The sequence below is a fragment of the Idiotropiscis lumnitzeri genome, chromosome 14 (assembly GCF_059441095.1).
Source record: "Idiotropiscis lumnitzeri isolate Australia: NSW breed Sydney's pygmy pipehorse chromosome 14, RoL_Ilum_1.0, whole genome shotgun sequence".
Taxonomy (NCBI): Eukaryota; Metazoa; Chordata; class Actinopteri; order Syngnathiformes; family Syngnathidae; genus Idiotropiscis; species Idiotropiscis lumnitzeri.
The window spans coordinates 13,938,981-13,999,928 of NC_142404.1; the positions used below are offsets into that span (position 1 = coordinate 13,938,981).

A 60,948-nucleotide genomic window follows, 5' to 3' on the forward strand; every position below is an offset into this window, starting at 1 on the left:
AGCTGAGTTGGGGCTTTAACAAATTACACACAAGAAATATCAACAATGACATGGCAAAAAAAAAAAAAAAAAATCGAAAATTATATATTATTTTGTTTAGGATTGTCGTGTAATGTACTTTTGTAAAACCCTGCGTTAAATAAATAACAAATATCAGGTAGCCCAAACGTCTATTGTAATATTTCTGGGTAAAATTGAATCCTGTCAGGATAATAAAATAATAATGTACGAGACGATGAAGGTACTTAAAACTGCGACGTAAAAATTCTTTGATTGGGTAAAGCAGCGCTAAAAATGAAATGGCATTATTTTGGGACTTTCACCAAAATTTCGCCTTTTAAATCCAAAATGAGAACTCCAGCTCAGGATGCTTGCTCATTAAACGATATGAGGACCCTTTATCATGTGGCACACCACAAGAAGTGGGCCTCTACCCATCTTGGTTTTCTGAGCCACCGTTTAGGAAGCCAGGATTTTACGGGAAGTGTGAATGTGGTGTGCGATGAAAGGATGGGATGAGGTGTGTGTGTGCGTGTGCGTGTGCGCAGAGGTCTGTTTGTGTGTGTGAGTGTCTACAGTGCACTCTATTATTTGCTTGCTGCGGTCGTAATGATGTCGGACATTCACAAAAGAGTAAACAACAGCAGCACGCTAGCGGCTGACATGAAAACATGTTTAGTGAATGTGCTTTGTAGATTAAAGGTAAAAAATAAAAAATAAAATGTTGAAGATATTCTTAACATACGCAGCGTGACACGCCATAAGCCTGCCATGGCGACTTCAGACATCCGCAAGCTGGAGGAGATCCCAGCGTTGACTCAGTGTCAATCCTTGTAATGATGGTCAGTCGGAAGCACAACATCTTGGTGGTTGACACTAAATTATATTCTTTCGAGATTTACATCCTCGCATGCAGAAATGAAATGACCACCAATGTGTTTCATGGGTGTAAACAACTGATCAGAATTAACGACTGGCGCAAATTCGGCATGCTATCGCTTTTAATACGCATGCACAAGAAAGCGTTTGAAGTCATGTTCTTTAAAATTACGACTAGCCAGGTTAGTCCAAAATGTAACGCTCGAGTCAAAGAGACACACATAGGCATCATGTTGTGCATGCAAATGCTGACAGATGGACGTTATGACATTAATTGCTAATGAAGATAACGAAAGCAAAATACATAGTTAGCGTTTTTCTGTATTTTGACTGATTATTTTCTTCGAGGCCAACAGAATATTGTGTTCTAATGCTATAAAAACACGGGGCTATAACATTTAAAAAAAAAAGGCAAAGACGTATAAATCCGTCTTTGGGAGGGGGACTAAGTTTTTGGAAACTTATACGTATGTCTTATGGATTGAATGAGTTAATAATGACAATAATGAAAATGTAGCAATAAAAATCTCATAAAGTGAGTGACTTGTCTCGGGTGAATTGGAAAGAAAATTATTAATAAGCACATTTTAGGGAAAGGCAACGAGACCACCGACAGGCAGCTTGATTGCAGTTTCACATTGTATTCAGAAATTTAAGGATGTAGCCGCAGGAGGGAAATTGATCACAAATTGACAAATAAAATAAATGGGAATAAAAGAGCTCCAAACAACCTCTAAAGAAATTAAATCAGAACTCCAAGGTCAAGTCTCACTAGTCTGATTCTCATTATTATTGTTATTATTATTATTTCTTTCAAAAAAATATATTTTATTATTTTTATTCAGTGACAGGGGGGGTACCAACAATTTTGTCACGTGAATACAGTCCATACATTATTTTCTTTTTCAACCTTAGACCTTTCATGTTAAATTTTGACTTGATTATATTTGAATTGCTTTAATGCCACCAAAGTGTTTTGTTTTTATTCCTACTTACTACCACACTTAGAACAACTTTTGTGAGAGATGTCTTTAAAAACTGAGAATGATATGAATGACTTTCAGCTTGTCCCATCAGTACCTCCAGTGGAAGAAGCCGACAAAAATCCTGACAAAAATTCAAGCAAAGTCGTCTCCAGACTAATATTTATCTTTCGTATCACCTGAGGACGACCAAACCCCGTTCCTTTCTTACCGCTGTCCAATCAGTTCATTCAGTATGCCAAATCCCGGAAGGCCGGTTTCGCCTTTGAGTTTGAATAACTATCAATCATATGCAGTAATTCCTGCCAGCCGGCTACTTAGTTCCTGCATTTCCGTCCACCTGCCTTCACTCAACGTCACAAAATCTCTCTTTTGCCCAAATCTATAATTACAGTCTGCCTGTATGTAGCTAAATACGCCCCGGCGCACGTCTGGTCTCCCTGGTCATGTTTTTTCCTCCCACCGGTCGTGTTTGAAGCATTTATAATTGGCAGAGGCATCGTGTCAGGATTAGAGGCTGCTGGTTTGAACACTCCAACACCCCTGCCTGCCGATCCCACCCCTCATTCAGACAACCGCAGTTTTAAACCCCTCTTAATGTTCCTCATATAATGTATGGCAAAAAGGATGGTGCAATGTTACAATGTAATAAACACAAAATTAAATTCCTAAAGCGTTTGTGAATTATAAATTTTTTTTGTTTTTGTTTTTTTAAAGCCGTATCTCGATTAATCGATTATGGCTAACCATGCCACGGGTGGAACCAAAATGAGCAATTGTGCTTTTTGGTCGTTGTTCTTGGAGGGCGATCACTGATCTAATTATCCCTAAATTATAGTCCAAGTTTTAATAAAGTTTTAATTACGTGTCAATTATGTTTTCAGGTTACTTCAAGACGCCAGTGCTAGCGCTCGTGTCTCAACTGTGCCACTATTGAATTAGACAATGATGTTTCGAAGAAATAATTCATCAAAGTTTATAAATAATATGCACATTAAAGGATTTAGGTTTTTTTTTTGTGTTGTGATAATTTGAAACAAAACATGTTTTTGATGGAACCTACCCACCTAATTGTTTTGGTTTTGTGACATTTCCGCCTCTGGTCTGTGTGGCTTTGTACAAATAAAGGTTGTTTGGTGTATCAAAGCATTTCAAACTCAAAACGGTGGCGCTGATGGTCAGTGATGTCATCGAACATGTTGACTTTGTCTGAGTCACGTCGTTTCTGGTCAGCAGAGCCCCTCATTCTTGGTGTTTCGCCGCGTCTCGGTGGAACCTTCTCGCTCTTCACTCACACTCGAGATGACTGAGGTCGGTTGACTTCTGCTTCCAGATTTACAACTCAGCGCATTTCAAATGATAAAATAGGTTTTCTGTGTGGACGTCGGGGCCTTCAAGGACTTTTCTGCTGGCCTATCACAAGCACGGAACTTGCATGAATTAAAACATAATTTCTTTGGTCTTCATTTGATCGCGGCTATCAAGACTGTGAAGCTTTCTGTCATTCCTGGCATATTTCACTTTCAATGCATCGCCATGTAAATTAAATTTGCCCAAGTCCTCCCCGAATCCCAGAATCCACCCATACCTTTGAAATGGCAGCATCTTATTTTCAGATTTTCACCAGCAAAGGTTTAGAGTGGCAGTGGTTCGTCTAAACCAGCGGTGTTTAATCCTGTTCCTCCAGGTCCGCTAATCCTGCTCCAGCTGCAACACACCTGATTCAAATGATCAGTATCGTCATTCAGCTTCCGCAGACCTTGCTGATTTTCCGATCATTTGAATCAGGTGTGTTGCAGCAGGGAGCGATGGAAAAAAAGGTAGCACAGCAAAACTCGAGGAACAGGATTGAACACACATTAAGAAAAATTTGATTTTTTTTTTTTTTTAGGGTCAAACCAACCAAGTGACTTATTTCGACACAGAAATAGTTTTTTGGGGCGGGACGTTCAGATGAGCTTGTATGAACACTCCAGCTATCTTAGACAGGTAAGCCCAAAGGAAGAAAATCTTCTGCTTCTGCATCATGATGATATAATGCTCATGGTTCATTGGGTACGACTATCTTAATAGTTTAGAAACTCGTCGCTGTCAGGTTTTCGTGGAGATAACTCGTCGCTGTCAGGTTTTCGTGTAGATCGAGGAATTGGAGGACCCAAATGCTGAGAAGTGAGGCGGGAATAATTTGAAGAGTATTTAATGTAAAGAAAAACAAGGCACTGGGAAACATTATATAAAGTACAAAACAAACACTCGCAAAATATTTATGAAAACTGAAACACGCTGAGGACCGGAAAACAAACGCTGACAAGAATAATGAACCGACAGCAAACGGGGAACTAAATACCAACAAATTAACGAAACAACGAGCAGCACCTGGACAAGACACAAAGGCTTGGAGGGTGCAGTGATTAACTCTGGGGCTTGGGTAACGAACACAGGTGGACACAATGAGCATGACGAGGCACACCAAATATAAGGGGGGAAAAAAACCCCGAAACTAAATACTGAATACTGAACCAAAAACAACTAACAGACCATGACAATCTCCCGCCAATGATTTTGACCAGGCCAGAACGACTGCAAAAATAGCTTAAATCGCAAACATGGGGACGGGCTAATTATTTGACTTTTGTGCTACTCGGATTAACGGCGCAAAGGTGCTGTTTTGAAGTCAAAATGGGGCATGTGCGCAAGAGTTAAATAGCAGGCTAGCCATTAAGTTTTGCTAAATTACGCAAAGATTTAAAGGGGGAAGTCTACCCAAAGGTTTTCTTTACAAGAATATGTTCTGTGCCGGCTCACTAGCCAAAACATGGCACTCGAAATAATATTACATTTCCGGAAAATGAGTTGAGGCAGAAAAATCCAGCCATCTCGGGAGGCGGCCATTTTGTCACTTCTGTCGACTGAAAATAACCTCACAGCTGCTCAGGGTTCAGGTTAATGACCGATCACGGCTCAACTTGAATGAGAACAATGGTGAAATATCCCACATGTCCTCTGAATAGCAATTGTTCATCTTTCGAAAAGAGCTGAACAATAACGGACCTTCATGTGGTTGTATTGCAAAATAAAAACACATTTCGGTTCTTGTACAATGAACGGATGCGCCGGACTGATCAGGTTTTCCGAATAAATCCATCCACGTGACTTTATTTGTTTCAAGTGTTTCTCTTGGAGGTCACGTCAGTTTCTTTTTGCGGCAATATTGTTGTGAGTTACAGTAATTCTATGGTAATTATTTTTGTAGTTCTTCATTGAAATGACTCACAGCACTTAGCGCAGCACGTAGCCTTTCAATTACTTAAAGCAATAATATGTAGCAATTTACTCTTAAAATAAAAGCTTCAAAGTCATTTTGATGGTACAGTGGCTTATAATAAGGAGAATAGTGTCTCTGTCATTGTCATGGCAACCTACTTTGTGGTCGATGCGATCGCCTCGACAGCTCGCACGTAGCGTTAGCGCAAATGTCGACGCCAAAGTTTCTCTTGAGAATTGTACGTAGTGCTTGGTCAAACAATGCCACACACTAACATGATCAAACAATGTTTATTTCGAGGCATGCCGTTATAACACGGACAAATGTTGGTGCTGCTTTAGCTTGGGTCGGTCAACAAATGCACATTTCAGAGCGTCTCATGTTTCTTGAAAGTATATTCCATGTCACCTGTAGAGGGAGCCGGTGAGCAAAAATAAATCCATTCACATTTAGTTCATATGGTTGATTTATTTATTTTTTTTTTACAACCAAACTTTTCACTTGTTTTCTGTTTTTTCGCATACGCATGACCCCGCGTCAGACTGATGTCTCACCGCAGCACCGATCCAGCATGCCACGATAGTACGCATGGGCACACACAAACACATTCGCTATAAATAGCATTCCTGTGAAAAAATATTTTCAAATAAACGTGTAATGAATTTATTGATATGTTGCTCATGCCAGCCGGCATTTCTTGGAGTCACAGCGTGGTGAACCAGTGCGGTGGAATTGAAGTGGCGTTGAGGGATTGTGGCGATGCATGTTCCGAGTTATGCAGTTGACCAATCGCCGGGCTGGAAACTGGCAGCCGCATCACAGAGAGAGCCACTGATCAGTACCAGTCTTTGAGCAGACCATCTCTCTTATTTGCCGTGTCTCGCCTTCGCTGCGCTTTCTTGTGGTCTTTATCGCTGTTTTCTTTTCCGCTCGGTCTTTCTTCCTAGCACGTATTTGTGTCGGTAGCAAATGTGAGTCTTCCTCATTTCCAGCCTTCCTCCTTTTTGAATTCACCATTGCAAATTGACGAAAAAATGTCTTTATACTTTCTGGTTCCTTTGTCAAAAGATATAGAGATTTTATTTTTTTTTAATGCCCTGGTGAGAGGCCTTGTCTAAGCGTCCATATTCAAACTGGACTGGAGGAGAGAAAATTTATTCAAACTACCCAGATACAAACCGGTTTCTACTCGACTTTGCTCGGATGGATTATTTATTTTCTTGTAAAGCCTTTACTTAAGCATGTAGATCCCTCTAATTTGAAGATGAATCTTAACCCCAAAAGTAACCACATCAACTATGTTTTTGAGTCTTATGTCTCTTACGAATAACATGACAACGGAACGACGACTGCTCAGATGTCCGTCGTGTCCCTCATAGTTATTCGTAGTGCTATAGCAAATGCTATCAAACTAGCAGGGATGTGGTATCCGTGAATACTTCACATTCTCATGTAGGGTCGTGAACTTGTAATGTCGCAGTCCTCCGGCTCTGCTCCCAGACACATAAGTCGTTTTTTTTTTTTTTTTTATCGGAATCTTTGCTTACGATTAAATCTCCCAGTATACTACTGAAACTGACCAACAAGCTTTATCGTCATATTACGATATGGATCGTGCTCACACAAAAATATTATATCCCAGTGTTGTATTTTTAGGTGAGAGTTTTTATCCAATGAGAATTCAGCTAGCTCGTGTTGGCGAGTACTATTCGTCCAAGGCCTTCCGAGTCAAACAGTGCTGGCGTCTTTGCTGTGTGAGTGAACGGGCTCTTAGAGTTGATAGACTGTTGCGATAGCCAATCAGATCACGAGTTGGTACCAGTAAGGAGGGGTTGCCCATGGTCTCTTTTGGGGTTACCTTATTTGGGAAGTCTGTATTGGTGCCAGGGTGTACGCACCCTCTTGCCCAAATTTCCCAGAAATATATACCCTCCCCTCTATGAAATTCTCATAGGCTTCAAAAATTTTAGTCGAGCATATCACTCTTATTAATGTATTGCGCTAAAATTATTTTTGTGTGCAATGTCCCCCATGTTGCAAAGGGACGTTTGCACTCAATAGAAAATTGCCACACCTTAAAATGATCCGGGAATATTTATTTGAAGGTATGACGACGTTATAACATCCTCTGATCATGTCAGCATCTGTATCCAACACAATTTTCCTGACAACCCGTTTGTTGGCTTTTTTGTCAACTCTACTGTCTGTCCATCCGCTATTTCTATTTTATTTTCTGTTTGCACCCCCCGCCCCCCCAAAACTCATCTCCCTCTCCTTGTCAATTTTCCAACCCCCACTTCTCTCCCTTTTTTTTCTGCCCAAGCGTCCTTAGCCCAGCTGGCATGGCTTTCCTCGCGGTGTAGTAAAATATAAATATAATAAGGACGTTTTTGAGCTGGTGAATCCATTCTGAGCGGAGAAACATCACCACAGAGCCCACAGATGTGGCACACACTCAGGAGAGCAAAAGAGCGAGTGAGGGAGAGCAGGAGGGGGGGCGAATGAAACCTCACTTGACATGAAAAGAACATTGACTACATTATTGTTGGCCTTTCCCAACTGTTGTACTTGTTATTAGACAACCTCATCCACATTTGAGCAAATCTTTGTCAAGTACGTGTGCAAGAATCAAAAGATTCTTCTCGGACCCAACCCAGACGTTTTCTATTTCGGGACTTTTCGCATGTAATTATTAATATGGGATTCAAGTGCATTAAGGAGGAGTCATTTGCGTGCAGCTGGGCTGGTGTTTGTTCTTCCAGCGATCGCTACAACAGCTCCTTGTGTCGCTCTGTCACCGGCCGAATATGCATGTGCGTGTTTACGGCGCGGTCTCTACGACATGCATGAATGCTTAACCTCGGACGCGTGCCTACCTGCGTCTGTTTCACGCGCTCGGTATCACGGCCGAGTGAACTTCAGTCCCTTGGCCCAGGTTTTTTTTTTTTTTTTTTTGTTTGCTTTAGCCGTGCGGTGGCTAGCCTTATGCGCTAACTGTGAGCCACATTTAGTCTGCGCTCTGCTTTTATCGTCCTGCTTTTACTTTCCTTTCACCGAATGCATTGAAAACATACGAAGCAAACGTTAAAACCTGTGCTTTCATCCAGTCCAACTTTATCCACATGTCTCGGAAGATTAAGACTTACGAGATCTCGAGCTGAACCACTCCAAATACGGAGAGGCCCTGGGTATAAAGATGTCGTTTTAGGTGTTTATTGTGGTCAGGGGTTGGGCCCTGGAGTGTGTGGAGGGACAGAAAGGGAAGGAGGAGGAGGAGGAGGAAGAGGGCTGGTGGTTTTAGCCACCAGCTGCCGTTACCTTGAGCATAACGTCCTTTAACCCCCATGACAACAATCTGCCGCAAGCCACAGACACGCTAGCGACGACTGGCTGCAAAAACAACCCAAACTCACTTGTTTACCGATAATGTGCCATGGAGTCACTCTCACCCCGAAAAGCTCCACACTTACGCCCCAATTTTCCGGCGTGTAATTTGGTCGCCGCCGCGCTCGTTTTCTTTAGCCCCCCCCATCTTGTTTGCTTTACTTCTTCCTCAACATTTCCTTTCATTTCTTTTCCTCCGTCGAAATTTGCGTGGGTTACAGCCCCGTGGGTATGCGTGGGGAACCCTCGTGCCCGTGTGAAGGCGCTTTTCGCTGTCTCATTTGGGCTCCAGTGTCAGTGGATAAAAGTCAGAAGAGATTACGGGCCTGGCACCCATCTTCTTCTGTCCTGCCACTGTGGCCTCTTATTTTCCGGAGAAAATTAATAACTTTAACAAACATCAATGAGAAAGCAGACTGATGCTGGTTGGGTTTTTCTTGTGCGTGTGAGTGTGGCCATGTGAATGTGCGCTGTGAACACATGCCTTGGATATGCGTGGCTCATACCTTCAAGGATGTGATCCATAGCAACAGTGTTGAAGGAGTCCGGTTCATAAAAAAAAAAAAAAAAAAGACGCCAAAAAAGAAACCAAGCTAGGAAACGGGGGGGGGGGGGCAGTTTGGTTTTGTCTGAAGGGATTGTTTCCTCCTTGAAAGAGCATCGTGTCCTTTCTTGAGGCGAAGACGAACTGGGAGACAGACGGATGAAAGGAAGGAAGGATGGATGAGAAAATGTGACCACTTCTGAAGCATTGTCGACAGCCGCGCTGAATAGGCAGCGTGCCTGGCTGGAGCCACGCCTGTATTTATGATCTTCAAAGGAAGGATGGCACACACACACACACACACACACACACAAGCCACTAAATGTGATAGTCACAGGAAAACATGTGGTCGAGCAAATGTGGATACTCACAAATTTGCATACGGTTGCTGCTGTTGCATGCATGCGGTCGAATGCATGAGCACACAAGCGCGGGAATGTTCGGGTATCGGTGGCTCTGCAGTTCTGCAAGTTATTTGAAACGGGACATTTGTTTATTGCGCAAGTACAGTATGTGTACAGTATGGCAAGAAACAAAGGTCAACCCAGGGCAAGGAATCAAATTTGAATTCATGAGATTTGCCAATGCCTGACCTGCGAATCAAAAATCGATGACCTACGCACAAGCAGTCTGGGTTTTACGCGTGCAAAGTACTCACTTGACTATCTTAAAAAATGCGCATTCCATTCACAATGTTACCTAAACCTTATCACACAATAAGGTCAGACGGCAAACTATCTCGTCCCTGCGTGTCTCGCAAAATGGCTCAAAGTATCACTTCCATGAAGTCTGTTGGTTACAAAGACTAACCGCCCCCCCGCCACATTTATTTACAAGTAAGTCCAATACAAAACGGAAACAAATCTGAGACATCCAAGGTCTAATTTAGATTCGTAAAATTCCACAATCCAAAACAATGTGTTATTCATGTGTTATTACACGATAATAACACTGAGCAACAAACTCAGCAATCATGTCATTGTTATTCAAATTGTAAATTTCATGCCGCATAAATCTTCACATTTTACTTTAATATTTGAGCCTGAAAATGGATCTCAATTCATTCAACGTGTACCACTATTTCAACATGACAACCAAGCTTTCGGTGCAGCTTCAAGCCCTCCGATGTGATTTACGAGCTGTAATCTTAACAAGAGCAGGAATGCAATTTGTCCTCATGGCTCACTGATTGAGTGGAGTTGAATGAGTTTATGATTGTGCTTCTTGCGTTGGAGCAGCAAAAAAAAAAAAAAAAGTGTATGTTTGTCTGCACTGACTTCTGTAGCTAGACCCTGGGTCTCCAAAGCAATAATTACTTCTAAGATTATATACGAGAGCCTTTTCCCTCACAAAGCTGGAAGCGAGTCAAAGGAAACACTAACACCTTCATGACAAAGTTTGATTTCCTCGGTCGGCGTGTGTGTGTGCGTCTTTGCTGGAAAGTTCTATACGAGTGTCGGTTGATGTTCTATTTCAGCTCAAAAGCAAACACGGTTATGTTTGGCCGTTTGCCGTCGATGTGAATCTCTCTTTGTTGTCTGCCCTCCGTCGAGCAACATGAAACGTAGCAGCGCTGCTAAAATACTTTACGGTGTTTACGCTCGCAAATAATAAAACATAAAGTGTGTGGACCGTTCAGTCTGGCGCACAGTTCGACTCATTCAAGGGAGGTGGCCGGAGAAACTGGGGGGAGACCGCTGAATTTCAGCAGGTAAATATTTGAGGAGCTAATTTGGAGGGACTCTGTTTGCTGCTGTTAAAAAGAAGTGTGTTAAAATGTGTTATTTGTGTTTGTAGCCGCGTGTGTGTGTTTGTGTGTGTGTGTGTGTGTATCCAATTAATCTGGATTATTCCTTAAAATGATTGTTGGAGCTACTTTGAACTCATTTGTTCAGGAAAAGAGACGCCTAGACACCTAAAATTCAAATGATCAATTAAACATCCAGGCCGGCTGCTTTTACAGTCAACTGACCTTTGACCTTTTGGCATTTTCTAATAAAGTCTTCAGGTATTTTTCAGCAGTCAAGTGATCCTCTACACTTTGTGACACCCAAGGCAAGGCGTTAATGAGTTAATGCTTGTCGACCCCCCCCCTCAAGACCCCCGCAAAATAAAAATGTTGGCTAATCTTTTTCTTCCAACTGTGTGACAACAATCTGTTGAAGGCCATTTCTCTCCCGGCATGACTTTGCCCCAGTCTGCACAGCAAAAGTCTCGAAACGCGTGACTGCATGAGTTAGGTGTGGACCTTAACCCCATCAAAACCTGCCGGTTGAACTCAACCGAGATTGTGAGCCAAGCCCTCTCTCAAGTTCAACATCAATCAACTCTGACGGACGGTTTTGAGACACACGCCAACATGTTGATGAGTGTTCCCAGAAGAGACTAAACTGTTGCAGCTACTAGAGAGAAGAGGCGTCAGGATTTATTCATGACCAGGGGGACACAATTATGACTTTAATTGTTGTTGCTGTTGTTGCAACTTTCAGCTTGTCCCATCAGGGGTTGCCCCAGAGGGTCACTTTCATGATTTATTATTATTTATTCTTTTTGTTATTATTATTTTAATACAACAAAGGCCCTTCCTGATGCAACCCACCTGTTTTTTATTTATTTATTTATTTTTAAATCCAGCAACAATGGCTGAGTCGTGGCGTACCCGACAAGGGGGATTAAACCCATTGCGCTCTGCTCAAAAGGCAGCAGCACCAACACCAATAATACAATTTGGGCCAATTTGTACACGGGAGAGAAATCAGTCCATTCCTTTTCTGTAGCGCAAGTCCTCATCAGAGTTACATGCGAGCCGGAGCCAAGAGCTGACTAAGGTTAAGACTCAGGTTGACATAGAACCAGTGCCCCTATGGACAATTTAGAAACCTTCAATGAACCAAACATGGAGATTCAAACTCGGACCATCAGAACTGTGAAGCAGACATGCTTCCCCACTACCACACCATGTTGTTCCTCCACAAAGTCACTTGGTGACAAACCATAACAAGGGCACACAAAAAAAAATCACAAAGACAAAGCTGACAGTGATAAGTGGCGGCATTGAAGGACAAAGCTGATGTTTGTTGCATGCCTGCCAGTGCAGCGTGCGGTGCGTGCGTGCGTGCGTGCGTGCGTGTGGACAGGATTCTCCCGTGCGCACTGTGCCCACGCCGAGGGGCGGGGTGGGTGGCAAAGCGGTGACAGATGAGGGAGAGAGGGAGAGGAGGGCAGGACTGGCAGGGTGCGGTCTGAAATGGCAACAGCACGTCGTGGATCACTCAAGTGGAGTGGATTCAAGTGGAAAGCTGCAGCCTGTTGCGCGCAGTCCTCTCTCTGGGAGCCTAAAAAAAAAAAAAAAACAACTCTCAATCCACGGAGGGATGTTGTGACACTTTTCAACGGAGCCAAAGAAGAGACAGAGAGACCACCACATTAAAAAGCGTGGACGTGCTGTTCTCTCTCTCCCGCTCTCTCTTAACCTCTCTCGTTCTCTCTCACCCACCTCATCGACTTTGAACCTGTTTGTTTAAATCCACGGACTTTACAGCCTGCGCTGTTTCTCCAAGGCAGAGCCGGCGAACTTTTTCCCCATTCAAGAGGGGATTTATCGGTGCCCAGATGCTGAGGTGCTCGCGGGAGTAGATTGATTTCTGGGACAAACTGAACGCGGCTGTCCCGGACCATGGACTGGACAGGTGAACCCGAGACGTTCTGAAGACACAAATCTCCCTCGGGAGAGTCCTCCCTCCTCCCGGGGCGATGCGGATCCCCTTCCTCCTTGTCACCACCTCTCTGTGCGCCATGGTTCTCCTCCTCCTCGCACCTGCCTCGGAGGGCTGTGGACCGGGGAGGGGGTACGGCAAGAGGCGGCTTCCGAAGAAGCTCATCCCGCTGGCCTACAAGCAGTTCAGCCCCAATGTGGCCGAGAAGACCCTGGGGGCGAGCGGACGGCCGGAGGGGAAAATTACGCGCAACTCGGAGCGCTTTAAGGAGCTGACACCCAACTACAACACGGATATCATCTTCAAGGATGAAGAGGACACGGGTGCGGACAGGCTCATGACCCAGGTGAGAATGAAGAAGTTGTGGAGGAGGAGGAAGAGGAGGAGGAGGAGGAGAGCTGGGAACTCTTTGCAGTGCTCATGTGCGGACGGAGACACGCATTTGTCCCATGCAAGTGATTTAGGTCCTGTCTGGTTAACCGTGTCTATGAATCACTTCAAAACGAGCAAACCTCACAGTCGCATCAAACTGTGTGCTCCATGTTTGCTGTCAGTTAAATATTTAAACCCCAATGATTGATTTCATTGATTCATAGCTTCACCTCCGGAGCTTTGGTTCGAGACTAAGGCGGCTGGGATTTGAAGTCAATGATGAACAGCTTTTCTGACACGCACTATAGTTTAATTGTTTCCGCCACATGTTGTGCACAAAAACATTTCCTTGTCATGCAATTTTGTCGGAGCGTTAAAACATGGACAGTGGTTGTTCTTGCTTCTGTGCTTGAATTTGATCCGTTGTTCACAAAAATGTACTTTTAAAACAATGTTACGATTTTTTTTTATGTGCCCTGTAATTACTAATGTTTTATCTTTCTTTTGCCTGTTGTACTTTGCAATTTGTTTCAGCTCTCTATGTCCATCATAATGAACTAATTTTTGCATGCAAAAAATAACAATAATTGACTGGATCTGTACCATCAAACTGCATTTTTATTTGATTTTTTTACATTTTTGTCCCAAATCGATTGTGCCGGCAGATATTGATTACAACTGCAGTGTTTCACTTTGCCTTGCCGCACAACCTTGCACTGTTTTAATGACTTTCCTAATCTCCTGTGTCCTACGACTCACAGCGCTGTAAAGACAAGTTGAACTCCCTGGCCATATCTGTGATGAACATGTGGCCCGGTGTGAAGCTGAGAGTGACGGAGGGCTGGGATGAGGACGGCCATCACTCGGAGGACTCGCTGCATTATGAGGGACGTGCTGTGGACATCACCACCTCAGACAGGTGGGCACCGAAGCAGACAATAACGATGTGTATTGACAGCGATGTCTGATTTCTTATATTAAGTCTTGGGATTGTGTTTGGGAATTAAATGTTGGAAAATTCCTCTTATTGGAAGTTTAGTGATTCACATAGATGGGCACTTCATTTTTTTGGTCCGTCCTCGTTCCTCTGTTACATTGTGGCGCTCAGAAGGCAGTGAGGAGGAATTGCACTTTAATTCTTGTCAGCAGAAGAACAAGCTTACAGTCATTTACTTTCACTCAATGACAGACGTAGGGAAGTCATTAGTCAGCCTGTCATGAGCAATCACGGTTTTGCATCAGAATTATTACATAACAGCAAACTGAATTAAATACTAGCAAAAATGAAACAACTAAAACAAGGACTAATGAAATATAATTGATGCAAAATATCAATTTTAAAATGCTATTTACATCCTTAGTGGTGCAAAACATGCATATTTTGGCTCTCAATTGCTTCTTCACACAGCCACACTTTCTTGTTTATGCTCTCTCTCTCTCTCTCTCTTTATCTTTCTCTGTCTCTCTCTCTCTTCCTATCAAATGAACTCCCAGTTAAAGAGCCAGTACACGCAACAGCGTTACAATATTTCATTCTGTCCCGAGTGCAAATATTTGAATCTATACACACGGTACTTGACCCATTTAAGGACGATTAAAGAGTGCGACAAAAATATTTCCGATGAAAGGTGTTTCATGAATTGATGCTTGATGAAGCGAGCCACAGCAATAACATCATGTTCACATTCACAGAGACAGAAACAAGTATGCCATGTTGGCGCGGCTTGCTGTCGAAGCTGGATTTGACTGGGTCTACTATGAGTCCAAAGCCCACATTCATTGTAGCGTCAAGTCAGGTAAGCAAGAAAACTATTGTGTATGATTGAAATGTTTTGTTGACATCTACCCAAAGCCGTCATAAATTTGGAATTTAAAAAAAAAATGTTTTGGTATACTTTTTTTGCGGATTATTTCGAAGCGGAACACTTAGACACCAATCCGATAATCGTTAAAGTACTGATTGTATTTTTGAAAAAAAATCACAAATCATCTTTGGACTTGAGAGCTCACAATAGTTGAAGACATTCCATTGCATATTCTGAGTGCTGAGAACTTTTCGAGGCCCAATGTCTGGTACCACCAGTTATGTGATGCCAAGCTACATTCTAGCGGTCCATTCAAGTAAGTAGGCTGTGAGATGATTAACTCTCTCTTTGTTTTGCCGTTGCGTTTCCCTCCGTAGGTTTTTTTCTCAGATCTCTTATCTGAGCCTTATCACCTTCCTTGCTTGCCGACCTCCTTTTTCCTGCGAGCCACATACACACCTTTGGCAAATATGTGTCCGCCTTAAGACATACTTAAGACACCCACATACGTAAATCAAGTGTGGATTGGATTCAAATCAGTCAAGCGAAGGGATTTGATTCGATTGCGGAAAATGGGTGACAAAAGTTAATTTCTATCGGGTTTATCATTTTTTCAAGCTCGGCTGTGCTCACCTTTCACATGCTTATTTTTTTTTTTTCCAAACGTACGTTCCTGTCTGTTTGACCCCAGGCCATGCTTAGATACAATCAGCTGGTTATCCATTACCTCTCGCCGACTACCTCCTCTTGCCACCTCGTCTCACTGTGTCTTAAAGAGCCGCCGTTTGCAGAAGTACTCGGCGACAAGGAAGTAAACCCCCCATTTCACGAGTCACTCCAGAACAAAAAAAAAAAAAGAAGAATCATCAATGATTTTTTTTTTTTAATCTGTTTTCTTGAATCTCACCAATTAAACAATGTAATATCTTCCGTTTGCTTGTGAGACTTAACATTTCCGTTTACTATTTCCGATGTGAACGACTGAGATCATCTTGGACTTTAGTCCGTGTCAAAGTCGAGCTTGATTTATGGCGCACTGCGAGTCTGTTTTACCATATGTGGAAGTTCAAGTGTGATTTTATTTTTGTCATTTCCACACCAACAAAGTAAACGCATTCATATGATCAAACTTGCATCTTGATTTTTTTTTTCCTCCCATCTCCATTTTACAGAACATTCTGTCGCGGCCAAAACTGGTGGTTGTTTCCCAGGCGATGCTCAAGTCACCCTTGAGGGCGGAGTCACCAAACAGATGCGTGACCTTCACCTTGGCGACCGTGTTTTGGCTTCCTCGTCGGCTGACGGCCACGCTTCGCTCCTCTACAGCCCGGTGTTATCCTTTTTGGATCTCCAGACGAACGCCACAAAGATCTTCACCCTCATCCGAACCAACACTGGACTTAATATAACGCTCACGCCGGCGCATCTCATCTTTGTCGCAGACTGTGCGGGCGGACTCAGCAACGATGGAGTGAGGACGACTTTTGCCAGTGAGGTGAAGCCGGGTCAGTGTGTTCTGACCTCGCAAGGAACAGAGGCAACTCGAGCTGTCGTGACTTTTGTCGAGGAGAGGCCGAGCGCTGGGTTGTATGCCCCGCTGACCCAGCACGGGTCTATCGTAGTGAACAGCGTTCTGGCTTCCTGTTACGCTGCTGTGGACAATCATCATTTGGCCCACTGGGTTCTAGCCCCGCTACGTTTCGTCCGCACCCTCATGGGTCCTGCGGAACGACAAACTGATGGAGTGCACTGGTACCCCCGGCTCCTACTGAGGGTTGGGGAAGTGCTGCTGGGCCCCAAGCACTTCCATCCGCTGGGAACGGAGCGAGGACTCTGACAGATGATCCAATATAATGACGTCAGCTTGTATTTAAGAACATCACTTGACTGGGCAGAACTTTCCATAAAAATAGAAAAAGAAAATGGTCGATCTCATAGATGTGTTGTTTTACTCGCTCCTTTTGTCACACACAAATAGAGAGAATGAATTGGGATTTCATTTTTTTTTTTGGGGGTCATTTTAGATATTAATTCAGGTGTCCAAGCTACACCGGGGCTAAGGGGGGGGGTCTATAGCCCCCAACAGAAATCTGCATAGCCCCTTCTGGCATTTACTCATTCACGACTAGTCCAGCATGAAAATAATAACGCACTTTCTGACTTCTATATCCGTCAATGATCGTGAATGAGTTAATTTGATATTCTAAAATATATTTTCTCAGCCGTCAAATGTATTGGTGAAGCCCCCCCCCCCCCCCCCCCGTCCCCCTCCTCCCATTAACCCCCGGGAGGGGAAACAAAAATCCTGGAATTGTCCCTGACAATAAATCACAAATTAGTTGGTTACTTGGTTATCACCCGCAAAACTGCCACATAGCATGTGGATCAAAGAGTTGTGACACATCTTGAGCAAGTAAATAATAATTGTGGATAGCAGTACAATTGTGGTCTAGCGTGTCTGAGGGTCTGTGAAGATCTGAAGGCATGATTGAATGAGTTTGATGTGGAGGGACTTTATAGTTCTTAACCCCATCAGAGACACAAACCGGCAGCCGGGGCCTTCTCTCAGCATCTCAAATTGTTGTTGTTGGATGAGTGGACAAAAAAAAAAAAAAATAATTCAACAGACGCACTCCAAAATCCTATGCTATGAATGCCAACCTTACTGCGTATGGAGTAAGAACCCCCCACCCCCTTTTTGGGGTTTTGCCTGTTATTCAGTTTTACTTTCGAGCACCTTAGCAATCTGATGTGTATTTGTCGCATTTTAAGAACAGAACAGTCAATAATTTGTTTCCTCCTTTATTTCTACCGTTTTCGTCTTCAAAATGAAATGTAGTGATACGAACAGTACATGTTAAAATATGAGTATACATTTTGAGAGTCCGTAGTTAATGCCAAAATGAATTTGAGGGGAAAAGAAAGAGACAAGCAGCGTGGGGGAAGAACATCCGTAAATGTTTATCTGAGCAGAATTGAAAGTAATTGCACATCAAGTTTACTCAATTTACTGACTCATTACTTCCCTTCGTTTTTTTTTTTCTTAAAGAACAATTAACAACAACTGTTCACACACCGAATCAATCAAAATTGAATTCTATTTTCGTAATAGTGTCACAGTTGATTGCTCATTGATTGTATCATTTGCGTTGTCGGGTCCAGATTGTCATATCCAATGGAAACCACAAGGGGGTCGAGCACATGACCTTGTGGTGCTCCAATGTTGAGATTCCGATGACGAATCAAAGCTTTACTTTGTCTTGGTTTACAGGCCACTGATAGTTTCTTAACACATTCACTGCCATTGACGGCTAAAGACGTCAAAGATCCATTTCATTTACTCGGCAGGTAGCGAATGATTGAATGACTTGAAAGATAATTTTGGTGGTGGTCCTGTCCTGAAGCAGAAGTCATTTTGTCTGCTGTCCTGAGGACATTCAGTTTTATTTCCAGTTTTATCGTATATTGCAGTGCAGGTTTTGCTCCTGGAAGTCGTTGATGAATTTAAATTGGTGCTGTCCATAAACGTCAGGGATATTGATAAAATTCAGTTCTTATTTGTTCTCTCCATCTGGGTTTGATCCTTTCAGCCATTTTGGCTATTTTCTCTTGTAACTTTATTAAAAAATATATGTGTCATGTTAGTTGGCCCTACAAAGTATTGTTAGATTTAGCTAAGGGGAATTCGGCCTGTCCAACATGAGAGAATAATCTGGAATTGCTAAAAAAGTTACAAAGAGGTGTTGATCATCTGCATCATCCTTATATCAGGTTGTAATATATATATATTTTTTATTGTTATGAGTCTCAGTTTTCGGGTCAGTAGTGTCCGCCTAAATACACTTGACTCAGGCTGTATGAAACTACTGTTTATACATTCTGCTCCATAGCCGTTATGTTCTAGTTTCCTGTATTTGATGACGTTTCTTTGCATGCCCATGTTCAATCCATCCATAGAGTTCAAAGCACATTGTATAAATTGCAAACTATTTTCGAACTAGCCTTTAATGCCAATGCTTGCTGGAGATTGCGATTATGAAGAAACTCGGAGGCACTACGGTTTCCCGTGTACTCAACAGATTTTGTCAAATATGTATATGAAGCTATTTTCTGAGAAATTATTTAAAGATCTATTTTTAAGAATATTAATGTTAATGTATTTTACGGGGCAACGTTGTGCATTTTTTTTTTTATATGGAACATAAAGTTGTTTTTATGACAAACAAGAACTTGTTTTCTTTCCAGGCAAAATGAAATTAAGCGATAAAACATGAAAGAAATCACTATGGATAATTTTATGTGATAGCACAGCACAGGTAATATGCTTGTTAATATTTGTCTTGACACTTTAAAAGCACAACGGGTTAAGAAATGAGCATGTGATGTTATCATGAGGTGACGTCAGGGTGGGCTCATGGTTGGTTCCAGTACCACGGACAGCAATTCGGATTGTGTTTTCTTCTTCTCATACATTGTGTACTTTTAGAAAGAGCGCACCCTGCTGATGGAAGCGATCATTGCATATATTACAGTATATTAATATGTATTGAAGCAACCAGCAGGGGGTGCTGCAATCTAAACCCTTAAAAAAAAAATCAAAGCTTGCTCCAAATAAAAGACAGAAAGTCAAAAATGATGGAGATTTGGAAGTCCTTCTTTTTAATATTGTTCGGGTTGGTAAGGAAGATATATATTTTTTTCATTTTTATGATGTTTTTATCCCATATGTAAGACTTGCTTTAAGACAAACAGAGAACCAAAATGATGCGGAATAAATTAAAAAAAAAAAAAAAAAGCCATTGTTCTCAAAAGTGGAGAGTTACACATGCAAAGTGAGGCAAACCTCACATGGTCGAATCGCTGATCATTAAAAAAAAATAAAAAATAGTCAATCTCTATTCGTCTTGCCTCCATATAATCACAATTGAATCTCTTTGGAACATAAAACACTGGCAACATTTTGAGGCAAGATTGATGGAAAAAAAAAACTCAAGAATGTGGAAAGATCCAATAAAAATCTGCTAAAAAAAACAAAAAAAAAAAGCCTCTTTATAAAAATAAATAATTAAATAAAAATAAATACAACTTTTGGTGGGGAAAACCTCAAAGGTAATCCCGGTCGCATCGTCTTAAACGGAAGGTCTTCACACAACAACACATGGGAAGTCAGCATGCTCACATCAAAAAACTCACCTACACATATGAATGTCTTTATAGAATATGTAGCTGTCATCACTTGGCAGAAAATACACAACAAATGCACAATTACATCTGGAACCTGTAATACCAGCCAGCGCAAATATGTTCATCCCGTCTGAAATCCTTCCCGGGGGTTTCGCCCCACGACATTAGCCAATAAATAAAGAATTGGTGTTCCAGAACACACACGCGCATACACGCACCTCACTCTCACTTTAACATGTAAATACGAATCCATGTGGTGTCTGTGGATGTGTTTGGACTATGTTAAGAGCGGAGAACCTGACGTAAGTACAAAAACACTCTGTCGCATCCTCAGTTGGCAAATATGGTGAGCGCTATATCGGCGAGATCATCATTGCTTGGCAGCATACAAAAATAAAACAAGTCGCTCTGGTGCATATTTGGAAAACGTTTGCATGTGTCGGCAAAGTCGTTTTGATGAACGTTACGAGGAGCTGATGTCATCACGCCTTTTAAAAGTGAATGAAGCTGGCTCAGTTAGAATATGTTCGATTTCGGATGTCCGCCTAACGGTTATCGTACCGGTCGCTAGCTTCTCGTCGGTGCCGTTTGCCGGGAAACTTTTAGGAAGTCGGACTTTGTTCAGTGTTGATAGTTGAATGCGTAATAACTTGGCTAACAACCAAACAATCAGTAGGAATAAAGATTGAAGATGTAACGACTGTTACAGCTGCCCAAGACTTAATTTACCGATTTCTGATCTGTAGACAACAAATGATCACCCGACCTGAATATTTCGAAATCACTTGCTACATGTGACCAAATCTGACATTTCGTTCCTGTGTTCTCTGTTCAGCAATCGTGAGTTGGAGAGTTTGGTGATGATTTAGAGTGTATGGACATGTAATGGTTGATTTAAGTTAAGCAATCACAGAGCGAGCCACATCTGTAGTTATCCTGCGTGAGGTTCGGATTCTCATAGCGGTCCAGTCGACGATCACGCTGGAAGTCGGGTATGTGGCCCCTCGGAATTTCGCGTTTGCAGGAATTTCCAACTTCTCAGTATGTGGAACTGCAATTTCAGTTCTGGGTCAAAAGTCCATGTAATTAGAATCGGACAAGAAGTGAGGACGATAGCGGGGAAAAAGGGTGGAGGAAAAATAGTCGAGGTGACAATGAAACGTTTACAGCCTCTGGGTGAAATTTTCAGGGAATACTCCTTGAGTGCCGTTTTCTTTTTTCTGCTTCCAGTCATCTTCTTTCATCCCCATCAGCCAGCCGTCATCCTAAACGCACACAAAGCCGGACGTGACTTGTCATATTGTCTTTTGTGATGCAAGCATGTGAGAATGTGCGTGCGTGTACCTGTTCGTCTGGATTGTCAAAAGTTATAACCAGCACCACGTCGCCTGCCTTCATTTCAAGTTCATCTGTGTCGTTTGCGGCGTAATCGTGCATCACTTGGACCTTTATTGGTTATAAATGGTAGAAAAGGTTAGATCAGATATGGGCAACTTAAATGCTGGTGGCGGCCACAGCAAACCAACATTAACTGCATTTTGTGCATTTTTGTTTTTTTTTTTCACAAAAATCAACTTACCACGCTGAGCCATGTTGGCCATCTAGTGGTGAATGGTGACATTACAGCTTAAAACTGCAGTCACTGCATATTCGCAAATTTATTTATTTATTTATGTATTTATTTATTGATTTATTTGTTTGTTTATTTATTTTTCTTTTTTCCGGGATTTATTTCCCCACATCCCTCATTTTCTTGCAGAAAACAAATATATTGAATGTTTCGCATAGTTTTTTGGGGAAAAATTTTGTGAGGTTTCTGGGAAAAAAAAAAAAATCAAAATGAAACACTCTCATTCAAGGTCAAGTGTTACCTTAAACAGGAAACCAGGGGGCATGTCAGGTGACTCTGCCTTTACTTCTGTAGGTTCTTCATTTACTGCAGGTGTCTAGATGGGAAAAAAAATGTAATCGGAGAAATGAAGTCCCATGAAACTCATCGTCATATTTTTACTCACATCATTTGTTGATGTTTCTTCTGCTGCTTCGACTGTTTCTGCTTCAGGAGCTGCTTCGGGAGTTGTTTCAGATTCACCCTGAGACCACAAATACACCAGCAGAAAATTTGAGGCAGACACTACGCATGATTTAAAACTATGAATAATTGAGAGGGTGTGAAATTGACACGCTACAGGACAGACAACAACGAAAGCGGCGCTATGACAACACGGCCAGTCAGGTTGCATATTCACCTTCGGTACGTCTAGACTGCTGTAACTAAGTATTAATTACGTGAACCGAAATCACCTCTAGGCTCCACAACTTGACCTGAGAGGGGGAAAAAAATGGATGCATCCATTCTGTCGGTCCCGATGCATCACCGGCATCATACGAAGTCTCCTTCGTTGAGACTTAATTCACAATCTATTTTCTTTATCATGTCAGCATCTCAAGTTCAAATCTCCTTAAAAGTTGATGCATCCACCCTTCTCATCCAGATGCATCTTCTCGGTTACCTGATCCTCTTCATGAGCAGCAATAGGAGGACCTTCTTCTTCACATGCGTCAACTGAAGCCTCAGCAGGACTTGCGGCGTCCTCGGCGTCCTCGGCGTCCACTACGTCCGGCGTGTTGTCGGCCTCCACCGGATTCTCCTGAGCTTCGGGCGCGCATTCGTCATAAACCTGCTGGGTTTCATCATCTCCCCAATCCTCGTTGGCGTCATAGTGAACTTCTTGGGTATCGTCGTCCCCCCAGCCCTCTGTGACAGCCGCTATGGGGTCATAGCGGGCGGGCGGCGTATCGTCATCCCCCCAGGCCTCCGCAGCAGCCGCCACAGGGTCATAGTGCTTCTTGGGAGGCTCTTCTTGCGCACCGCCGTCCTCTGGCTGAGGGGCAGGGGTTAGGTTTCAAGGGGTCAGAGTTCATAAGACATGTTTTACCTCATGACTGGGTTGGTAAATCATTGGGGAAAATGCGGAGGGACGATTAAGTACATTTTGAGGGAAGACACAGCTAAAGATTCAGAATTTCAAAGAGCGATATTTCCAGGGCGTGGGGTTTTTACTGAGGATTTTAATTGGGATCGGATGGCGAACTCCCACTTTTGGCTCATGCAATGACACAATTTAACTCATCAAGAAAGTTGGTATTTTATCTTTTTAAATACCAGCATGATAACGTAAACAGTGGATTTATTATTTTTATTTTAATTTAGGTTTTATTATCTTAATTAAATAAAATTTAATAAATTAATAAAATTTAATAAAAATATTTTATTAGTGTAACATTGAAGTTTAATAAAAAAATAAAACATGTACTTCAATAATGATTTATTCAATCCATTAAAAGTTGTTATTTTAATTTTAATTTAGGTTTTATTTTGTTAATTAAATAAAATTGAATACATTAATTAATAACATTTAATACAAATGTTTTATTAGTGTAACATTGTGCAAAGTCTAATCACAAAAAATAAAATAAAACTTCAATAATGATTCAATTTAATCCATTAAAATTAATTTACGTAATTTACTTAAATGTTCAATACAAGTGAAAAAAAAGTTTGGGGTTTTCACAGAATAAACAGACCGAATAACACACTGCGAGAATCACTGATCAAAAATAATTGTAGGATTTTTGCATTAAATTCACTGTGGCTGAAATAGTGCATTTCCCCAAAAGTGAAGTGCCTAATAATCACAGAATCTATTCAATAACAAAGGTAAAGGTTGCAAAATCATAGTTTGATCATTTTCAGGCGTCAAATTAAGGTGAGCGCTTTAAAAAAATTAAAAAAAAGTCGTACTTGGATGCAGCATATTTTCAAAATTTAAAAGCAAACTGCAACTTATTGACGGTCACAATGGACAGACATGCAACAGCCCCGCACCTGATTCATCATCAACATCATCATTGTATTAAACAATTGAAGGCAATTTGGGGAAAATAATAATAAACCTTCACCGGGAAGGGGGAAAAAAATTGTTTAAAAAAAAAAATAACGACATTCAAGAGGGATGACGGTCAAAGGTATTAAGGAAGCCATTTCCATCAGAAGACTGACGTGAGCTCTTCTGTGTTTAGTTGGCGAGTATGGCTTCTAATCACAGAGCGATGGTCACAAGGCAGAGAGGGGAGGGTTGGGTGCTTATCCTTGTAAGAGCAAAAGTGTCATTCCATTCTCAAGTAGCGCTCTTTGCCTCACGCTGTAATTGCAGCAATCAACCGGCTTGTCTTGGAGACACAGCTCTCTTACAGTGATGAACGAAAAGGTTAGTTCACGGATGCCACTGTGCAAGCGAGGCTAAGTGAAGTTGCCCACTTTTGTTTTTTTTATAGCCTTGCAGAAGCCTTCACTGAAGGTAAAGATGAGCAACTTCAATCATTTATTCCCTGTGTGTTACATGGCATGTTGAGGAGACGTGTTCTGTCAGTGTAACATACAGGGATAGATGAATAAAAAATAAATAAATAAAAAAAAAGGTCAATTCAGTTTCAAATATTTACACTAATTACATAAATTCATTTAAAGTTAAACGGGTGACAAAAAGTGTCGTAGATTCAATTTAAAAATAGCATAGCATTTTTGAAAAAGAATTGACTGAATCTTATTCCCACGTTCGGTTTGTGCTATGTAAACATTTGTTAGCGGCAAGACATCAAAACATTGCAGACATGAGAACAATGCACAAAGAGATTAGGGACACGTGGAATATTTTTGGAGGAAAGAAGCCATGAAAGAAGTCTCGCTAATGGCGACATGAAACAATGTTGAATGTTTACACAATGGTATGTAAATAATGACGATGATCAGAATTTTTTTTTTTTTTTTTTTTTTGCGTTAATTATGGGGGTTGCTTAGCTTACCCAGGAGTCCCAGTTTGCTGGCTGTGAAGGGCAAAAATAATAGCATGAGGAAAAAGCACTTTACAAATCTGTGTTTTAAAGCCTGCTGGTTTAATATTTCGCTTTAAAGCAAAATGACCATGAATGAAATTGCGCGAGTCCAGAAGGTATCAAGTGTTAGATATTACCGTTGTATGACATTTACTGTATGTAAATGTCACACTGTCGCCTTGCATAAATGTCAACTTGCCCAGTAAATTATTTTAACCGGTAGAATGGAGTACCCCAAGCGGTCAATACGCTGAATGCAATTGCGGCTCCCCCTGTTGATTACAGAACCATGTCGATCAATCAATAGCTCACTTCAAACAACAATTCAAACAGAGCATAATTGTCTGTGTAAAGACTCGGATAGTCCCGATGGCGGGGCCAGTAAAATAATAAAAATTAAAAAAAAAAAAAAAAAAAGCCACATTGTGAGAGATGTCTCTGTTCTAACACGGGCAGCTTTAAAAAAAAAAAAAAAAAAAAAAAAGTTAGCGCCAGCAACACCTCAAACAATGACGTCTTTTTTTGTCATTTTTATCCACACCCACAATTTTGTACAAGCACGTGATCATCATTTTTCTTATCTGAATCCTGATTTTGAGAATTGCATAGAAACCTTGCACCTCAACGATTTCATAAGAGTGAGTTAAGAGCTCCAGAACATATCCATGCCATAAAGTCTTCACATCTGTGAGCCCGTGAAGGCTTTTGTTGTTCCCGTTGAAGGCGTCCAGGCCCAAGTTCAATAAGCTGCTGGCTACGGTACTATCAAACTGCTGACGACAACAGAAACACTGGCTTCCTGGCCACATTTGTGCAATTGAAAAATATCATGAAAGGGGAGAGGGGGGGGGGGGAGAAGCCCGGGAAAAAACAGGCTAGAGAGAGAGAGAAAAGTTGAAAGAGTATTCCGCTACACACACAAACCTCTGTCGGGGAGGTGACGCTTATATCAGGATTTGCTGCCGAATCAAACAGGTTGATGATATTTTCCGTTTTCATCTCTTTGGATGGGGTCACCTTGGGTGGAGGAGGCACTGCTGGTCTGAGCTAGAACAAAAGACACCAACTATTAAAACATTGGATTTAAAAAAAAAAAAAGTGCGAGGCAAGAGATAAGCAGCTACCTTTGATGGGGATTTTGGAATCGGCGGTGGTCCTCCTGGCTTGAGAGTGTGGTTTGGCTCGTCCGTGCCACTGGGTCAGTGAAAAATCGATGGCGGGGAAAGAATACAGATGACCCGGAGTGAGTGCACATAACGAATGAGGATAGCGAAGAAGGACGTTACATAAAAGTTGCAATTCATGCAGAGGTGTCATGCAAGAAAAGTGAGCCTCCATCCTTTCCTTCTGAATCCCTCTCGCGTCCCATGCAAGCAGGCTGCGTCTGTGCCTCGGTTAATCCTCACAAGAGAGCGGTAGCAGTGGCATTATTAGATAGAGAGAACATACTGTGAAAGCTGACAGAAGCCTCGGAACTGAAGATATTTAAAGAGATGGACAAGGATACGTTGGCGATGATGTTAAGTACAACCGGGGGAATCCGATGAGATGTCACACAAGAGCTGAATTGTTTGACTTATTTAGCGGGAAAGGAAATAAAAAAAATGTCGGGGAAAGCCTACTGTGAACATCTGAAATGTATTAGGGGTTCATTAGAGGTGTGTAACTCAGGTGTGTGTTTACTCCCATTTAACATGATTACAGTTGTAAGGGGGTGTGCACACTTGTGCAACCACATTATTTCAGTTCTTTTTAATTCGCCTTCTTGAAAATATTGACACAAAAATCAATCGACTTGGACGGGTTGAAAGTCACATGAATTATGGAAAAGGTTTTGAAATTATTGATCTTAGACTCGGGCATTTGAACAGGGGTGTGTAGACTTTTTATACCCACTGTTTGTTCCAACAACTTTGATTAGGAAATTCCAGTGGTGGACGTTAAAGACCTTCAAGTCCTCCTCTGCTGGCCTAATATAATCAAAAAACATTTTATCCAATCAGAATTCAGCTAGCCAGTGTTGCCAGGCAGATTTCATAGCAGCAGTGGCACGGACTATTCCTCGTCACCTTCTAGTTTTAGTCTTAGTAAGCGGCAGAGGTTTTGACACAGCTCTTGAATTGAATCTCCGTACCCAATGAAATTTCCACAACAACTTTTAAGGAGATTCAACGTGATGACGACTTTGAATTGTTGGCGTTAAAGCATTACAGTCATGTTTTTGCCCATCTCTTTCATATCCGCAGCTCGGAGAGCGCGACGCTCTTTCCAGACACTTGCACAAGCAAGCACCGCGAATGCTCTCAAACCTGCAAACGGACTGACATACGGACAACCGGACAGACAGACCAACATTTGCGTGGCCGTGGTTTCACCACGCCCCTCGCTGATTACCTCCTATTTGCTCCTGACGATAAGGCGCCGCGGTTACCTGTCTTTCTGCAATGGAGGTTGAGGGGTGGCTTCAGATTAATGAACGGCATTTGAGTTGTGTGGAAATGTCATTTTGCTTTAGTTCAAATAAAGAGACAAATCTTCCTTTCTTCTTTTGCAAAACTTTACAATTTATCCCATTTCAGTTTGAGTCATTGGGAAGGAAATCAACGGCTGCAATTGACAAACTTGCTCACTAACCTGCTTGTGTCTGTCTGTTCGAGTTTCTCCAACACGTCATATAAATCCTGATCCAGCTGTCGGCAGCGGGGAAGGCAAAAAGGCATTAGAGCAATAATTTCAAATCTCAGGATGAGTCAGCAATAGACACGACACTGGAGAAAAGTGTTGGAACACAAAGTTATTCATTCTTCCAATCTTTTTTGGAGACTTTTTTTTTTTTAATCATCAAGAATATTTGTGAGTTTCGGAACATGTGTCGGATGGGGTTGAGGTCAGTGTTTGTTATTTCTTCCTCCCCAAACTCTTCCAAATAATTCCTTGACGGGCCTTGATTTTCCCAAATTATTCTCATCAAATTTGAAACCGAGGAAGAAACGAAGGGGTCTAGAAAAGTCCAAGACCAATTCAATAAATGATCACGTGTGTCAATATTTGACTCTCACTGTCGTGTCTCTTTTGTTTCCAACAACTCACCCGGCTAATTTCTTTGTGAAACTTTTCCTCGAAACCAGCGAGACTCTGGAAGGTGCTGACATAAAACCCAACACGACTGGAAAACAACGCCAAAAAGTGGAAAAAGACGAATATTCACGACATTTGAAGATTTGATTTGTTCAGTGCAATACAATTCCTTGCATTGATTTAATAACATTTACCAACTGAGACTAAAATTAATTCAATCCATTCACCTATGTTCCCTTATCATTTTTATCTTATGAACACACACAAAATTTTTTTTTAAATGCACTCAGGGTATCAGGTTGTGAACTTGACGGAAAATATTTATATCATTAAAATAGCGAATAAGACCTCACCTGTTCCAGAGTGAAGGTAACTCCTCCTGTAAGTCAATATTGATCTCCTCAAACACCTTCTGTGCTCTCTCCAACTCTTCCTCCGCCTGAAAAAAAACAAAAACTGGGTTGATTTCTTATTATTGCTTTCTTGCTTATGTCAGAGATGACAGAAATGAATGATATGTGCGTGTCCACCATTAAGAGTTTGGCATACCTGGCTTCTGGACAAGCTACTCTGGGCAACATTGTGTGCGGACAGAATCCCTTGAGCCCAGCCGGGCGTTGCCCTCTCCAACAATGAGGACGGCTAAAAAGGCCACACACACACGTTAACGTATCATTGATGGACGACTCACCTCATAAGTAGTATCTCGGTTATATTACCTTGGTGATTTTAATACCACCATCCTTTTTCTTGGTCTTATGTGTGGTGGCGTAATTGTGTCTGGCACTGTCGTAATCCACCAACTTTCTGTCCCGCTTGGCAATACGAGCCTGAACGACAATGTAATAAAGGGAAGTTTTTGGGGAATTGGTATTAAGAGGTCGATGAGACGATGGCGGCTAACCTTAATATCAGGAAACTGCCCCAAATAGGTATCCATGGATATGAGAGCATGATCAACCAATTTTTGATGGTAGTCAGTCCACAGCACATCGCAATCCTTGAAGATGGAAGAGCACATTGACGAGCACATGAATAAATAAATAAATACATACATAAATACATAAATAAATAAATAAATTAATTAATTAATTAATTAATTAATTAATTAATTAATAAATAAATAAATAAATAAATAAATATTTTAAAACCATCACTATTTGTTATGTAGTAGTCCGTTAATTAAATATGTATAAACTCAAATAAATGACTCACTCAAGTTAGGCATCTAATTTTAAGTTTCAATATTCCCAAAAACTACTCAGACAGAAGATGTGAGCGATAAGGTGTCAATTAATTGCCATGCATTCGTGTGCGTGCAGTGTGTGGGCGTTCTTTGGGCTTCAACAGTTTTGCTGAAACTATGGCGGAATATCCAAGTTAGGAAATGTAAAAAAAAAAACTAAAAAAAACGAGTACATTTGAGTCGCCTTTCGGATATGAAGGGAATTCAAACAACTAAGAGGATTCAAAAGCAACATGGGATAAGCAACATTTCTGCTTGGGTAGTAAGACTATCATCACTTTTCGAAGTTTCATTGATTGGACAGTCCAGACAATAAAATGTCAAACCAATAAAATTGAATGTCATTGTAACACTCAATCACAATAATTCAGGCTATAGCAGCCGTGGCTAACGCCATATTGTTTACAGCGATAGTGAGGATTAGCGTGACTTGGGAAAGAGACTCGAGGGGCCGAGGGATTGTGAAGTGAGGCATTCAAATCAAATATTGCTAGCAGCTTGAAAACCACAAACTCCCCCTTTAAGGTTCCATTTGTTGTGTTACGGGCAGCAGTGTGGCGCTTCGTTATATCATACAGGTGAAATAGTCGGAAAGATCGTCTTAAAGCCAATAATGTTAAATATTTCCTTGAAGCATGTGCATAATTTAATATGATCCATACAATGATGAATTAGCAAAACATGTTTTATCTAATGCGGGCAAATAAAAAAAATAATAACATGTCTGACCTCCACAATGGAATCGACTTCATTCTTGCCATACCAGTCGGGCTCATACATGTCAGCCAAGCACGCCTGTACGTTCTTCGACGACTCGTGCATGGCTGTGAAGAAGAAGCACGTACACGCCATGGAGCGCATTTGCAAAAAAAAAAAAAAAAATTTAATTGGAACAGACTCATAGTTGTATGTTGTGCAATAAAAAAAAAAATCCTCATTGTCTTTCTCACCTTTCACAGCCTCCAGGTACGCTCTAAGGTCGCGCTGGAGTTTGCTCCCTTCAGCCTGAAAAATGACACATTTGAGAAGACACATCCAAACGAAGATAGACAGTCAGATCATCATATATTAAATAATAAAATCCCTTTGCGGTGCCTCTGAAAATATCATATGTGAGACTCTCACATATTGTTTGTTGAAATTGATGACTCCCTCCTCGAAAGCAACATCTTTGGTCTCATCTGCTTTTCCCAGCTTCTGCAGAACCTGCCAAAAGCAATAACACTGTCAGTAATGGCGTTTTTTTTAAGTAATCCTTACATTGACATTCACGTGAGAGAGATATAAAACAACAACCATGAATAAGACTCTCATGATCCCAATATCACTAAAATATTGGGGGGAAAAAATCGTGCAGGTGTACTAAAGACTGCATGATTGCCGAAGCCAGTACATGACGCACATGGGGATCACCGTGCAAGGATGGTGCATATAAGCTTAAGTCATATAGCGCCCTCTGCCACACACACATAGCATCCCGAACATGCAATTGTCGAGGCCTCTCTCGATATGCATACAGTACACCGAGCGGCGTTTAGTACCATCGTTGTGCTTGAATTAAATGTGACAGGTTTGTCGCTGTGGAACGTATAAGACGTGAACGTCGTCACGATATTGTGCCACATGCACACGATGATGAGCGGGCCCATCTCCTTCCCCTTCATTGCTCCCCTCAATGACATTGCCTAAAATGCTCGGATATACGGGGGGGTGGGGGTGCAGCACCCGAGCCCCAAATGCACCATCATAGCTCCCCAAGCTGTGAGGCTGTCGTGATGCGACATTGCCCCTCGGTGGGGGGGGATGCGCAACTTGGCAGCTCGCTGCTTTTACAGGCCTCGCATCTTCATTTCCCCACATTGAGTCCGCAGCTCTTACCTTCTCTTGGGCTCTGGTTAGCTTCTTCTGGACGTTGCTGGCCACTTTCCCCGCAGTCAAACCTTTCCCTAAATTTAGCTCAGCCATCTTTTAGCGTGGATCAGCCTGGGGCACGCGCACGGGTGGGAAAGAAGAGCAAATAATCCAACGGTTGGACCGCTAGGGTGACCGTGTAGGAAAATGCATCAATGTCCCGATGAGAAAATACACGCGTAGAATGTTCGTGTCTCGTGAAGCTGGTGTGCTATCAATTGGATGATGCAAAGCCAGGCTGGCTGTAATTCTCGACTATTGAGCTGTTAAGCGTGCGCGTCCACGAGACGGGAGGAGGATGCTGACAGAGATGCTCTTAAAGGCACAGAGTAGGCTGTTGCGCGTACACGTGTAGTGGTGGACAAGTATGCTCAAATAACCAACATAATGTAGCAACTGAAAAAAAAGTGATTGGGGATCCAAGTATCGCCACCAGCGGCAAACAACAAAATACAGAAACGTAGTTGGCCTAAGTGTTCATTAAAGGTTATTATTATTGTAAACCTTTGAAACATTGTGGCGAGTTTGGAATATAAGAGCGTTTTGTTAAACGTACTTAACATTCAATTGAAATGTATTACACAAAAGTGATAAGAATGGAAAACTGCACTTAAAGTTGAATAAGGGTAAATGAACGGATTGAAATGAACAATTTTGTATTGCTGTTTGCGAAGCAAAATTTGCATTTTGTGCCTCATTTCACCTTCCGCGTGTAGTAGGAGGTGGAGGCTAGCTCGGTGTTACTTACAACACATCAGCTAGCTAGCAACGGGCTTCGGCTTGCTACGAGCTGAACATATTGCAAAGTCACTCATAAGTCAGTAATCATAGCCTCAGTGACAGCGAATATAAATTACACTTCGGACAAGTGTTGTTCTCCCAAAAGAATGCCAAGGAAATGTGGGGTAGCTAACTGAGTGATTTGAGTTGAATAATAAAAGCTATATAGAAGCGGCCAACTGGTTAGCACGATGGCCTCACGTTTTTTCATTAAATTTTATAATTCATTTTAACGCATTGCCATTCGTGGGGAAAATGTAACAAACCTATTTTGACAAAGTAAACTGTAGAAATTTTAATTTTAAAATGCACAGCGTATACAGTACGAATAATCCGAAAAAAAAATATTCCCAAATAGAATCTAGATTAACTGTATTTCTACATCCCTTCACTGGTTATACTTTATATAGTAGTGGACTGTTGTCAAATACAAACAAACAAAATTAAATAACAAAGTACAGCAGGAAATACATCAAAAACACAGATTTACAGACCAGGAGCAAAACAAGCAGCTACTATAATTGTAAGGCTGGCGTTACTATCCAGGCAGTTTAAAACAATAAATTAAAAAAAAAAAAAAACAGTGATCATGAAATATTTTTTTTCTCCTGGAGATGGCGCCACAAGCACACTAGTGGCAAATGTTTAATTATTTCTTAATCCCCGTGCTCACGCAACACACTTCAGTATAAAAGGGGGCCTAAATATGATACATACAGTGCATAGAGTATTTCTTATTCATTATTTGTTTTTACCATAAGTGGGTGTGAATTCTCTTGTCTCTCTGCAGAAGGAAGTAGAGTTAAACATCATATTTCAGACGGCTTGCTGCGCATTAGCGACGTAATTGAAGCGCTGGCTTTCAAACAATTTCCTATAATTGGATTCACTGACATTGAGTTGAAGGAAATATTTATTAGCCTTTCTCTGCTTTTGTAGGGAACTCTCCACGGTGCTGAACCAGAACACTTGCTCTTTTTATCCCGCCATATCTTGCGTGCGTGAGCCCACTCTGCCTTACTTGCCTTCTTGCCTCCTCCCTCCTATTTCCTCACTTGCACCCTCGCCCCCAACCCTTTATCCTGCACAATAACAACATTTGGCCACGAGTCACCAAGCCTATTCGTTGCTCTCGAAATGCAATAGACCCCCGACACACACGCACACACACACGCACCCGCGCACACACTTTTGAACACCCCTCTCGTGCCGCGGAATGGTTTGGCCCGTCCTGCACGATGAGACGCTGACAACAAAGGAAGCACATAGAGAGTGCTTTAATCGGAGGGATCCTGGTGTAAACACAGAAAAAACGACTGCCTTGCGGTTTTGGATCCATTTGCTGGACTATTATGGGCTGTCAATATTGCATGAGGCGGACGCACCGTTTTGGCGTGGACACACACGATATTACACGTGCGGTTGAGAGGAGTTGAGATCCGTGTGGCGTGTTCCTGGAGTTGTTCATCTCCTGTTTAGCACCATGCAGTCTAGATTGAAATGAGGTCTTTTTCGAGCAGAGCAAGAGGAGAAGAGGATGCTTCTCCTTGTGGTTCTCTTTGCACGGACAACGCAGGAAACTGTCGACTATGTTTTCTATTAGGTGAGTTTTCTTTGTTCTGACACGCAGCATGGCGAACGCAACACCAACAAGATTCCAACTGGGGCTACATTTCCTGATTTTTTTTTCTTCCAAATGACTTCCCCCAAAACAGACTCACATGCTGGTTAGCGTCCATCTTTGTTGTGATATATTTTTTGTGTGTTTCTGAAATTGAGACAGTCTGTGTCCTCTATATGCTATTGTTTGCTTTCCGTTGTTGCCATTCGGGAATATTTGATTTGTTCTCAAATATAGATCCACTCCTGTCAACTGGTATCTGACAATTAATAATTAAAATGGCTAAACTCTGAATTTGATAATGATAGCCTTAGCCACACACAAACTGGACCGAGAAATTGGACAGAATGTAAACAATGGGTCGTACTATTGCACTCACCAATAATCAATCTATCTATCTATCTATCTATCCATCCATCCATCCATCCATCCATCCATCCATCCATCCATCTTTTGTTAAGGATCAGCCAATGTCTTCCAAATAATGACAAGCCCAAGGAATAATTTGCTAATCATTTTGCAACTGAGCATCCAACATACTCAAAATATACAAAAAAAAAATATTTATAAAAATCATATTGGGTGGTTGGCAGGACATTGGACGCATGGTGAAAAAGTCACAGTTCTGAGGTTGGGGGTTCGAATCCAGGCTCTGGTCTTTTGTTTCCTGCCATGCTGCCAAAAAATGCTCCTTGAAGACTTGAGATTGTTCTTAGTTGCGAATGTGAGTGTAAATTGTTGTTTGTCTACATGTGCATTGCGATTGGCTGGCGACCAGTCCGGGGTGTAAAACGGTTCTCGCTCAGAGTCAGATGCGATTGGCTCCAGCACGCGACTCTATAGGGGTGATAATCGCTAAAGAAAATAGATGGATTAAACACATTTGAGTCTGATCCTTAATACGCTTACCCAAGTTAAAATGTGAGCAAAAACGCAACAAATACTAAATACAGCTTTAAAAAACTTTTTGGATGTGGGTATCTTTGATCTTTTGTTTTTCTCAGCTTCCTTGATCATGTAAATGTTCCACAGAGACATTTGTGCATTTTAAGAGTTCATCCATCAAGTTAAGACAGCCGTCATTATACTTCAAAAACAAAAGCAATCCATCATTGCAAGTTTTAGGCGTTGTTGTTGCCATATGGGAAAAGTCTCTTCCAAGAAAATGTCATAAATCCATTTGGCGTCTTAGTCATCGAGAACTTATTGGGTAGTTGTGTCCACTTTAAAAATGAATGTTGATGTGTGGTCAATACAGTGAGACAAAACACAAATGCTTTGTCAGACACATGCACGCGTGTGTGTATTCTTTTTAATGCCGTAGCAAGCATGGGAAAAAGAAACTCTTAAGATGTGCTTCTGAATGCTTTTTGAATTGTGACATTGAGAGGGAAGAAATTTAAAGGGAACAGTGATCCCTTCTGTGATACATTATTTGCATCAAGCATACTGAAAAAAATACCAATGGAAATACTCGATGTAATTTTTATTTTATTTGATATATATTTAATATTTTGATATATATATATATATATATATATATATATTTATTTATTTTTAAAAAAAATATTTTTTATTATTTTATTATTAGTCGCGAATACGAAGAGTGCAATAATAAGATTAAATGGTCGTGCTTCAAAGGAAGTTAGTGTTTAAATGAGGGTTTTATATTTAAGTAATGTGGGGGGGTGGCAGGAAATAGTGCAAAGGTAGTTGTGAGCAGTTCTCTTATGCCATAAATTGGTTGTACAAATGAGATGAGAGGCATAAAAAGGTAAGGGTAGAGTGCACATTACACTGTATTTTAAGATATATTATTTAAAAGTCCATTGAAAGCTTTTTGAGCGATGCGCCATATGGTGCAAAGCTCTTACGTAACTGTAATCAAGAGCCAAGCAGTCTTCCTCAGACCTTCGCCTGAAGTGACAAGCTCGGAGTTGATGAACAGTTTGGCCGCAAGTCAAAAATTCTATCTCTTGCTGGCATTTTTACATTTGAGCCACCCGGGGGGAAAAAAAAAAAAGTGTGAACCATCTAGACAGGATATAGCTGTTCTCAGAAATTGTAGTGATGCAAGAAAATATGACTCACAAGTCCAGCGGAAAACTCTTTCAGCATCACAAGCTTTAGGTGCTTCGAAATCATTTAAAAAAAAAACAAAAAACACTTTATAGAAACGCAATTAATGTGTGTCTCCTCGCCGCACAGTAGAGAAAAGATTGATTATATAAGTTTGGAGAACATAAGCCCCAAAAAAAAAAAAAAAATGTTATTCTCATTGCTGAGCAATTGAGCACAAAATGTCTACAAAGGATGTCTGTCAAAGCTTGTCTGCAGCAAGCTTCATCTCATTCCAAATTGCGGAGAAAGATGGCCGAGTGATGAGAATTAAAAAAAAAAACAAAAAAAAAGCATTGCCATGGATTGCACGGTACGAACGAGAGCAAGACAAAGCGATGGATACAGTCGGAATTAAGAGCACCAGGCGAGTAACTGCGGGAGAGAAAGTCACTCTTAATCCCGTTAATAGACACCAAAGATGTCTTTGCTGTTGGCATATTACCACACGCACTCACACACACACGTACACACAGATTACTCAGACAAACGGTAGTCTGTCCGGGCAGAATATACGGCGACGTAGCCACCGTGAGTGTAATGAGGACAGCGTCAGATGTGACTCACAATGTGCACGCAGCCTCAGGCAGGGCGGCCTGCGTGGACATTTGCTTGCCATCAGGATGCTTTGCGGCGAGGCCGAATCTGGCAACATCTAAATCAGGGGTGGGCAAACTTTTTGATTGGTGGGCCACAATGGGTTCTAAAATTTGACAGAGGGGCCGGACCAGGAGCAGATGGATGGAGTGTTTTGGTGACCTCAACTCATCGGAGAAAAAAAAAATGCATTTAATTTTAAATGAAAGTGAACAAAAGCATGACAACAAAATATGTCTTTGAAAAAAACATTATTTAGAAAAGAAAACATGAGCAAGGTTTATTCATTTAATTTTTTTTCAAGTTTGGCAGGCCGGATTAAAACTTTTAACGGGCCGCATGTGGCCCCCGTGCCATAGTTTGCCCACACCTGATCTAAATCATGGATGCAAACATTATCTGCCAGTGTTTAGGGACTAGAGGAAGATATATTATCGCCGTTTGCATTTTTTTTTTGCAAACCCATAAATCAAAGTGTGCCAAATGATGCCTGGTTGCAATCGCACGTTCATTTTTTATTGGTGTATTTTGTATTGAAATGGAATATTACATCCCACATAGTTGGCAAACTGGATGCGTATTTAATATAATAACATTTACTGTGTTAAACCATTTTATTAGCGCACGACCTAATGTAATGTTTACGCCGCAAAGAACAGCATTAGTCACAACGAAATCATTTATTGTAGCAGACCTTTAACTGAAATACTTTTTATGCAAAATTAAAACTCCATGAATTTTAAAATACAGATTATTAAATTGTGATTTATAGTAATCCCCGAGTAAAAAAATGATTGAATGTATTGCTGTATTAATTTCCAACTTGCAGAGAAGTCCAGTGATCAAGCTGAAATTCAGGCAAACTATTTATTTACTACTTTACTGTTCAGAATATTAAAATGCAAAGAACGCTCTTCGGTCAAATGAGCGCTCAAGAACTTTTTTCATTGAGTTCAAAGAAGCGAGGCGTTTAAACCAGGCGTAGGTCTGTGCTCCATGTCAGTTTAGAGCAGGTGTGGGCAAACTACGGCCCGTGGGCCACATGCGGGCCCGTTCAACGTTTTAATCCGGCCCGCCAAACTTGAAAAAAAATTAATGTATAAAGCTTGTTAAGTTTTATTTTCTAAATATTTAGTTGTAATTCTTATGATCATTTTCATTTAAAATTCAATTTCTTTTCCTCAGATGAGGTGAGGTTACCAAAACACTCCATCCATCTGCTCCTGGTCCGGCCCCTCTGTCAAATTTTAGAACTCATTGTGGCCCGCCAATCAAAAAGTTTGCACACCCCTGGCTTAAAGGGTGAAAATGGCAAAATACGGAGTCGTGGTCATAACTCTGCAAGTTGTACCTTCCGTGCATTTTGAGTGTGCAAAATGAGTGCATTACGGACATCGGAGAGGGAGGAATATCGATCTGCTTTGAACTGGAAACAAATTACACACATTGTACGAGAAGGAGCAAAGTGCTTGAAAGCGGCCGCTGATGCCGGCGGATGACGTTGAAAGATAGGGAATGAACTGTAATCTGATGAAAGCCTCTTTAGCCCCCTGCTACCTCACCTTCAGCCTCCTAGCAATGACCAGATCTTATAGAGGGATCACTGTTGAGACCACCAACACTGCACCGTCACACACATACTCTACACGCACGTCAAATCACTTAAGGTGCTCCCAGGCGGCATCCGAGGGTCACTGTTGAGCATTTTCTAATCGTGTTTTGTTTCTACCTGTGCAAGGATTTTTTTTTTTTACACGCATAACAAGCTGCCTGTACTGTGTTTTGGGTGTTGGTGCTTTGAGTTGGGGGGGGGGGTGATGCCACAGGTCACTCGCAATCGCAATAGATTTGTCGCACAAAAAGCGAGAGCAGGGAGAGAGAGTGTGAGGAGAAAGTTAATGGTGTTGTCGCTTCCATACAAATCACCCTGCTGCATTTAAACTTAATGACCTGAACAGACACATGACCAAAGTTGAGGCTGTTCCAATGTGAGTGCTCAGAGGTTCGGGCTTATTTTACCGATGCAAACACACCAGAGTCGGCTGAGCAGTCAACGCACGTCGTTCTGTAAGGCTACAAGGCGTATAACAATATTATAGCCTCTAAAGCTGTTCTTTGCTGTCGTTTCGACTAAGTTGCACATACGCGATTGATGCAAATAAACACAAAGAGGCTCATTAAGTCAAGCAAAGTATGTGTGCTTTTTTTTCAGGACTATGGAACCTGAAAGTGTTATTTAAATAAAGAGCAACAAATTGAAATTGTACTTAGGACTGCTGAGTTCCAGCGAGAGAGAGAGAGAGAGAGAGAGAGAGAGAGAGAGAGAGAGAGAGAGAGGTAAAGACAAGTTTACAATATAGAATTGTCAAATTTCATGAATTTATTTATTCATTGATAATTAAGATATTACTCCACACACACACACACACGCTCAGTCATCTCCCCAGTGACAGATGGGCTCGATGGGACTCAGTCATCTTGTTTGTCGATCATCACGACCTCAGCAACAGTGTCGCTGTCACATGCTTTCAGCCGCAATCCCCAGGTAGAAAACTTCGTTTCGATGTTAATTACCGGAGAATAACCAAAGATGACTTTGGGATTTCCATTTGCCGACAACACTTTGTCACGTTCACGCCACACAGAAATTATGAGAGGCCGTTTTTTTTGCTAGTTTCAGCATGATCGATACATATGCCATTAAAGCGCGTGCCTGCTCGACATCTTTTGACAGCGCACTGTGAATCGCTTCTCATGGATTTGCAAAACATATAACCGAGCAAAACCTTCGGGGAATTTTTAGTCCTTAGATCCGGTTAAGGGAATGGCGATAGTCTGGATCCAAACGTTTAAATGCTCGCCTGACCCTTTTTTCCGCCCCCCCCCCCCCCCCGAGAGAATCTCCTATTGACCGTACACATGGAAGACAGACCTGCATTAAGAGGCTTGTGACATTGCTCTGGAGCTCAAAACAAAGTAAAGAGACAATTGGATTACACCAACAAACCGAGTGCGTGCGTGTGACATCATTCTCTTGCTCAGCAGGCTGTCACTTCCTCAACCATTTTTTTTTTTTTTTTTTGCATTTAAACATCCACTATGGGCCTTCTGTTGGACATATGGAGGAAATGACATTTGGGTAAGTGCTCTTGCCAAAACAACATATTCTCATGTTCTTTTTCCACTGTGCAGTTCAGTGATTGTCGACCTCAGCAGGTTGAACGTTATTATTAGAATGATAGCTGTAAGTGGTGTTAAGAAGTAGTACTGCATGTAAAGCACAATGAATGATGATCATGGCCCCAAAAAGATTTGAGTTGAAATCTTTGACATGCATCTTTTATATTGACCGCCCGAAAAAATGTTGCTATTTGGCTGCGGAGTGTAAATTTTCCATCAACTGAGTTTGATGTAGATTCCCCGACTCGAGCAAGGTAAATAAAATAAATACTAAAATGATTTAGAGGAATGAAAACCAATTGAAACGACACTAAAAAAAAAAGCTGAAAATGTGCTTCGTTTTTGATTTTGGCAATTAATTTTTTATTTTAAAAGCATTTCCTTGGATATGCACTGCCGTTTCTCGGAAGAAGGTTGAACACTCAACTGAGAGTTTTAGTCCTCTTAATGTTTGTCGCACAGAAGCGACAACATTAAGCAGCAGCCAATAAAAAAGAGCCAGCAAAATGACGTTGTGTGAGGCGTTTTTAATATAAAAAAAATGTAAATGATATTTTTGTATGATTTTCATTGCGCAATAAAAAAATTAAAAAAATAATACTAAAACTAATAATAATAAAAAAACCTGCGCTGAAAACTAATTTGAAAAAAACTAATAGTAAAAATAAACTGAAACTAATAAAAACATAAAAACGCTGAAAACTAATTAAAATTATCTAAATAAAATCAAAACTAACTATAATTAAAATTCCAAAACTATAGTAACCCTGGACTCGAGACTCCGCACTGTCATCCCCCCTCTTGTATATTTCAAAAGCATATTAATGCAACAGTAAGAGTGTCTAGTCCATTTTTGTGGGTGCTGAAGCACCCCCGAAAAGGAATCCAAATTCGAGAGATCTTGAAATTTTATTTGTGTGTCCGATTTTTTTTTAACAAGTAGAAAAGTGTGAAAAACCACACAGTATACATAGTAATATAAGTTCTAGATGCAAAAAAAAAAAGTTAGATTATATATGAAAGAGCGCATTAACTGCGAGGGCAAGGGTATATTTTCTCATATGCCAGATGATTGTATATTACGACAGACAAACTCCAGCAATCATGACTAATAAAGTGAAAGCGAAGCCAACTCCGCACCGTGCGCAGCTCACACATTATCAAGGCACGACCGAATCGAAAAAGGCGCTCGAAGAATAAATTAGATACGGTGTGTTGTCAGTAACACACAATAAAATGTACCGTCAACTGTTCTGGGAAAAAAACAAAAGGAGGAAAAAAAACAAACTTTGGTTAGGTGAGTGAAAAGGCTATCAAACTGACAGCGATTGCATTACGGGCCTGACGGAGGCATGCAAGAAATGAAACAGCTCTGATTTGTGTCCAACAGACTGCACTCCAATTTTGCGTTTCTTCCAACTGGGAGGAAAAGCAAGGTTTAAAAAAAAAAAAAAAAAAAACTTTGAAATGTTGGTTGCGCTGCAGAGTCTCTGCACAAGGGCTCTTAAGCACAACGGCCAGGAAAGCAGCAGGAAACCTGAACATTATAACGTGTTGCGCAATAAATAGAACAGTTCCATTTCTTTTCCTGCAGTAGCCTCGGTGAGAGGATGGCTGTTCACATGGGATGGTTTCGAACAGAAAAATGAGATCGTTGTTTTTTTAAACGATGTCGGTTTAGCTTTGTTTTACTTAAAATATCCGTCCAGCCAAGATGGCCCATTTTTCACAAACAAGCTAGGTTTAAAAATTATTCGACTTTCATCCATTTATTTTGGAAAAATTAGGGAACCACTTGAAAAAGCCTACTTTTAATGAGAAATATGGCCACGCCCCCCCCATCGCTCGCTTCATGTTTTGTGAGATTCATTGAAGGGACCGATCGCAACGACCAATCATGGCTCGGCTTCAGACACAAGTGACAAAATGGCCGCTTCCCCGAGTTGGCTAAAAAACGGGTGGATTTTGCTGCTTAACTCACAATCCACAAATGTGATATTAATCAGAATGCCAGGTTCACATTTGAACATATTATTTGAGTTTTGTTGCGTTGACTTCCTCTTTAAATGATTTATGATTTCAATCCCATGTTTTTATATCCAAAAAAATCCTGGGGGGTGTAAACTTTTTATACACAGTAATTGAAATGGGAGGACTTGCGCATGAATGCGGCCACTCTCATTGGTGGCTTGTTTTCGAACGTGTGATCTTGATCCTTTCCTTGATTATTATTTTTTTTTCCTAACCTTGCATCTAAATTCAATGAGGAGCAAAACTCGATTAAGCTCTGCGGTCTCGCTCCATGGTGTAACGTCTCCGCCCACACGTCTTTAGGATAAGCACATCCGATGATAACGTTGGATTCCCGCCAAAAAAACGAGGAGGCTGAAGGCGTGACGAGTTGAGCCCAGAGCAGAGGTTAAGACCTTATTAAACATTGGTTAGGATCTCTCAAAACGAGGCAAATGGAAAATGATTCTGATTTTTTTTTTCGTGTTTTGCACAAATTGTCACGAAGCATAGGACGTATTTATTCATTCTAAGTTTGTTTTAAGTGCATGATACTAGCACAAATGTGTAATAACACATTTATTACCTTTGACGGCTACAGACGTCAAAAATCCATTTAACGCATTTACTACCATTGACGGATAAAGACGTCAAAGATCCTTTTTTTTTTTTTTTTTTTTTTTAACTCTGCTGGTAGTGAATAAGTTAAGTGTCTTGTGTTACATTTTGGTAAACGATGAAGTAAAACAGTTGGAGGTCAACGTTGTTTGCTACCAGAGGCCTTGAAGTGCGACCACAACAGGCTGTTTCTTCTCTTCGAGCATGTTTCCTTAGAAACAACACTCCCCTCCTTTACGTTAGCGAGGTTCTTATATTGCGGCGGGTTGTTATGGCAACAGGGAAGATGTGACATAATCCAATGAAGTGTTGTTTAATCAGGTCCCTGGCTCTTGGCCTTAAGCGCAATCTTTTTGTCTAATTGCGTCTTCGTCTTCACGAGAACGGCGCGTTGCGAATTCATCAGGCTGTCGCGTCGATAATTGCGAGAGAGAACTCGAGCATATTTGTTGTAACGCTGGTCAGCCTTTGTGGAAAAGGTCAAGCAAAGTAGTGAGAAGGCTCTTTTCATAAAAGCCACACTGCAAGAAACAGTCACTGGAATGCAAAAAAAAAAAAAATGAAAAGAGGTTTGAAACTTTTGCAGACTTGGTGACTTTGAATAACTTTCACTTCCTGTTTTTACAATTGATGCCAGCGCAAGAAAATCTGTTGTTGCGACAGGGTTGCTGTATCAACTGGGCCACATTCCAGAGCGGTCAGGTGACCATGGCTTGCTCAAGGGCACCTTGAGAAGTAAACCAGCATCGACTGCTTCCGATCTGGCCAATCCACAACAGGTCTTAAAGCGAGCCAACAGCCCTACCGGCCCGGCTCGTGCCGCTGCCAACTCTGTATTAATGCTAATCGGCTCTAGCTCTGAGTCATGCACACCGCCCACAGGAGGCACTGATGACACAGTTACATGAATATTCTTCATCGTAACCTCCGATCATGATAATGCTGTTAATTCCATATTGGTAGTGACAGAAAAGCCACTGCGTGTGACGGCACACGTTTTCAAAGCAACAAAAGTGAAATACGATATTTTCCGGGCTATAAGGGGCTACTTTTTCCCTAGATTTTGAACTGTGCGGCTAATACAAGAGTGTGGATTTTCTGCGGATTTTTTTTTCACCACTAGGGGCGCTCTATAGTTCAGAAAATATGCTAAATAAATCTTGATTTTTTTTTTCTCTTGGGTCTGTTCTGTTTTAATGAGCAAAGTTGTTGCCGTGTTCATTTTTTTTCAAAATTGTTATGTTTTGTTTTCCTTTTTCCCCAAAAAGAGGCTTATATTGAAAATGTGGTACTCTTTTGTACTTTGACATATGTCGTCAGAACAAATGTAAATTCTTGTTGTAAGATCTTACGTTGATAACGGATGTATTTTTTAAGCATTATCTAAACACATGGGGCTGTGCGATTAATCGAAATTCAATTATGATTATAGAATACTCAAATTGGCATTATCGTCAAAATGTATTTTATATATAGATAGACAAAGATAATTGTAATTAAATATTTTCAGACAAATAAAGTGACTGGACTGAATAATATTCTGTGGCACTTGAGATGACCTCTCACCTCACCCTCTGTTGGAAATGACCACTCTCAGCAATGCAGTCGTTTCACCTGCGAGTGTTCTTGCAGCGCTCAGATGTTTTTGTTCAAATCAAAGCCTGCCGCAGAGAAACTTTCACGATCTGATCAATAATCTCTTACCTCTCTTTCTCCGACCTCTTTTTTTTTTTTGTAGTTTCCCACATCTCAATGGGTGAGGCCCACTGATCTCGAACCCGCCCCCCCGAGCAAGCTCTTCATCCCTGACCCGCAGACTCCTTCCGTCAACGCTGGCTCCCCTCACGTCTTTCGACATGGCCTCCGCCAGCCGGCTGCTGGGTCTGGCCGAGCTGGGGCTGAAATGTGACCAGGAGATAGAGAAGAAATATGAAATTGTGCCGTCTGTGGTCTGCTCCATGAGTTGCCTATTTGGAATCATCTACTGCTTCTTTGGTATGTGATGCTACACGGTTATGCTCAGAGTTGAGAAAATTATCAAAATGCATTTTGACAAAATCATCATTCACTAGCAGCCGAGTAAAAAAAAAAAAAATGGATCTTTGACATCTTTAGCCGTCAAGGAGTTTAGGTGTTCTTATTCCAATAAACATTTAAACCATGTGTAAATGAAACGACGAGTAGATTTCTTTGATTCAGCTCAGAAAAAAAGTAAGACCAAAGATGTTGCGGCGGGACAAAAGGCCAGGACAAAAGCTGGAGAAATAAAAGGGCACAAGCTGACAGGAACAGATGGGATGGAGGGCTCGCTTTGCTCGAGGGACGTTAAGGGAAGGTGACGAGACAATGAGAGGGGCGTGGCTGCGAGACAAATACAATGTCTGCAAGCAGTCAAGAAAAGCCAGGGTTTATACATGTAACAATCTGAAATAACAATTCCGGTTCGCAAATTGCTTCGGGTGCTCCAAATGTAAAGCAAAACGAGTCGACGGTGGATAAGGAATTTCAAACGGTATGCTTCAACTGAATGAGCTTTGGCCACCGGAGCTTGGTCTTCCGTCTGGACACAAATATCATAAAATCCAATGTTGATTCCCCTTGAGTTGCGTCACACGTAGGAAATAAACTGGGACATTTTAATAAGCACAAACACAAAGCTTTTATGACAATGTAGCATCGTAAAATGATATCGTGAGAAGAACAAAGAAAAGAAATACTAAAGATGCCATGCGAGGTGACAAAGGAGACGGAAATTAGAAGGGCAGCCGAGTTCCTGTTGGCTAATGAATGTGCAGGTCCGTTTATTAGGACGTGACGATTAGCATATTTGGACACAACCGCTAACAATGTTATCGGATTTTCCACCATGTACTAATGAGCTCTTGTCTGTGTTTGAAAGGCAACGAGTGAAGGCCTCGCTAGTCGTTTCTGCTAGCTGTCTGTCCGACTAGTTCAAACAAAACTCCACAAAAGACTTGTCATGCAGTTTGCGCCCAAAAAAAAAAAAAAGCTGTGAATCATCGCTCTTGCGCCAACACCACATCATGCTGCTTTTGAAACGAAAAGGGCGTTTGTTTGATTTTTTTTTTTTTTTTTTTTAAGTAAAACTACTTGATGCTGGCTTAACTGGTCACATAACTAAACCAGTCCCGGACCAGGAATTTAAATTCTTGGAAATTCTAAACCACACTGTTTTGGGGAATGGAACTGACTTTTTAACTCCTTGTTTTAACACTGGGAAAAAAAAGTGTAATTCTGGCTCTGGCCACCGAGAGTGTCTGTCTTTCAGAGAAATAAGATTTATTAATCATGCTTTTTATAATGTTTCTCGCAACTGAGTGAAGAAATCATTTAGAGCAGGGGTCCCCAACCACCGGACCGTGGACTGGTATCGGGCCGCAGGCCAATTTGGACCGGGCCGTGCAAATGAAAGAAGAGAAAACTTACAGTACTTCCGGTTTGTTTATCATCCAAGGGCAGGATTGGGCAAAGTTTTCGATTGGTGGGCCACAATGGGTTCTAAAATTTGACAGAGTGGCCGGACCAGGAGCGGATGGATGGAGTGTTTTGGTAACCTCACCTCATCGGAGAAAATAAATATATTTAATTTTAAATGAAAGTGAACAAAAGCATTACAACAAAATGTATGTCTTTGAAAAACCACAGAATTTAGAAAATAAAACATTAACAAGGTTTATTCATTTAATTTTTTTCAAGTTCGGCGGGCCGGATTAAAACATTGAACGGGCCGCATGTGGCCCCCGGGCCATAGTTTTCCCACACCTGTCCGAGGGTGACATTTTCTTTTATTGTGGAAAGTGACCAGATTCTCTCTGTTACATCCGTCTAGATGACGGCCTTCATTTACGAGTGGCGGTTGCCGGTGTGACCCTCACATCTTCCTCTTCGCAGGCTACAGATGCTTCAAGGCCGTGCTGTTCCTCACAGGCCTCATGTTCGGCTCTGTGGTCATCTTCATGCTGTGCTACAAGGAGAGGGTGATGGACACTCAGCTCAGCATCGAGGCGTCAGTGGGCATCGGCCTCGGAATCGGGACTTTGTGCGGCCTGGTGACAATGTTGGTCCGCAGTGTCGGACTGTTCATGGTGGGCTTGCTGCTGGGCCTGTTGGTTGGAGTGGCTTCATTGGTGGTGAGGACACGAGTTCAGATGGAATGTTAACGAGTACAGTGGAACCGCTAAGTGTCGGTTGATGCGAGTTGACTTCGGAAGTCTAAAAGAAAAAAAATAAATGAGATGAAAGTCAGAAGAGAGGTGGGGTTTTGTAGGTTTACAATTACGCATTGTGTATTTCTAATATTGCAACGTTATCATATACGATGTTCCTATTTTCATTTCCTCATTCTTCTCTGGTTGCATCAAAAAAAAAAAAAAAAAAGCAGAGGTAAAAAAATTGCTCAAACCTCGGCAGCCCGTCATCACCAAAACAGTAAAAAATTAAATTTTAAATTATTTTGCACACAGTTATGGCAATTCTCGCTTCGTCATATCTGTCAGACCTCTTTATTCTTCCTCCTCCATTCACCTGACGTGCCCTCTGTTCACCTCAGCGTCATGAAGCGGAGCTTTCAGTCGCAAAACACACTTGTTGATTCATAAACTCCACTATTATTACTAAATATATCATCTAACATGATAATAAAGAATATTTATTTATTTATTCATTTATTTATTTATTAGTTTTGTTTAGCTTTTATCTAAAAAAGATTTTATTTTATATAATTATTTTATATTTTATTTTATATTTTATTTGGCTTTTTTTTTATTTTGTATGAGTATGTATAATCACCGGGAAAGGGGGGGGGGGGGCATCGAAGAATCTTGTCGATGACATCACATTGGCTCAGGACAGTCTTGTTCGTGGGTTACATAAAATGAAGTGGCGGGGCCAAATCTGGCCCCTGTGCCTTGAGTTTGACACCTGTGCTCTAAATTCTTCTGTTTGTAGGTCATACGACTTGATCGGTTCCGCTGTACATCCAAAATACATTCCAATATTTGCAGTTTGTGTTAAACCGCTTGGAAAAAATGTGGAAAGTTAAAAAGGCAATTCTCTGAATTTACTTTGCATTCTCTTTCAGGTCATGGAGGAATTTTACCACCCCAGGACCGTGTGGGTCCCGCTGGGAATTCTTCTGGGTTCCGGGACCCTGTTTGCTGTCCTCACTCTTCAATGGCAGCGTTGCTTCGTGACCTTTTCCACCGCCACCTTCGGTTCCGCCATCATCACCATCACGGTGGATTACTTCATCGAGCTTTTTGCCATGGTGCAATACGTCTACGAGAGACTCAAGGTGTTTCTTCACGTTTCTTTGTGCTTCTGGCTCAACTTTTAATTGCACACGCTGACAGAAATCCGATATCCGGCATTCAAGGTTTGGAGTAAATTGCTTGGCTCGGAACTAAATATAACACCCATACTTGGGTTGGAGCAATGCGGCTCGGCAAACTCCATTTTCAAATCTGTCAAGCAATGAGCATGATAGCGAAGCAGATAGGACGATGTGGAAAATGGCTATTTATCAACCACTTGCACATTGCATGCACAACAAACTCCTTGATGACTCATGTGCAGTCGAGCGTTTCATTTTTTCTTTTTTTCACTGGAGATGCAGTGAGACATATTTGCTGCGCTGAGGAAATACTGCAGTCGACCAAAGGGGTCATGCAGGCTTGCCGTCGTGAATCATCCAGTCTTGTACAAGACAGTCCAACTGCACTTTGTCCTGGAAATCGTCCGACTGCTCATCTGAGCCTGCTTTAAAGCTTCTTCCAGTCTATTGAGGTTGCTAATAAATTCTGACCACCAAATTTCATTTCAATACCACGTCAGCTTTTGTAGGCTTAGTACGGCAATTGTTCTTCAACTGCGTGCGTAATTGCTTTATTGATGAATTCATCAGCAAGTGTTTGCTCTGTTTGGTTTATGTATATTAATCATTTTCGACAACTCGTGAGCTCCTTTCGCGCCCTCACAATTAAGTGCTTAAGAAGCACTGCGGAATCGTTTTTTTTTTAATATCGTGCTACTCGTGCTGCATGGATGTTTAGTTTAGTGGTAAATACAAACGAGTTTGTCCAAGCTTCCCCATGAAAATTGCAAACCACAAAAATATTGTGGTTGTTTTCTGATAAATATAATTAAATGAAGCATTCAGATTATAATTGTCATTGTCGTCAATACAGGTGGCGCCCAAGAAGCCAGTCTGTTGGTTCACGTGGGTCATCATGGGGGTGTGGCCTGTCCTGGCACTGCTTGGAGTTCTGATTCAGTGGAAAGTCACAGCGGAGGGTTTTTCTCACACAGAGGGTGAGTACGCGACCACTCTGTTAGTGCGATTGGCAAACTCTGCATACTAATGCCAGGATGGTTGTGCTTGGTTTTAGGGATGCGGCGATTGAATATTTTGGTATTCGGATATCTGACTGAAAATGTTATTAAATAATTGAGTATTTGGATAAAATTTTAAAATATATATTTTTGCATGAATTTAATGTTGAATGAACAAATTATCTTAATTCTTTGATTTAAAAAAAAAAAAATTACTGAATTTTTTTTTTTTTTTTTCTTTGACGAAGTGACGTCAGAATCACAGAATGAATTTTTTCCGACTAAAACAGCACATTTGAGTGAGCCTGGTTTGTTCCAAAAAATGATCAGTAGAAACTGCAACAGAGTTATTATCGCCGATTAACATTCACTACCATTGACGGATATGGACGTCAAAAAGTAAATTTATTTTACCTGGGCTGGCGGCGAATGAGTTAAACCATATCATCACGTGCCGCTACGTGCTCCTTAAAAATAAAATTGCATTATTTGGTAAGCTAAGGTTTATTTAGGCCAAATGTTTTCAGTTGAAAATAAATAAACGGACATCAGTGTCCCAATACTATTGGAGAGAATTTATCAATAAAGCACATCATACCAAATATACTTACTAATGCGGTCATTAAAAACTGTATTAAGGATGAAATCAAAGACAAATTTCTGCGGCAAAGCAGTACAATACTTTTTTTTTTTATTTTTGTCTCTTTTATTTCCCCTTAATTTTCGTGGTTACAAACCAATTCTTGTACGTGGAATGACTACTTGTTAAGTATCAACATGAGGTCACCCCAAGCTGCTGCAACGTTATTCGGAGCTCTACATTTGTCACAAGTTCATCGAACGGTTTAATTGCTTTTGAAATTATAACCATAATGAGGGAACATAACGCGTGCTTATGTGTGCTTGTGTGTCATGAAGGCAAATTGCTTTTTATCTGTACTGTTAGCAATCACAACACAGATGGCAAGATGGCACCCGCAATTGGAACTCGCAATTGGAATACGCCAACACGCCGCTCACAGAGGCATGCATTCGCGCGCATTGACAGACATATACAAGGTCTCTCGCTCATTCATTCATTCAGCACTCACACGGCAACTGCGGATAAAACGATGCCACGCTTGGCCTTCAAAAAAACGGAATTAACAATGGACTGTAATAGCTTCCAGTCAGAGGGTGTGAGGGGGGGGGGGTGAAGCTTTGTCAGGCTATTTTGAAAAGTAGAAAAGTGCGAAGGGGAATAGACGGGGAAACTTTGTTGCAGTCAACGGTTCACAACAGAATCAGGGGGGGGGAACATGACTCCTTAATTGGAACAAGTAACTCCTTCCGCACTGATAAGCAAACACGTGCGAAGAAGTGATACATCATAATTTGGGGGCGGGGGGGGGGTTCATATCTGGCTACCACTTTGCATATTTTCTGTTTGTTTGCTCGTGTGCAGGAGATGGATAAGCAAAAATAAAAACGGCCTAGTCTGTCTTTGCGTTGCTATGACGACAGAAGGCGGAGCTAAGGGGATGGTTGCACTCGAGCCCACTATCTGACGACTCAAACAAAAAAAACTTTGGATAGTACTGACATTTTCAAATAATACCTCTCTGACAATGTGAATTAAAAGTGAGCATTTAATTTCATGAATCTCATTCAGTGGTTAAAATGTTAAAAAAAAAAAAAAAAGACAACAAAGGAAAGCTCAGGAAGTGATTGTATATAGTAAATTTTTGGTCATACTTCTGTCGTTGTTTTTTTTTTTCCATGTCATTTTAAATATTTCGAGACAGTTTGAATCCTTCCAAGCCTGTCAATTAATGGTAGAGAATAGGGGAGAAAATGGGGGGATGGTGAAAGGGGAGCAGGCGTGAGGAGGAGGGGGCGGGGCTCGCGGGGGTCTGAACTGGCGCATACTGGGTAAACGAGGCGCTCAAGTGGGCCAGTGAGAAAAATCACGTGGCCGCCATTGAATTGCGTGCCGCACACTACTGATCTGTTTGAACATAATTGGCTCCTCTTCACTTTGTTTTGTTTCTCCATACATACGAGGACCCTCGACGATATTATATTCTCGCATTAAGACACACACAGACACTAGAAGTGGCATTTGGCCAAAGGGGGGGGGGGGGGTCCAGGGCGGAAGAGCTGAGGAAAAGAAAATGGGGGGTGGGGGGTTCATTAAACAATCCGTTGGCAGATGGTGCCTCGTTATCCATGCGCTCACACAAAGAAAAGCAAAACAATGGACGACTAGAACACGCACCGAAATGGTGGCACGCTATTATTTTCATGCTCTTCGGGGAGGGGGGTGATTTTACGTTATTGCATCATCATTGCATTATTTTTAAGGTTACTTTTGAGATTTTTTTTTTTTTTTAATAAGAGTTAGAATTGCACTCACGTTCACGAGACTTTAAGCACAAAGCGGCAAAGAGGAGAAGTTTATTTCCTTTCCTCTCTGGGAACATAGTGAAGCTTCAAATTTGCTTCATGAACCAGTGGTTGTATTTTTGAGTCGTCTATATGGCACTGTTGGTTTAAATAAAGGGTTTAAAAAATGCCAAGTCAGTGTGCTTTCAGCCAAATGTTGAACAGAGAGTGCCATCTACAGGAGTCCAAAAATACTACAACTGGTTCATGAAGGAGATTTGAAGCTTCGTTTTCCCATCACTATTAACGGGTATAGAAGCTAAAAAGTCAATTAATTTTACCTGGGCTGGTAGTGAATGAGTTAACCATCTTTAAGATGAAATGATTTTAAAGAAGTGGTATTATTGTTTTCACGTGCTCTTCCTCAGGAAATTAATAACATCATTCTTCCTAATTATCTTCCGATGTCTCTCTCTAGTGGTTTTGAGTCGACAACAAAGGCGGGTGCAGCTCATGCGCATCCGGCAGCGAGAAGAGAGGCTCAAAAAGGAGAATGAGAACAAGAAGAAGAAAAAACAACAGAGCCAGAAGAGCGGCCAAAAGCAGAAGGGCAACAGCCATCACCATCAGCAGTACCACCACCCGGGGACATCTCACCCCCATCACCCATCCCGAAGCACGCAGCCCCCGAAAGTCCCTCCCCCTCAGACTGAGCCAGGCTTCCATCGCAAGCCCAACCCCAAAAAGCGCTTTGAAGGAGACGTGCTCTCACCGGTAAGAGCTTTATTTGCTGAGATGTGTCACGTCATCTGTCAAAAATAAATAAATAAATAAATCAATCAGTTTACACTTTTAGAACGGTGAGGTAATTGTTTGTTGTTTTCTCCTTGATGTTGCCAGGCAACCAAAATAGAAACGTTACCGTACTTCTGAAGCGGCTGCAAATTTCAATTGAGATTTTACAGCTCACTCCTTTTTACCCCGCACCTTGTGGATTTATTGTTGATCATTTTAAAGGTAAACAAAAAAATAATAATAAATGAAAATAAACCAAACTCAAAACAGATACAAACTTCATTAAAAAATAAAAAAAAGTCACCACAGGTTTAAAAAAAAAACATTTGAAATTCTTATACTTCACCATTGATGTGTTTTTTAATCACCAGCAATTCCGAATAAATCCAACAAGGTACCAACTGACGCCCTTTCTAATGATTTTGCTCTCCACTTTGAAAATAAGATTCCTGCTTTTAGATCTTTTTATCCCCGCCAAAAAAAAACACATTTTTAACAGTCCTGAATAGTCACTTTAACTCGTAAGTAAACCTTCATTTTACATCTGATCCCCATACTGCTTTTTTTAAACCATTTCTTGAATTCCTTGAGGAACGGAATCTGAACGTCGCTAATTGCTCTCTTCAAACGGATGTCTTCCTCACTGCCTTCAAAACGACAGCGGAAAGTCAACTTCTGAAGAAGAGTCCCAATGTTTTTTTAATCATTACCAGACTGTATCCATCGTACCATTTTAAGAAAAGTTTTTTAGAAACTGGTATGAACCAAATGGTTTTTTTTTTAAGTAGAATTTAATATTCATGAGAAACATCAATCTGGTTTAGGATGAAATTATAATGATGGTGAATGAACGATTTAGTTTCACATTCTTGGTGGTGCTTCTGTATCTTAACTCCGCCTTTGATCGAGTAGATCAAAAGCAGCCTTGGTGTTGCTTTCGGTGCTCTCTAGTTTTGGTGAAAAACCCCAGCGAGGACAGCGGGTATTAATACGCTCATATTTTGCATTGGTAGAAAGGTTTTCTAAGTGCTGTCAATTTGTTTTGTTTATCTCGTGTGACTTTTGTGTCCTCGCTCCGTATTTGTTTCCATCCACAGAGCTACATCCGCAGTTTCAGGGACAGGCAAACAGACAGACGAGCGTACTCCCACAGTCGAATGATGAGCCGCTCCCGGATGGCTGAACTTGACTATGACTGTGGCTCTCAAGTGCCCCTCACAGCGCCTTCTGGAGCGCCAGTTCGTATCTGATGCCTCCAAATGGACAGATCCTTCCCAAAAAAAACTCATATACAAAAAGATGTTGCGCCTGGTTTGGCACGCTAAAGGTTGTGTCCGTCAAATTGAAGCCGGAGGAAAAGGAGAACTACAGGAATGTAGATGCATGTCAAGTCGGCTTGTTTTCTACAGCAAACAAAATATCAGCAGAGACTGCAACATTATCAGAGATCCATTGAAAGCATGGTGGTTTCACGTGCAGATGATTTTATTTTATTTTTTTTATTTTGGCCGAAGGAATGACATTGAGTGATTTTTAGGGAAGCTGCCACCACCTTCAGATGTTGAGTTTTCGAATCTTCTACATTGTCATTCTCTCCTAAAATGCCACAGATTTGAATCCCAACTTCGTTTGAGTTTTAGATATGTCAGTGATACCATTACCTTTTTTTATAGACAGAAACCACTCCATCCTCTTTCCTCCTTTGATTAATTTAAATTGGAAACTAATGCATGTGGCCTCTCACCAGAAGTCAGTTGGTAACCTAATGTGACGAGCGCCGCAGAAAATGGATATGTGGTTTTTACGTGGGAATATATTCTCTTGCTCCTCTTATTTGATTTTATTCTTCAAAGGCCTCACAAGCACACTTGCGGCAATTGTTACAGCGGACCCCCCCAGGATGAAACTGACTGCTGACCGTGTCGTGTTGTCAAAGGCAGACAACACACAACAGTGAACATGTAATGAAATCATGTGCTACAGTGTTGGTGCGACACAAGCCTTTTGGGTCGATGTGATGGATTGTACCAAATATTGGCTCAAGTGAGGGGGGTGTTCTCTCCCAATGTTGGTAAACGTGTGGTAAATATGATGCTTTTTGTGGTTGTTTTTTTTTTTTTTTATTTTAGTAGGAAAACACCATTAAATACTATAATTCTTATAAATACCATGAATAACATCACGATGGTGGTGCAGACTTTCAAATGTGGTTCTTGATGAGCTGTCGATGGGCGCAATTGCAATGGCGCCCTCTATCGTTTACAACGAGAATCGCCTTCTATAGTTGAGTGATGGATATCCAGAAAGCAGCATTTTTACGGTCTTATTTGACTTTTTATTCACTTTTTAACTGTTCCTTTAATTGTTGGGCCATGAAACAAGCAGCCAGTGCTCAATTTTACATATATATGTATTTAAATGGCGCCAAAAGCAAAATCTTACCATTTTTTTGTTGTGTACATCTTGTAGATGTTTAAATAAGATTAAACAACGGATTGCAATGACTTCGATACTGAAGTGCCACAACATATGTTGTGGTTGTGTTAAACTTGGCAGGCCTTGCACTTGTTTGAGGGGTACACGTGCACTATTACCCCTTTCCTGCACGAGTGTCCTTGTTGAACTGTTTTGTGTTTTCATTGTGTCAGTGTGTCTGTGTGACATGTGTTGTCGTGACTGTTTAGAAGTAGAACACCCGATATTATTTTCAAAATGGACTGTTTTCACCAATCACAATAATGAAAAGTCCTGTCACAACACCCCGAAACAAATTCGTCTTACTGTTGACACGTGACATCCAATTTGATTTGTGGGTTCTCATCATCAAATGCATTTAAAACGACAGCGGGATGCGTACAATTTGTGACGTTGGCTTCATTGTCCTTCCCCATCCTTTGTATTTTGTCCTTCTGGTCTCCTCTTTGTGTTTTTATCGTCTCTGTTTAAACTGGGCAGGAAAAGGGCTTTAAAAAGGGATGACGTAATTCCATCCTTCCTCATGATAATGTTGCCACATCAGCCATTTAACATCGTTTTTTTTTTTGTTTTATAATGTAATGTCTTTACATAACAGCTAACAGATGAGTTGACATTATGTTGAATTTATGAACAAATTCGATTTGCTCCTGTGAAAAATCTGTCACTTTATCAGTCACTTTGCGCCCCCTGCAGGACATGTTCGAAGGAACACTTTGTATATATGATGTAAATACTTTTTAAATGTAATGAACGTTCGCTGTCGTCATGTTTACGCCATGGTCTTGTAGATTTTTCTTTCCCCTCCAGCGATTATTTTCCCGTGCAGTAGATATTTTTAAATTGTGTTTTTGTATGTTTAAGTGATTTGTTTTTATTTGCGAGACAGACATGCGCCTGTGAAGAGATACTGATTCACCTTATTGCCATCATTTCTATTATATTATTATTATTATTATGATTATTATTATTATTAAGCATGTTTTTAAATGGACCTATGATATGATTAAATGACATACATGTGATTCTACAATTACTGTTTGGTGTTTTATTAAGGGTGCGCGTCCCTCATGGTTGGGGTTGGGTTTGGATTTTTTTTTTAAAAGTCGCTCCATGTTCTCTCCTTATTTTTTATAAAATGCCTTTCAAATGTTTTCTGGGGTGGGGGGCATATTACATTAATCAATATATATTTGCTGACTGGAAATGTAATTGCGATGATCAAACAGGAAGTGGCACAAAGCTTCAACCAGCAACACGCAATGAAAGCTTTGAATTCATTCTCTCTCCGTTTCAGTAATTATCTCTCTCCCGTTATAACCTTTCCATTACAATGGAACTCTTTTTTTTGTCTTGCTCTCTGCTTTGCTGCATTCTGTGTTTTCCTCCCCTCCTTCCTCTCCTACTTATCTCTGCTCAACGTCAGATTCACGCTGCACAGTAGATCTCGCTCGAGCAAGGGCCCAGCTCATTAAACGAGCCATTGTTCACAGTCACCGTTTCTGATCATTTCAACCGAGCCCCCCCAAGAGTGAATTAAATGCGGAGCAAAATTGGTCCGCTTTGAGACAAAGCAATTGTTTTCGATGATAAATGTTGCTGTACGAGAGAGAGCCGTAATACATGAATTTCCAAGTTGCTGTTTGCCGGACTAAAATGAACCTTGAACAAGCTGTGATAACAAATGTCTTTTATTTTTGGCGGTTTTAGTCAGAGTGAAGCAGCTCCACATGGTTGCCCATGCACACACAATCACACGTCTTCGGCACAAGGCCAAGATCATAAAGTCACACATGACTTAGTTCCTTTCTCAGTACATGTTTCTTGACATTTTTTTTTTTAAACCACCATCTTCCCACTTTTTTTGCTCCAGCCGCTAACACTAACACAAGCCGTTCGTTCTCTATCCAGTTGCACAAATGCACATGTGCCGTCACAATTCGCTCTGACCATGTTTGATGCCTTGCGGCTTACACAGATTTGTCATAAACTATTACACAACAGTGGGAAGATGCCTACATTTTCTATTTTTATTCAGAGTTTTTTTTTTTTTTGTTATTGTAAATAATATTTTTCATGTCATCACTTCCTGTTCACATGATGTCTTGCTGGTGCTGTGTGGACTCACTGACAACCTGTGAAAGACAGCAGAGATATATTCATATTTTATTTTATTTTTTAACAGGTACATTTTTCTCATAAGAATTTGGTAGACAATTAACAATGCAAAATAAAATAGCGGTAATTTTATAATATTGCTTATTTTATCGCAAAATATCGCCTTTGTCATTTGAGATTATTCAAAGCATCAATTGAACGTCAGACGTATTTCCGAATTTTTTTTTTTTTTTTTTTAGTAAAGCATTTTCAAGGGGACATTCTAAACACTCAAGTTTGATTCTAGAATTCCCAATCAACCTTAAAAAACTGGCTAGTAGACAATTTTAAGATATGATAAAACTGTAGCAAACGTGATCGTTTTACTCAAATCTAGTCATTAACCTCCATCCATACGGTGGAAAAAAAAAAGGAAATGGAACTCTTGAACCTGTCTTCCACATTAGGCACTAGCTCCCTGGCTCACAGAAAACGTTATCAGGATATAAAATGAAGATGTCGCTGGTTCATTTGCAAATGACTTCTAATGGGAGTGCGTTCATGCACGTGTGTTGGCTCCAACCTCTCCATCGCGAGTCTCGATGGTCTTGATGAGAACGGTCTTCTTTGAGTGCATCTCGGAGGGACGCGGAGGCTGCGACTCAGGACTGGTCTCTAGATTGGGACACACACACAGGTACCGTATGGTTTGAATGATTTTGATTAATGACATTTATGACTCTCAGCCCACACACCCGTTATATGAATCAGAGCGCTCTGAGGGTTGGTTATACACACAGTGGGGAGTATGGGTCACTGGAGTTATGTAATGTCCTGAAAATAGCAACCCCCATGTTTGGTAGTGGGTTATAATTAGTCTTTTATCCCTTCCTCTCCAATTTATAATGGTTTTCCTACGGGTATGTTTGTGTGAAGGCTACACAGTTTCGCTTACCTCTAAATCCAATAGAGGAATAGGCACTTTGAAGAGGCATAGTGGTGGTAATCCTGGAAAATAAAACAACACAAAAAATATAATATGTGAGGAAATTATGAATATGAATTAATTATATATATATATATATATATATATATATATATATATATATAAATTATTTATATATATATATATATATATATATATATATATATATATAATTTATTTATTTATTAATTAATTTATTTATTTATTTATTTATTAATAAAACATTGTCAAAATTTGACAATGATGTCATTGACCAATCGGCAAATTATGACAACCAATAACCGATTTTGCATCAAATGCAAATTATCTGCCGATCCGATCCGGCCGATCAGATCCGTGTCGAGTCAAGTGGGGCTTGTACCCAAGTTTACATGAGAATAGCACACCTGCTTTCCTCTCCCTCCAGCAGCTTGCGGTAGGTGGCAATCTCAATATCCAGAGCCATTTTAACGTTGAGCAGGTCCTGGTACTCCCTCAGGTGACGGGCCATATCATCCTGGCAAACAAATGCTGTCGTCAAATAAACGCCTTCCCTACACATTCACGCACTGCGGCCATTACAAATAAAGCCATCTGTGACAAACAGCGGCAGGTGTTGAGTGCGCTGAGTATCACTCAGCAGGGCGCCGTTTTATCGGCGATCTGCAGTTCCCATTTATGCATCAGTTGGACGCTGTTTTATTTAGTTTGCAGATGCAATAAAAAAATACTGACCTTCATCTTGGCAATGTCCTCCTCCAGACCTGCGATAGTGTCCTGGTAACCAGAAGCCTCACGGCCCATGCGGTCCTCAATGTCTCTCATCTGACGCAGCAGAGACTCATTCTACAGGAGTGACGGAGATGTGAGGTTAGCGGCTTTCAATTCATGACAACATATTTTCTTTTAAAATGGAGAAGAGGTGGAGAACTTGAGCGAGGCAAAAATGCTTCGTTCCGTAAGAGAGTTTGATACTCACGGTGCCCTTGAGTGAGTCAATCTCACAAGTATAGGACTGGATCTGGTGTCGGTACTCCATGGTCTCTTGTTTGGCAGAGCGCAGGGCATCGTTGTTTTTATTCACTGCCTGGTTCAGATCGGACACCTTCGAAATGACGGTTGAGTTTTGAGCCAGAATGCCAGATGAAGAGGTTGGGCCACAGTCAAGTGGTGCTTCTCAACGGACTTTTGGTCCGTGATTGTCGTGTCCTACCTTAGACTTGTACCAATCCTCGGCCTCTGAGATATTCTTGGCAGCGATGGCCTCGTACTGCATGCGGATGTCTCTCAGAGCTGCGGTCAGGTCGGGTTTGGACATGTCCATCTGGATCTGCACCTGAGTGTCCTGCATCTGGCTCTGCAGCTCGCGGATTTCCTGTAGAGAAATTTGTTTTCAAAAAGAGGCATTGACAAGACAGTATCAATCCTATTTGGCAAACTGAAATGTTTAGTTTGAACTTATTTTTTAACTCATTTTAAGGCATAGAGTAGTGGTCCCCAACCGCTGGGTTGCGGCCCAATCGTGGTCCATGGGCCACTTTGGACCAGGCCGCGGCAAGCCACACAAAAAAACTTGCAGTACTTCCGATTTATTAATTAATCGAGGCTGAACAATATTTTATTTTCAACCGCCTTCTCGCCATTACATCGGCTTCTTGACGCATATCACGATGCTAATGATCTCAGTCGCATTACGCTAATATTAAACCCACAAGCTATGAATATGCGCAAAAAAACAGACCACGTCCACTTGCAGAGAACAGACAACGATATTAGGCTCATTTAATTAGGCCCAACTGGTACTTTTAAATTGGTAAGTCTTGGTGGCCTTCAGCTGCCCCGAGGACCAACCAAATGCTATAAATAGCTTTGCATCTGTTCACATATCCTACATACATTCCATTTTTTTCCCTCCCCTGCTTAGATATAGACAACAGCTGCTCTTCAAGCAGTCCACAGTTGAGAATTTCTCAAAGGTCAAAGTTGAGGCACCTCTCCATTTGCTTCTTCAAACTGCCCATAATCATGGCGTTCACTGAATGTGAGTTACTGCGAAGTGTAATAAATAGCCTTGGTGTTTATGTGAGACATGTTCCAGCCCCCTGAACTTCACAATGAGCCAGCATCTGATTTAGCCCGTTCACAGTATCTTGGACAGTGGTCAACGGCGACAAAACATAAATTGAGATCTCAGCAAACCTCTTCGTGGATCTTCTTGAGGAAGGCAATCTCCTCTTGCAGACTCTCGATGCGTCTCTCCAGGTCCAACCTGGCCAGAGTGGCATTGTCCACATCCTGAATATCAAATAGGAAGAGAGGGTAATTATAGTGTCGAAAGGGAAATTCAAGTTTGAGATTAGTGGGGGATATTGCAGTAGAATTGATGAACTTAAAAAGAACAAGACAGCAGAAAGAGGGAAAAATTGACATACAGCTCTAAAAGCGGATAGATTGTTCTCAGCTTCTTCCTTCTGGTGAACCTCCTCCTGTAGTCTGCAGTGGAAAGGAAGAAAAAAAACAATGAGACAGATTGATTTCTAGGTTTTTGCGCAACTGTCGACACTGGGTGGTGGGGGTTTCGTTCTTAATTGGTTCCAAATGAAAAAAAAAAATTCTTGTGCGCTCAAAAAAATGAGAGAACAGAAATTGACACATGGCAAGTTTTTATGCCTACGTTTTGTAATGAGTCAAAACCACTGCCCTTGATTCGTAATGTCACACTGAGGACCATCAAGGTTGCGTCGGGCCTTCAACCATCCTCTCACCTACCTGAGTTTCAGTTTCTGAAGGTCATCCGCCAGGTTATCTCTTTCCACCTCCACACGGGCACGTTGGTTGGACAGAGCTTCAATTTGCCTCCTCAGCTCCCTCATTTCATCTTCGTACATGTCAGCCACACGCCCGGGTCCCTCGCGGCCCTTCAGCTTTTCGATCTCCACGGTCAGAGCGGCGTTCTGCTGCTCCAGAAAACGAACTTTCTCAATGTAGCTGGCGAAGCGGTCGTTGAGATGCTGAAGCTCGGCCTTCTCGTTGGTCCTTGTGTTGAGGAAGTCCTGGTTCATGGCGTCGGCCAGGTTGAAGTCAAGTTTCTCGCCGTAGGTGCGCATGGCCGTGGAGGAGCCGAGCCCGGCGCCGCCGGAGGACATCCTGAAGCTGGAATACGAAGGAGCGCCGCTCTTCACCTCATACACTCGAGTCGTATGGGTTGAGGAGCTGCGGCCTCCTCCTCCATGAGTGGAGAAGAGAGAGGACATCGGGGATGAACTGACCCCAGAACCAAAAGTGCGACGGTACGAGGAGCCCGTCTGGGCCGAGGAGGAGTAGGACTTGCTCATGGCTGCTGGTTTGACTTATTCGGTGTGGTGAAGCTGCGTGAGAAGCCGAGACCCAACTGAAGCGCTGGGTTAACTGGAGAGGAACCAAGTGAAGAATCCCCCAGCAGCAAGCGTGGCTATTTGTAGCTTTGCCACACCCACCGTCACCCCGACACCTCCTCCATTTCCGCCCATGACCTCTTTTGTCTTGCTACCACCTGACTCCACCTTATTCAACATTTGGTTTTCTTAACTCGTTTAATCCCAGCCTTTTTCGCGAGAGGAAACACTTCAATCACGGCGCTTTTTTCTGGATTTTGACTGATTTTGCAAGGCCTACCGAATATTGTGTTCTAAAGATATAAAAACGTGGAGCTATGGCGCAAAAAAAAAAAAAAAAA

General features: G+C 41.4%; 4 protein-coding genes across 7 annotated transcripts; 2 read left to right on the forward strand and 2 right to left on the reverse strand.

The window, feature by feature from the left end:
- The first annotated feature begins 12,285 nt into the window (after positions 1-12,285).
- LOC148323581 (indian hedgehog B protein-like) lies at positions 12,286-17,204 on the forward strand. Its single transcript, XM_088314658.1, has 4 exons — positions 12,286-13,117; positions 13,905-14,062; positions 14,836-14,939; positions 16,121-17,204. Exons 1-4 carry the CDS (start codon positions 12,809-12,811, stop codon positions 16,783-16,785), a joined length of 1,236 nt encoding a protein of 411 aa, XP_088170784.1. The 5' UTR covers positions 12,286-12,808; the 3' UTR covers positions 16,786-17,204.
- Positions 17,205-19,581: 2,377 nt separating this feature from the next.
- bin1a (bridging integrator 1a) lies at positions 19,582-31,566 on the reverse strand. 3 transcript variants are annotated; one of them, XM_088314655.1, is made up of 19 exons: positions 31,231-31,566; positions 30,478-30,558; positions 30,303-30,357; positions 30,082-30,176; positions 29,011-29,106; positions 28,826-28,936; positions 28,656-28,748; positions 28,460-28,545; positions 28,119-28,194; positions 27,663-27,718; positions 27,423-27,467; positions 26,153-26,222; positions 25,953-26,075; positions 24,999-25,019; positions 22,646-23,017; positions 22,148-22,225; positions 22,004-22,078; positions 21,477-21,578; positions 19,582-21,397 (listed from the first exon to the last, which is right to left on the reverse strand). In XM_088314655.1, the coding sequence occupies exons 1-19, from the start codon at positions 31,315-31,317 to the stop codon at positions 21,296-21,298; spliced, it is 1,824 nt and encodes a 607-aa protein (XP_088170781.1). In that variant the 5' UTR covers positions 31,318-31,566; the 3' UTR covers positions 19,582-21,295. The 3 variants fall into 3 exon arrangements, with proteins under 3 accessions (XP_088170781.1, XP_088170782.1, XP_088170783.1); XM_088314656.1 differs by lacking the exon at positions 27,423-27,467 and having other exon boundaries at positions 31,231-31,565; XM_088314657.1 differs by lacking the exon at positions 22,646-23,017 and having other exon boundaries at positions 31,231-31,565.
- A 1,705-nt stretch (positions 31,567-33,271) lies between these two features.
- On the forward strand, positions 33,272-55,197 carry tmem198aa (transmembrane protein 198aa). 2 transcript variants are annotated; one of them, XM_088315142.1, is made up of 7 exons: positions 33,272-33,646; positions 43,926-44,182; positions 46,100-46,338; positions 47,289-47,501; positions 48,394-48,517; positions 51,381-51,676; positions 52,795-55,197. In XM_088315142.1, exons 2-7 carry the CDS (start codon positions 44,044-44,046, stop codon positions 52,945-52,947), a joined length of 1,164 nt encoding a protein of 387 aa, XP_088171268.1. In that variant the 5' UTR covers positions 33,272-33,646; positions 43,926-44,043; the 3' UTR covers positions 52,948-55,197. The 2 variants fall into 2 exon arrangements, with proteins under 2 accessions (XP_088171268.1, XP_088171269.1); XM_088315143.1 differs by lacking the exon at positions 33,272-33,646 and adding an exon at positions 39,373-39,518.
- A 734-nt stretch (positions 55,198-55,931) lies between these two features.
- On the reverse strand, positions 55,932-60,641 carry desma (desmin a). Its single transcript, XM_088315141.1, has 10 exons — positions 60,003-60,641; positions 59,666-59,726; positions 59,433-59,528; positions 58,447-58,608; positions 58,213-58,338; positions 57,969-58,079; positions 57,641-57,750; positions 57,225-57,277; positions 56,853-56,944; positions 55,932-56,307 (listed from the first exon to the last, which is right to left on the reverse strand). Exons 1-10 carry the CDS (start codon positions 60,566-60,568, stop codon positions 56,266-56,268), a joined length of 1,419 nt encoding a protein of 472 aa, XP_088171267.1. The 5' UTR covers positions 60,569-60,641; the 3' UTR covers positions 55,932-56,265.
- Between the last annotated feature and the right edge of the window lie 307 nt (positions 60,642-60,948).

Excerpts from the sequence above, each read along its gene's own strand:
- LOC148323581 (XM_088314658.1), top strand. The coding sequence starts at position 12,809 with ATGCGGATCCCCTTCCTCCTTGTCACCACCTCTCTGTGCGCCATGGTT. Across the intron at positions 13,118-13,904 it reads CGGACAGGCTCATGACCCAG|CGCTGTAAAGACAAGTTGAA; the intron begins GTGAGAATGAAG and ends TACGACTCACAG. Across the intron at positions 14,940-16,120 it reads TCATTGTAGCGTCAAGTCAG|AACATTCTGTCGCGGCCAAA; the intron begins GTAAGCAAGAAA and ends TCCATTTTACAG.
- bin1a (XM_088314655.1), bottom strand. The coding sequence starts at position 31,317 with ATGGCTGAGCTAAATTTAGGGAAAGGTTTGACTGCGGGGAAAGTGGCC. Across the intron at positions 29,107-30,081 it reads AAGTCGATTCCATTGTGGAG|GATTGCGATGTGCTGTGGAC; the intron begins GTCAGACATGTT and ends TCCATCTTCAAG. Across the intron at positions 25,020-25,952 it reads GCGTCACCTCCCCGACAGAG|CCAGCAAACTGGGACTCCTG; the intron begins GTTTGTGTGTGT and ends TGCCCTTCACAG.
- tmem198aa (XM_088315142.1), top strand. The coding sequence starts at position 44,044 with ATGGCCTCCGCCAGCCGGCTGCTGGGTCTGGCCGAGCTGGGGCTGAAA. Across the intron at positions 46,339-47,288 it reads TTGGAGTGGCTTCATTGGTG|GTCATGGAGGAATTTTACCA; the intron begins GTGAGGACACGA and ends ATTCTCTTTCAG. Across the intron at positions 48,518-51,380 it reads GGGTTTTTCTCACACAGAGG|TGGTTTTGAGTCGACAACAA; the intron begins GTGAGTACGCGA and ends GTCTCTCTCTAG.
- desma (XM_088315141.1), bottom strand. The coding sequence starts at position 60,568 with ATGAGCAAGTCCTACTCCTCCTCGGCCCAGACGGGCTCCTCGTACCGT. Across the intron at positions 59,529-59,665 it reads ATCTATCCGCTTTTAGAGCT|GATGTGGACAATGCCACTCT; the intron begins GTATGTCAATTT and ends TTTGATATTCAG. Across the intron at positions 57,278-57,640 it reads CTGGAGGGAGAGGAAAGCAG|GATTACCACCACTATGCCTC; the intron begins GTGTGCTATTCT and ends TTTATTTTCCAG.